At 38.1% G+C, this 72,089-nt stretch overlaps 3 pseudogenes; all 3 read right to left on the bottom strand.

Moving 5' to 3' along the window:
- Positions 1–3,953: 3,953 nt before the first annotated feature.
- Positions 3,954–4,931, bottom strand: LOC143655039 (olfactory receptor 4F4-like; annotated as a pseudogene).
- A 4,808-nt stretch (positions 4,932–9,739) lies between these two features.
- On the bottom strand, positions 9,740–10,844 carry LOC143655406 (olfactory receptor 4F6-like; annotated as a pseudogene).
- Positions 10,845–19,342: 8,498 nt separating this feature from the next.
- On the bottom strand, positions 19,343–61,744 carry LOC143655405 (olfactory receptor 4F4-like; annotated as a pseudogene).
- Positions 61,745–72,089: the final 10,345 nt, after the last annotated feature.

Genomic DNA, 72,089 nt, shown 5'->3' with positions numbered 1-72,089 from the left:
GCTCAATATGTCCGGCATTTAACTGCTCTAGAACAAGTTGCTTTAGTATGTCCAGCTTGTGGGACGGCAGGGGCCACTGCTCCACCCAGATAGGCTCCTCTGTGTCCCATTGAAGAGGAGTGGGTGTTGGAGGTGTAATGCGAACAGTGGCGTAATCTATTGGGGGGGCGGCGTGGTGACACCTGCTCCTTCAATGATGGGAATAGCACGCTCCCAGAGAGCTTGATCCGTGAGGGTTTCTTGGGGGGGCTGTGTGGTAATATATGCCCCTGAAGCTGTTAGAATGTCTCGCCCCCATAAGATTTGGTCAATGGAACTTAGGAATAAGGGTCTGAAGGTGCCTTGGAGGCCTTCTTCATCCTCCCAAGGAAGGGGAATGGCGGCCCTTTCTGAGGGGGCAGAGCCTGTAGCACCGATTACGGAGGGCCCACGGGTGGTCGGGCACATGCTTTTGAACTTAATTGGAAGGCAAGAGATTTCGGCCCCAGAATCTACTGTACCAAGAAGCCAGTTGGCTCCAATTTTTAGTTTACGGGTGGGCTTATTGGGGGTTATAGGAATGGTCCACATTATGGTCTGGGGGCGCCCTGTTTGGTACCCGGTGTCTCTTGGGTGCGGGGCTGAGACTTGCCCCCTCTGAAGTTTAAAGGCTTAGAATTTCGACAGAAGCGTGCCCAATGATAACCTTGCCCACACTTCGGACACGGGGCGTTGGGGCGGCGGTGCGAGAAATTAGATTGAGGCAGGTTATTGGACTTTGGCTGGAAAAATTCTCGGGGCTTTTGAGGGCACTTCGACTCTTGAGGCTTTTGAGGGCACTCTCGAGCGTAGTGGCCAGTTTCGCCGCACCGATAACACTCATTAGTGAGCGCGAGTGCGGAAACTAAGGAGGAGGCTAGAGCACTAGCTAAGCCGTCTGTGTTGGGGTTGATGTTAGAGCAAGCTAAAACCCAGTCAGAGATGTTTTTCTCTCTGAGTCCCATGATGGCTTGTTTGAATGGTTGCCTAGCTCCTTCAAAGATGAATTCCTTAGCTAGGAGGTTTTGGCCCTGGACGTCTGCAACCCGCTTTTGGCAAGCTTCCTGAACTCTTGACACAAAAGAGGCAAAATCCTCATCAGGTTTTTGTGTGAGAGAAGCCAGTTGTTGCGGCCTGGCTGCAGAGCAGGAGCGGAAGGCTTTAAGCCCCACTTCTTTTAATTTAAGAAAGAAGGCATACGGAGCTTGCCAGTATACAGACGGGTCGGCATAATAGCCAGTGCCTAAAAAGCATTCGAGGGGGAATTGGATACCTGGGAGGCTTTGTTGGTTGGCAGAGTCCTGCACAGCTTTTTCGGCCTCCAGATTAAAATGGGCTTTCCAGTCTACCAGCTGCCCAGCGGTAAGGACGGCCCGTGCTAGGGAGGTCCAATCTTGGGGGGTATTGAGCTCATTAGCTAATCCCTCTAAAAGATGAGTGGCATATGGCCCTGTAAGGCCGTCTTCCTTAACCGCCTTTCGGAGACGCTTTACATCGTCCTCGTTGTGCGGGATCCACGGAAGGGGTCGCTGCGGAGTTGGCGCGAGATTGATGGGAAAGGCCGTAACAGGCCCCGGCGGCAGTAGCCGAGGGTGCGGGCCGTGCGTGGCCGGGGTGGGACAAGATGGTGGTGCAGTACAAAATGGCTGCGGCGGTACAGGACAAAATGGCCACCGTGGCTCAGGACCAGGACAAAAGGGGGGCGGGGGCGCGTAAGACGGCGGGTGCACTTCCTGAAAGAAGGGGTTGGTGTTGCTAAGGGAAGGATGATAGGCAGCCGGGGGAGGGCCGGAGGGTAAGGAGGAGGGGACAGGACGTCCCGCCTCCACTTCCTCCGGGAGGGCGGGATAAAGGCCTTTTTCCGGTTTGGATGATGGGGAAGAAGGCGGAAGGGTGGAGTTAGTTTTTCCGCCCTGAGGCTCTCCACCATAGTCCTGTAGGGGCGGGTGCCTTTCGAGGCGTTCCTCAAGCTGTTCGAGGAGGGACTTAGCGTCGGAGTCGGGCTCCGACTTAGAGCCGGACTGCGTCTCTGCGGCGGCTGCTGTAGTGACGCTTTTAGTTGGTTTCGGCCGGCCATCAGTGGGGGGCAAGGAGCCTTGAAGGCAAGAGCGGATGGTGATTAGCGTGGGGAGAAGCCCCGGAGGAAAACGCTTGCCTTCATGCTCCATTTCGTCTGTGACCCTGGCAATTAATTGATCATAGGTAGCTGGGGCCCAAAGTGGACTGGTTAGTAGCCAGGGGTTAAACGGCAGCAGGAGATCCCAATAAACTTGCAGCTGCCGGGCTGAAACCTTACACCTATGGGTATCTAACAGAGCGGCTAGCGCTCTCACTTGGGGGACCTGACTTTTAGAAAGAGATGAACCCATTTTGAATTTAGGAGGACTACTCTGCGTGAATAAGAATGAATCCTAGGACGGCGTTTATTTCGCGAGAGAGTCTAGATGCTTACCTTGGTTCCGTGGTCCTAGGATCTCCAGTGTCCAAGCGGGAACGGAGGGGTCCCTGTTCGGGCGCCAATTGCCGCTGATAGCTTCAGCCGGGTCGCGCGACTGGAGCACTGGGTGAATTAGGGGGCGAGCTCACGGGAAACAAACCTGGGTAAGTGAAACCTAGCCGTCTCAGCTAGGGGACTGAAGGACTTGAGCCAAAGGCCAATTAATCAGCACAAAGCTTTTTTATTGTTACATCGTAAGAGCTTAGGTACCGAAGCGGCTCAAGTGCTCTAAAGACCCCGAGGCTACAGGGAGCTTAGGTTATATACAGTTGCACAAGGGGAGGAGTAGGGGAGAGGGTAGGGGGTTCGAAGAGCCAATTACACAAACTAAAAGGTAGTTTCTAGGCAAGGGCGGCAGAAGATAGCTAGAGGCAAGGACAGAATAACAAGAAGGCTTGTAGTTTTGAGATAAGCTACTGAGACGGGAGGTTTCTGATGAGAGGGGGAAGGGAGAACAGTGAGTTAGGCTACAGACATGAGAGACAGGGAGAGAAGGTAGAAATGATTGAAAATTTTTAAGAATGACTAGGCTCCAATCCCTGAGAAATATGCCACAATTACTAAGGAAGAAGTTCAACTGATCCCCCAAATGTTTCTGAATTCAAAGATTGTTCACTTAAAATCTAATCATGGAGGGTGGGCCATAGTGGCTCAGCAGGCAGAGTTCTCACCTGTTATGCTGGAGATCCATGTTCAATTCCAGGTGCCTGGCCATGCAAAAAAAAAAAAAAACTAACCACAGAAAATACATGGATGGATCTGAATGTCTGAATGACTCACTTTGGACCAACATTTTAAGAGACTGGTTCTCTCTAAATAGCTTTTACTATTTATGAGCCTTTGCTGCATATCATAAGAGGTCAAGTGCCTGCAAGGCAAATTTCATGTTGGCAGACTCCAAATTCCTGTCGTTCCTATAATGCACTTAGGGATTATGTAATAGAAAGTGAACTATAGTAAAATATTATATTGGAAGAAAGTTTTTTTTTAAAAAAAGCTTATTATTATTAAGCAAAATTTTTGAGCTAGGCAGGAATGAGTTACTTCCTTGAAATTTTTAGGTCAAATGAGCAACACACATTTTTAAATGGTGTTATAAGCCAGGCACATTTCTCTGCATCCCTCTAATAGTCTCAGGACCATCCAGGAAGACAGGGTGCACAAACCCTAATGTGTTTAAGCCTTTCATAGTGCCTCAGAATTAGATGAGATGATATTTTGAAAGCACAGTATTAGCTTTGCATTTTTACCAAAAATATGAACGACAAATTTCTTTGAGGATAAATTGAAGCAGTGTATGTAAATTCCTAAGTGACATGAAGATTCCTAAGTGACATAGAATTAAAGGGTACAATTTTTATGACGTTTAGTAAGTAATTTATCAACTTTACTAAATATTATGTCTTTATCTCAAATTAGTCTTATAGTTACAGAGGGCCTAAAGCTTTACACTAGACTTCATATTCCATTTTCTCAGTCACCTCATTGCAGCCTTCATGTCTTTGTTCCGCAGTGTGTATATAATTGGATTCAAGAGAGGAGTGACCACAGAATAAAATACAACAAGGAATTTATCTAATGACTTGATAGGGAATGGCCAGGCATAACTGAAGTCACATGGTCCAAAGAACAAAAGAACTGCTATGATATGAGCAGTCAAAGGGGGCAGAGCCCTGGATGATGTGTGTGAAGGATGATGCTGGATGGTCACTAGGATGATAGTGTAGGAGGTGATTAGGAGCTCAAAAGAACACACAGTAAGCATGCCACTGTTAGCAATGACCATGATATCCAATCTCTAAGTGTCTGTACAGGCAAGTTTGATGACCTAGCTAGGTAGGTCACAATAGAAGCTGTAGACCTCATTTGGGCCACAGAAGGGTGGGTTCACTGTAAAGGCCAACTGGCTCACTGAGTGGAAGAAACCAATTCCCCAAGAAGCATCCACAATACCAACACACACATTGCTGCACATAATTGTGGCATAGTGCAGGGGCTTGCAGATTGCTATATATCTGTCAAAGGCCATGGCTATGAGGATCACCAACTCACCTCCACCAAAAAGGTGAAGGAGAAATATCTGAGCAAAGCAGCCTTTAAAAGAAATGACTTTGTGTTTACTGAAAAAGTCAGCAATCATTTATGGGGCTGTAACTGAAGATAGACACAGATCACTGAGTGAGAGGTTTGCAAGCAGGAAATACATTGGGGAATGAAGATGGGAGTCAGAAGTCACAGTTACAACAATAAGAAGGTTTCCAAACACAATTCCTATGTAGAATACAAAAAAGAGCACAAATAGGAAAATCTGGAGTTCCTGAGAATTGGAAAGTCCTAGAAAAATGAATTCAGTGACCATGGAGTAATTTGCTTCACTTATTGACTTATTCCAGGAAGTAGCCTCTGCAGATACCTTGGAGAGGAGAATGAAAAGGAAGTCAGAATTTTTATATTTAAATTCAAAGTCTCATTTTGTATCATTCTGTTCATACTTGCAATGATTTTTCTGTGGTTTATTATGTAAGGGCTCTCAAAATGTACACGATCTAAAGTCTATTTTATCCAGCACTACTACCCTGCTTCTGCTCATAGTCTTATCCACATCTCTTCAGGGTCTCTATGTGTGCTAGGCTTATTCCTAAAAAGTCTTTCTTATGCTACCCTCCATGGCAGTTTCAGTCTTTATCACCAATGTTATATACTTCCTTTCTCTCTGAACTTCAAAACAGTTTATTACAGAAGTAATACTTAATTTAGCTCTTAAATATACAAAACTGTACTATCTTCTGTAAGTCTTGTCTTATCTTAAATCTTTATCTTAAATCACTAGAGTTTATTTAAGCATCAGATTTCACAATTAAAAATGTTTTTAAGATGTGCATTTTTGAAAAATTATTCTTAGGAGTATGGTAGTCTAATGCAATGATTTTGTGTATAGCTGTGGAAACTTCCTCTCCATCAAAATAAAATAAATATTAATTCACAGTTTCACTGTGAGACAACATAGTGTATAGGTTTTGTTTGTTGTCTGCGAACATTGTATACCTTATTTTTCTTCTTTAAGACATTTTTCCATTTTGTTAAATACTATATCAATTTCTTATGGTTATTATTAATTTCAAATGAGGTATGGAATGTAAAATGTTTTACATAGAATTCTATATTCAGCAAGCATTCAAGAGATTTAGCTAATCATTAGAAGTAAGATTTAGCACCTTCTGATTCATATAGAAACTTGGTTTTCCAATAATCATTTTCACATTTCACTTATATGCTAGCGATAATACCAAGATGAGGTAAATGAACTTGTCTCCTGTTTTCTTCTATTTTTCTGTCTTTAAAATGTGAACAATGGATTAAGAGTTCTCATAATCTCCATTACTTTAACATTTTAGTGGAGGGGGTGTGTAAGGATACAACCCCAAAGTAATTTTCCATCAGAAGTTTTGAGAGAAACATAAAATTCTAAGACACAGATCTAGAGGTTGAGCCTTAGGAAGCATTTAAGTTTCAGAGGATTCTAAAAGAGAAGCTAAGAATCATATGATTTATATAGAGTATGGAATTTTTCACCATTATTTAGTAATAATAATATTGAGGGAAAAAAGTATTACAAAAATAAAATGAAAGAGGGAATATAGAAATAAAATTTACAAAATTGAGATTAATAAAATGAGACAGAGGAAAAGGGCATAGGGAAATCAAGATGGAGCAAGAAAAAAATGAGAAAATGCCATAAAGTTTGCCTAGGAGAAGGTGTGAAGGGTTTAGTATCAGATAAAATTAGAAAGCATTCTGGAATGCATACTAAGAGATTCATACTTATTATGAAATCAATGAGGAACAATTGAAGAATTAGGAAAAATTTTAATAAAAACTCTGACCTCACTGTAAATTAGAATATAGAGAGATTGGAAATAAAGCTAATGTATTGCTTTAAGTGTAAGAAGAGCTAATAAGCTGCTAGTTGTGCTTGTGTGAGTTAGGAAAGAGGTAGGGAAGATTTGTGAAGACCCATCAAACATGGTTCACAGGTGCACTTGTGTGCTAGGTGGCCTACCTTCAAAAGTCCTGGGTTTATCTACTATGGAGCTGGATGACCTTGGGAAAGTTACTTAACTACTCTAAATTATTGCCACATCTAGAAAAAAAGAGTGATTGTACACCACCTCATAGGAGTTTTGTGAAGATTGAATGTGACCATGGATATAAAATTTCTTGCACGTGGAAAATGATCAATATATAACTGTCAAGAAAATTGTCAACAGGATTCAGGAGATGAAAAAAGGTAATTTCAGTGTTTTATTCTGAGTAATTGAGAGCATTGTGATGGCTTTACCTCTGATAACAATTATAATGAACACTAATATAGCAATATGTAATACACATAATACTTTTAGGAAAAGGGATGTATTCGGAAAAAGGGAGAGGATGCTAACTGTTTTCTAGACATGTAGAGCATGTTTGGGTGTCCTTATAAGTTGCTTCTTCTAGGTGAGATCCTGAAAAGTATGTTGGACATGAGTTGTAAAAGCCATTTCAGCTATGTGTAAAGAAGAGATAATAAGACTACTTTTTCAAAAAGTTTTGCAGTGTGGTGAGCTGGAAATAGAATGGTATCCTGAAAGGGAAGCACAACCACTGGGATATTCAGACAAGGTGTAGGAGTGTATGGGCAAATATGATGCAAAAGTGAGAAGTGGAATTGATGGGATAGAAGTTTACTTTGCCAGATATTTTGGAAGAATAATAGTATTCTTTTATTTTTTTCTTTATCCTTTCTTTACTTTCCTCAATTTATTCCAAGCCTTTGGAAATTTCACTTTTCTCCTCATTATCCTGAATCTTGTTCTTTCCCCCTAACTATTCAAGCTCCACATTACTGTTTCCAAAATTCTTAAAAATTTGGTGGTTCCTAATTAATAAATTAATGACAAGAAATAAGATAGTACAAGTCACAGCACTCATTTTACTTCCTTACTGCTACACACAGTAATAAATGTAATCATATTAGTCATTAACAATAAAGAGGATGGTATTCCTATTGTGAGATAATTTCTACCATGACTAATTTGTTGGGATGTTTGTTAGAATGCTAAATCTGATTTTAGAGATTTAATTTTGTGACATCATTCAATTCACTAAGTAAGGACAAACTTGATTGTCACATTTGCACAGGAAATTTACCAAGGATAATTGTTTTACCAAGGTTTCTGGCATGCAGCTGGAAAGATTTTCGACCATGGTACAAAGTAAGAATTCTGTAATGTTATTCCACAGCAAAAGAAATTTCTCTCTCATTTAGTTCAAACATCTAATCCTATGAATGTATGATGCTGAGGGGATAGTGATGGCATGGGATCCTGGGCTACAGAAGACACTTTACTACTATAATCATATCAAATCATCTCTGATCCTCAAAAATGATTCAAGAAAGTGAATTGTATCAATTTCAAGTTAAACATTACATTTAGGCTCATTGAAAGGAGTTCTTCAGAATCTTACACACTGTTGGTAGCAACTATGAAGATCCAGACACATTTAAACAAGAAAATCCTTGCCCATGCACTAGATTAGTCTTGAAGTTTGACTATTAAGATGGTATTTTTTCCCTAAACATCTTTATCCCTAATTAAAGAAAAACAATGTCATTTGTTTCACTTAGATTGAAGTCTGGAGACTTGCCATCTAACAGAAATTCACTGTGTGAGTTTGGGTATGTTGTTCAAAATCTTTGGGGCTCATTTTCTTTATTTTACAAATCTGTTCATTGGATCTAAACCTTTCAAAATACCCACAACTCCATGAATTCCATCTTTATATGAAAGAAATGTCCCGACCAGGTTTTACTGAAGCTTCAGAAATGAGGGAAGGAGTTGAGCAAAAGAACACTAGATTTAGGGGAAGATGGTGAAAAGACCCACAAATGGAAAGGAAAGAATAAATTAACACAGAAGATTCAGGAGAAGGATTTCGCAAATGTTTCCTGTGTAATACTTATAACAAGGATTAGCCTTCCTAACATTATTCATACTAACTCTTCAAGTAAGCCATCTTCACAGGGTCCTTCCATTTTTCCTGAAGGTAAAAATGGGATTGAATTCTGCACAATCAACTCCTATAGAAACATCTCATTGCCAATAAAATGCTGCAACTTGGTTCCTTCTGGTAATATAATTCAGTTTCCTCATTTTACCTACCTCCTTCATAACTGGAAGAGATTACAGCGATTTTCAGAGCAAAGGAGAAGCAGCTATCCCTGTTTGAACTCTCTTGTAGCATAAAATTTTGAAGTGAATACAATCTATAAAAAATGTCCTCACTAGCAAGGACTCTTAGAAATTACAAGCCCTTTATGAAAGTGATTGGAGGCAGGAAAAGAGATCTGGGAATAGTCAGCCCGAGCTTGACTCTTATAGTCTCACAAGTTTTCCCTCGGGCATTGGATGAAACACAAACTCTTCTTGAAGGACTATTGCTACAATTTCTTAGTTCACTTAGACAATTTTACTCCCTCACTGAGTCTAAAGGTGATTTTTTAAAGAGTCTAAATTGGGTGCCTTTCTCTAGGAAATTAGTCCCTTCAAATACTTTTAGAATTGCACATGATATTTTAGGGTGAACTAGCCATTCCCTTAATGCCTTGTTGAGGAAAGATTAATGAAATGTTTTAAGGAAGACTGTAAGGGCAGCAGAATTGCCCTTTTGAAAAAAATGTAACATAGTCAAATTTTGCAAAATGCAAAATACTAGAATCTATTCCTAAATATTGTACAAAATGCAGTGATAGGTCAAAGAGTGAAAACATAGTTCAGACTTGTAACATAGTGTTGATCTTTCTGTTTATCTAACAGTTAGGATGAGAATTGTATTTTCCTTAGTTTTAATGTCTGGTGATTTATATAAACCCTTATTTTATCCATGGGATTCAAATACTTTCATAAAAATATTTAGCAATTTCAAGAGATGCTAATGTAGTCATTTCTGGTGAAGTACAATTTATGTTTGTAGGTTAGATAGAAATATATAATACTTTATTTTTGTGATTAACAAGAATTGTTGCAACACCATCTGAAATGAAATTGTTAGATTCAATGCCTCCTTTTCTGCAGTTTTCTCAGTCTTTTCAGGCAATAATGAAAAAGCATTCCACAGTGTTCATGGTCATCTTGGTGGTCTTGATGGTCCATTGAATTCATCTTGTGCTCTTATCAATGAAATTCATTATGTCATGTCTCTAGAACTTACAACCTGTTGACTCATTCTTTTCATTGCCACCTTCATATCTTTGTTCCTTAAAGTATAGATGACAGGATTTAAGAATGGGGTGACAGCAAAGTCCACAATGGCAAAAAATGTATCCAGTGATTTAGTTGGGAAAGGCCATACATAGAGAAAAACGCAAGGGGCAAAAAACAACACCACTACAGTGATGTGCACTGACAAAATAAAGAATGCTTTGGATAGATCATTTGAAGAATTTGTGGAAAAGTAACTAAGATAAAGATATATTATACCACTAAGGAAAAGAAGGTGCCTATAGAAATAAACCCACTGTTGGCAGTGATCACAAATTCTAGCTTATAAGTGTCCATGTATGCAAGTTTCATAACCCGAGGAAAATCACAATAAAAGATTCCCACATTGTTAGGGCCACAGAAGGGTAAGTTTATAACAAAAACAAACTGAAATACAGCATGAATCATCCCAATGATCCAAGCAACCATTACAAAAAGCCAGCACATTCTGGGATTTATAAAAGTTAGATAATGGAGAGGCTTGCATATCGCTGTGTACCTGTCATATGTCATTGCTACAAGCAGCACCATCTCAACTCCTCCCATGACATGGATAAAGAATATCTGTATCATGCAATATGGAAAGAAGTAACTTTACAATCACTGAGAAGATCAAAGATCATCCTAAGAACTGTGGTAGATGAAAGGCCCAGGTCAATGAAAGATAGATTGGCCAGGAGAATATACATGGGAGGGTGTAAGTGAGGATCAAAAATCATGGGCGGGCCGCGGTGGCTCAGCGGGCAAGAGTGCTTGCCTGCCATGCCGGAGGACCCTGGTTCGATTCCCGGCCCCAGCCCATGTAAAAAAAACAAACAAACAAACAAACAAAAAATAATAAAATAAAAAAAATGCTTTGTTAAAAAAAAAAATTAAAAAAAAATCACTATGACCATAATTAAGAGGTTTCCCAGGATAATTCACATGTAGAATAAAGAGAAGAAGAATAAAAGTAAAAACTGTATTCCCAAGGATTGTGCAAGTCCCATTAATATAAACTCAGTCACTACAGAGCCATTTACTTGGTCCATTGAGTCATAAAGAAGGGAAGACTCTGAAGTGACTTAAAGCAAAATAGAAGGAATCAAATCAAGAACACTGACAATAAGTTTGCTGATAATGATAAATTATTAACAAACTTCTACATAATTGATAATAGACTATTTACAAAACAATGGCATCAGGAATAAAAGATTAATGCACCACGGTCAAAGCTATACACATGCTTTATATGCTCTCACGTTTTTCAAATATATGAACAAATAAGGAAACTTAAGAAGTTAGCAAAATATGCATACAATAAAGTAATTCAGGTGAAAGAAAAGAATAAAGATTAAAAAGGAAATAAATGAATATGGTACCTTAGAAAATTGGAAGATTTTATAAAGACATAAAATGGGTGTTTATAAAAGTGAAAACATAAGCAAATTTTAAAAATTATAATCAAGAAAAAATTAGAAGCTAGAACAGTAAAGCACAATAATAATTAAGACATCTAAAGTTTGATTTTTATATGTGTTTAAAAATTATCAACCCAAAGCAATATATGAATTATACTTGAATTTGAAATGCTATAGAAAGATAAAAGGTATATAATCATACTATAATCAAAACAACAAATAACAAAATCCAAGATTTAAGAGATGGACAAATGATATGAAGAGACTATTTAGAAATGTAAACAAAATGCGTGGTAATTTCCTTAGAAATCAAGGAAATAAAAAAATGTGATGCTATTATATTAAATTAGAAGACTGCTTAAAATTTATCAAAGCTGGCAAAAGTTCAGTGAAATAGTTTAATAAATTGAAATAGGATATAACTGATAAAAACATTAAAGAAAACATGAAATTATACTTACAAAATCTTTATACCTTTTTGCAGAATAATACTCTCGAAATTCTATTTGTACAGAAATTTAAAATTCAAAATGTTCATCACACTTATAGTGGAAAAACTTGATTTTATTTTAATATATATGATAGAATTTAATACAATCATTAAAATAAGTTGGTATGGAGATTTTTCATTTCAATTAAGTTCTGTAAAAGGTAACAAGCTTTACATTTGTAAAATTTTAAATGACAGTGATTGCTTTCAATCTCCCCTAGATTTTGAAATATCTTTCATTTCACATATAATTTTTACATTTAGATAAACTTTTGATAACATATCAAATTACATGGAGAGAAGGAATGAATGGTTTATGAAGAATGTTTGAAAACCGAGAATGACTAATAATTATTACAAGACAAACCAATTGAGGAAATGAGTACTCTAATACTTCCCTCATGCTGTTAGCCTTTTCTTGTTGTTGTCGCATGCTGTATGGCAGGGGTTGCATTTCATTCTTTTTCTATGTAAGTATCCCATTATTGCAGCACTATTTGTTGAATTTTTGTTTGATTTGTTTTTTCTTTTTATTTTGCTTGTTTGTTTGCTTTTGGGAAGTGCATGCACTCGGAATTGAACCCAGTCTCCCACACAGCAGGTGAGAATTCTACCATTGATCTACCCTGCACTCCCTAATCAGCCATTTTTTACAAACTGTCTGAAACTGATTTATAGATGAGATTGTCATGGGAGTAACAGAGTTAAATAAGTAAACAGTCAGTCAAAATACTTTGTATAAATTAAAACTTTGAAACATCTTTGGGCATTTCATCCAGGTACCTGACAAAATGTCTGCCTTCCTCCACTTTGACTAAGTTTGGCCATTCCGAATGAATTCTGATAAACATGAACTAATTATAAGAAGATGGATGTTCTGGTGGTCTCATCTAATTTAGAATGAGAAAGGATGATCATCTTGCAGTGGGAATTATTAAGAGCATTGCAATAAGTGGTCAGAGATAATAGAGTGAATAAGATACAATAGGATAAGAAGAGATAATACTTTAAGATGAACATAGTGGATGGAAACAAATGCACTAGATTCCTTTCAGATTTCCAGTTTGCTTTCAATTTCTTTATTGTTTCCTACTCACATCTTCTGAGTATTCTTTCTATTATTTTTCTCAGTGAATTAGACACTTTCATTTTCATTAATTTCAATTCACTCATACTCCCAGCAGTTGATTTCTCACCTGTATTTAAATCATTCTGGTCACTGGAGCATAGGGGCAAAGGATTTTGGAAAGGGAATTGACTCTGAGAAGGAAACAGTAAAGAGTTAAGAGGATCATCCCTGACCTAGGGAAAGTTCCAAGGCTGTATCCTCTACTTTGCTGAGCCAAAGTTACTTTAGTGGCTTCTAAGCTCACCATCCAATTCAACATCTTTAAATAAATAAACTTGAAGCTGAAGAATCAGCTGACTGCTTAAGATAAAATGTTTTTGCCCAGTTAAACAAAGATAAGGCATATAAATCAATCACTCCAGGACTTTCACTATGAAAGTGGGTGTTTTATCTTTTAAATCCATTTAAAGAATCTGAATTACTTTTGTCAGCTTTGGAAAATACTATTACTATTATCTTAATATTACTGAAATGATGCTTGCCTTGATGCGTGAAGTGATTAAGTTTTTTAAAAAAGAAAAGTGCATGCAACATGAACCTATTAATCTAAAGATTTAAGGTACCATTTATAAAGGAGGAGGAGAGTAGGAAAATAAAAGAAGAGACAGGGGAAGGAATAAAAGAGATTCCTAAATAACAAGAGAGACAAGGGGGATAAAATAATGAACAAAAGAGTCATGGATGGAACATTTTACATCTTTGTTCATCCAACACAGAAGATGCATTATGAAAATCTGATATTGTGAAGTTTGTTTGGGTTTTCATACACTGTTTTTGGAATATTCTGACAGGAAGGATGGGAAAATAATAGTGCAGCTGGAGCAAAAAAAGTTGCTGATATGATGAAAAGTTAAAGGTTCAAGCACTTAAGTGAAAGGATGTGCCAATAAAGCAGGGAGTGGGGGGGTGCAATGGAGTGTGTAGTTGGAGACCATTGGTGTGGTTCAACTAATTAACAGGTGAGGAATCTCTTAAAATAATATGTAAAATAATTCATAAACAATATTCATAAAAAATAATTCACAAAAACAGAACTTTAGCCTCTAGGCAATATTTTCACTTACCTTAGTTCCAACTTTTATAGCTTTTCATAAATGTAAAATTAAAGTCCATGAGTTCATGGATCCTTTTTGCCTTGTTCAATGTTATATTGCCTGCAAAAATGGTGCCTAGCACATAGGAGTTTGAGAACTATTTGGTGAATGGACTTTCTAGAGATAAGTGCAAGCTGTCATAGTAGAAATAAATAAGGTCCATAAATATAAAGAGAAATTGTATTTAATAATACCTTCTCTGGGCTTCCTTCCTGATGACAATGCAGGTATATATAAAAAGTGAGTATATAGCTAAGTGAAGGAAGTCCCACCCGTTCTGTTACAAACATTTGGATTTAGGGTGTATCTTGTTGCAGAAATACTGAGGACCTTAGAAAGTGTATTCAGAGTAAAAGATCATATATTCGGTCCTCTGCCTTAAAAAACACTGATGATTTCATGAAGTTCCCAGGGACCTTTCAGAAGCCAGGTACCCAGTAGAATTTGTCATCTTTTCCTATAAGAGATTTAAAGTTTCTAAGTCAATAAGGGCCTGGGGGAGATAGATCTGCAAACATGAAATGTTGACACATATTTTATATAAAACAAAGGATGAAGAAAAGAATTATAGGTTTGTATAGAAGTGAGAAAAAATTTTGAGATTACCTCATCCAATCACTTCATTATAGAGGCAAACAATCCAGTGAGTTTAAATTCTAGCTAGTGAATTCATAGCAATAATTCACAAAGACAGAATCAGAAGTCATACCTCTTATCTTCCAACCCAGTGGTTTTTCTCAATAATGTTATATACCTGCTTATTAGAAACAGCTAAAATTATTTATACTTTCATAGAATCATTCTAACCTACTTGGAAGATTCCCAGAGTTCTCATTTCTTTTAAAATGAAATCTGCCTTCTCTCCTTAAAGAGATCTTTTGCTTTCTTTCACCAGACATTACTCTTCCCAGTTCCCTTATTTCTTTCTTTGTACAAAGGAAAATGAAGTTTAAAACAAGACAGAGAGCAGAAAAATCAGAAACACACGAACCTTGAAAAATCATCACACAAGAAAAATTAATTGAAAATATTAAAGAGCTGTGTGGGATTAATTGTACAAGACATAATACAATTCAGTGATTGAAATTTGGGTATAGGAGAGAGATGGTGTGGACAAAAATGGCGAAATATTTCAATAAGGAGAAAAAGAAAATATTTGACATAAATATTTCACAGAAGGGTTGTAATTGTAAAGGAGTCGAGAGGGATAGAGACAGGGAGCAGCAGTACCTGCCTGTTCAGTCACAAGATGTGCATTTTTAGAAGGGGGGAGCCAGATAACTTAGTCTTCTTTTCTGTAAATAATCATCATCCCCAAGACAAAGCTATGTATAAGGTTTTTTCTATGGTAAAGAAACTAATTGGCTGCATAGGAGAGTGGCCCACTGGTGCTGCTGAGAAGAACAATACCCAGCCCATTATTTGTTTCTCTTGGGTGTTGATTCTTTGAGTCACACTGGTTTCCCTAAGAGAGAATATCAGAAAAATTGTTTGGTGAATGTAGAGGAAGAGGAAACGTTTGAAGTAATATACTGATTAGAATAAAATAATCACATTATAGTGGCTGCTCTTTGGGTATGGATTACTTTGAATGACTGAGAGCAGACAAAAATACATTTAGGGGGAATAGACATACCTTCATATCTAGTGTCAGAATGAAATCTGAAGAAACAAATCCACCTACCCTGTTATCTATGAGCAATGGCTATAAGTGTCAGATGAATCAGAAAATACCGATTTTTCTATTTTCAAATACAGCAAGTGTTTACCCATGAATATCCACTTGTGTTTCCAAACTTTACAGGGCTAGCATGAAATTCTCTTTGAAAGATTTTGACTAAAAGGATAAAATCCTTCCTGATTGGAGTGGGCACTAAATAAAACCTGTATTTTATTACATCAATTTGTTCAGAATTCTTGGAAGGTTTATTTGAGAAAAAGTTTGCAGATACAAATATAAAAGGAAACATGTAGGGAGTTACCTAGAGTTATTTAAAATAGAAGCATGTTTACATGAAAGGGAGATAATCATTCGAAAGAACCTGTGACAAGCCTTTAAGAGAAGCCTAGTGCATCTCTTTGTAGGAACTTGGCTTTATCACTGATATATAGATTTAAAAAGTCTGATCTCCAGTTTATCATGGAGACCTGAAAATGTCAAGGGTCTATTTTGTTTAGAGGTGTATTTGTATTGAGCTGTGTTTCATTTTTACTTGCCCAGAAACAAGGGGAATAACTTACTCAATAATGGCAGCAACATGAGGAATGTTGGCTGATCCCAAACTAACTGTTGAAAAGTAGTGTCATTGCTAAAATTCATAGAGAAGAACACAAGCTGCAGAAATATCATAAAAAAAGAAATTAGAGCAGTTAGATGAATCATAGTATCCATAAAATAAGATAAGTTGCTTAGGAGAAGCACAACTACTCTGAGGGAAATTTCTCCTGTTTGCCCTCATAGAGGGCCTTTTTGCAGTACTGTAAAAAATTCACTGCCTCATAAGTCATTATACATACCAATATGCTCCTGTTCTTTACTCTCAGTGGGAGACTGTAGTTCCAGCAGAATGTCACATTAACATGAAGGAGGGAGAATCTAGGCCAGAATAAACTTCTAGAGAGTGGCCAGTCAGGTTTAGAGTATGCTGTAATTTGAGGATTATCTCCTGGGGTATGGATCATGGGTTTTCTTAGCAGCAGAGAAGATTCCTGGACTAAGGGTAGGAGAAGTTATTAATGTAGAGTTCACCAGATCTGAAAGTACCAGAAAGAGCTGAGACTAATGTTTTACAGCTGTTCAGATGAGACTTACTCAAGTTATGTATTTGCCTAAGCCTACAAATGGAGCTTATCAGTGGATTTAGCTGCAGGGATTTAAGGTGGATAGTGCCAGAGAAAATTAATAGATAACAGAAAAGAAAAAAAGAAAAAAAGAGGTTCTTTAAACACATACTCTTTGATCAAGTGTAAAAAGGAAGTCCAGACAATATTCATTAGATAATTCAGGTTGTAAATTTTTACTGTGTTGGGTTTATTTTTTTTAATGACACATGTTTATTGAACACTTTCTATACTATAGCAGTTGTTACTGGTGTTATAGCTGTGAACATAATAGACATAGTCCCTGCACTCATGGAATTTGTATTGACTAAGGAATTTTGAGTGTGATCAATGTTATAAAATTGATAATAGGGTAATATACAATGAAAGCAGTTCTTCTGGATTCAGGTTCAGGGAAGACATCTCTGAGCACGATGTTGATTGAAAATGATGTTGAAATGGAGATCTGAAGAATGAATAAATGTTTATTGACAAAAGCATGGAGGACAAATGTCTCAAACAGAGTGATCAGCCAGCTCAAAGAACCAAAGGTGGAAGAGTTTGAAGTTCTCAGGAATGAATAAAAACTCCAAATTGACTACAGCATAGCCTGGGGAAATCATGTTGTTCTCTAAAGCTAGAAAGGGGGTTTGGAAGCCAGGTCTTAGAAGGTCTGATAAATCCTGATAAGAAGATAGCATTTTAACTTAAGGGCAGTGACAAGCCTGTTAAGGGTCTTAAGCAAGAGAATCACATAGTCAAATTTACATTTTTAAAAATCACTCTTACTGAATCATAAGATTTCATGTGAAGACTTAGGATAGGGAATTTAGAGAAGATAATATAAAGAACAGATTCAGAAGTGTTCAATTAGAATTAATGGGATTTGTTCATTTACTGAGTTTTGGAAATGAAAGAGAGTGGGGAGACATCAAGATTCCCAGGGTAAATGGTGGTTCCATTTATGATTTTAAATCCTGAAAGGCTGACAGATTTGAGGTGGAGATGATGACTTCAGTTTCAAATTTTAAGTGGTAGGTGCCTGTGAAGAATTAAGTAGGGAGGCAACTGGATATGTGTATACAGAGCTCAAGAAATTAGTTCTAGTTTTGAGATTCTCTTGTGTTTAGATGGTAATAAAATTCATGGGAATAGATTATATTAGTTCAGGACAGAATATAAATTATGAAGAGGCTAAAGATGGAACTCTGAGCAAAACCAGGACTGAGATTTGGGCAAATGAAGGAAACTCAACAAAGGACACTAGGAAGGGAACACTCAAGAGAAGGGAGGAAAACCATGAGACAGTGGTGTTTCAGAAGTCAAGTAGAATATTTGAAGAAGGCGATAGTTTGTATGGATTAAGAGAAATAATTTCTGTCTTGATGAATGACAAGGCCACAGAAAGAACAGGATAGATTTATTTACACAGAAGAGGCCAGAGATGTTATTGGAAATGTTCCTGGAGAACTAAAGCACAAAATAAACAAGCACCCTTTTCTTTCATTTGAATAGGTTTTATTTACAGAGAAGTAGAAACCAATACATTAAAAAGTTACATGCTGGTGCATGGGTGGTTCAGTGGTAGAATGCTTGCCTTCCATTCAGGAAGACATGGGTTCGATTCCCATACCATGCACCTAAAAAATAGTTGCATGTAACTTCAGAAAAGATTTTATTTCCAAACACAGAAATCCTCAATTAAATTGAATCTGTTTCATCATATTTGACTTTACGATTATCTGAGACTATCAAACACAGTTGTATGAGTTCTGGGTGAGCTTTTGCCTGACCAGAAAACCATAGTCAAAGAAATAAAGCCCTCTAAAGCACACTTGTTTGGGAGATTATTTCCCTGTGGAAGAGCTGTTCTCCCTATGCCTTTTTTTTTTTTGAGAAAAGACCTGGGTTAATTGAATGTTAGAAGTTCTCAGTTTTAGAATAATAGGGAAGCACAGAAAATGCAAAAAGCTCCAGTCTGTAACTGTCTAAACTATTGCTATTATTAGAGAAATTTACTTTCTTCCTGAAGCTACTCAAATGTAAACACAAAACTAAAATTGCATCATAAACTGATAAAGCTTCTGGTAAAGTCTGAGTGAAAGGATTAGCATAGGTAACACAATTGATTTTCCTCTCATTCTAATTTAAGCTGAAATTAAAATAGAAATTAAAATATATACTTTATTGTTTCATAGTTTATCTAAGCTTGCATTTTATCTATTGGATCCCTCAGCTCACTATGAGAAATATTTATCTATCTAATGAAGGACTTATTACCAACTGAAGGTAATTATAAGCAGAAAGTTCCAGAAAATGCTACCTGGAAAATGGTATTTGTATATCAAGTTTACTGCTAGGAATCAGCTCAGTTTTCTATTCTCATCTCTCCCTTCTCAGTGGAAGAAGATGAAATCAATCTATTTTCTGTGGTTGGCAACTTGTCACCTCTAACTTAAGTTCATTCTCTACAGGTGTACTATGTTGTGCTATCTTCCTTACTAGTTGCTCTTACCAGGATAATGATGACAGATATGTGGGTCTCTGTGCTCTTGGTGGGGCTGCATCATCTTGTATTTTTGACCTGTACCCTTTGTCATGAGGTTCTGCCATGACCCACGATCTTTTTTCCCGATCTCCTCATGGCTTCTTTCATGTCTTCATTTCATAATGTATAGATGGCAGAATTCAAAACAGGAGTGATAACAAAATCGACAATGAATAAATACTTACCCAGTAATGTTGCCAAGAAAGGCCACACATAGAGAAACATGCATGGCATAAAAAACAGCATCACCACCGTGATGTGAGCTGACAATGTTACAAAGCTTTGGATAAATATCCTGGAGAACGTTTGACAGTGAGCAAAATGAAGATATAGGATATAATTAAAGAAAAGAAAGTGGCCATGGATAGAAACTCACTATTAGCAACAATTACAACCTTTGGATTCTAAGTGTCCACACATACTAATTTCATGACCCATGGAAAATCACAGTAAAAACTATCTCATGATTGTCTGGTAGTGGAGAGGCTTACAGATTGCTGTGTACCTGTCATATGCCATGGCTATGTGTAGCACCATCTTAACTCCTCCCATGACAAACATAAAAAATATTTGTACATGCATTTTGGAAAAGGAATGATGTTGCACTCAGTGAAAAGGTCAGAGATCATTTTGGGAATGATGGTAGAGGAAAGACCCAGATTAAGAAGAGAAATGTTGGCCAGTAGATAGTACATGGGAAAATGCAAATGACAGTCAATAACTGTGAGCACAATGAAGGTGTTCCCCAGGATAATCCCCACACTGAACACAGCAAGGAACCAAAACAGAAAATGATGAATCTCCCACAAACTTGTTAGTCCAATCAATGCAAATTCAGACATGACAGAGTCATTTTCTCTATCCACTGCCTCAATCAGTAGAGAAGAATCAGAATGCAAAAATTAAGGAAGAATTTTAAAATGGGGGCACTACACATTGATGTGCTGTTTGTCCATCAACTATATTCTGGAAAGTATGTTGCAAGTAACAAAATATGAGCTTAGTAAAACCACTGGGAAAATGAAGATAAATGAATGGGAGAAATGAGATCATTAGAAGTTAGATAAGAGGGGCAAGGAAAGAAATCACGTGGGAATAACCAGGTAGAGAGGAGGAATTTTGAGGCAAAGAGGTTCATACTGGGTAATATTCCCCTAGCAGTGTGCTTCTCTGCATGGTTATTATACAGTTTCTCTCATTTCCTTAATCCTATATATGTCCAACAAACTGTTTTCCATGTCATGCAAAGTTATCTGTATTTGGAATGTTCTATCTCTTTATCACATTAGTCAGCACACACTCTTAGAGTTCATGCTCTCCAATTATTCTTTTACTTCATACCTAAGCAATCTCAGGTGTTAATCACACATAGAATAGTGACCAGCCAATGAGGGAAAGAGTGTTGAATCTCAAGGGGTAGCAAAGGCTTAAATAAAATGCACGGGCTTGTTCCTCTGATATTTTGCAACATCATTTTGCTTCCAACCAGTCACATTGGGAAATTCGATCACTTTAAACATAGTGTTAGACAGGGAGAGTCATTAATTCATTCACCATTCCTCATTCAACATACATTTACAGATCAAACATTGATCTGTAAGAAGTACCACTCTTCTTGGTGCTATGAACAAAATCTCTGCCTTTCTGGAGCTTTAATTTAGGTGGGGAACACATAAAATGCAATGGCAGTGATAAATAAATAAATCATGCAATCTTTTTGAAGGTGATAAGTGCTATAAAAAAGAGAAATCAAGCATATATCAATTAAAATGCAATATCACATTTCTCCATCATATTTCACAGACCATGTCTGTAACTGACTTTTTACTGGTTTTAACCTTGCATTGTATTTTTATTGTTACTGAAATGGTTTAAGATTCTCTGATATTGTTATGGAATGAATGTATTTTGTATATGGAAAAACATGCCTTTTTTAGGGTGGGGGGGTGGAATGTGCTGGTTTGAAAAAATTTATGCACCATAGAAAAGCCATGTACTAAGCCTAATCCAATTTCCTGGGAGCAACCATCTCCCAGGATGGTGTTAAAGTAGATGGGTCTTGATCAGTTTTACTGGAATCCTTTAAAAGAAGAAGCACCCTGTAAAAAGCTAGAGAACGACGAGAGAGAAAGCCATGAGAATCTGAGAGATCAGAGAAAGCCATAGAACCATGAAACAGAAAATCTACCAACCAGCGCAACCTTTGGAGCTGAAGAAGGAAAACGCCTCCTGGGGAACTTGAAAGGAAGCTAGTAAATGATGCCGTGTTCACCATGTACCTTCCAGCTGAGAGAGGAACCCTGACCATGTTTGCCATCTGCCCTTCCACTTGAGGGAGAAACCCTGAACTTCATCGGCCTTCTTGAATCATGGTATCTTTCCCTGGATGCCTCAGATTGGACATTTCTATAAACTTTCTTTAATTGGGACATTTCCATGGCCTAAAAACTGTTCATTTGCAATTTATTAAATTCCCCTTTTTAAAAGCCTTCTCTTTCTGGTATATCACATTCCAGCAGCTAGCAAACTAGAAGGAAACATACCCTTAATACACAATTAAATTATGGCAATTAAAATAAAAATCACATATGAATAAAGACCAAAATAAAACCTACTTATGAAAAAGTAACACCAAAAATAACATTAAAATTTTGGTGTATATTCTATTTCAATTAGCATATATTTTATAAAGGTGGTAATGAGGCATTTTTTTATTACTTGATATTTTTATTCAATGACTTATTATGGACATCTTGCCTAATAAAAGACAAATGATTGCAAGTTAAACCACTGCAAACTGTATGAAGCAATGGACTGTGGCTGTCTTTTTCATCATTATATCCCCAACATCTACCACTGTTGCCCATTAAGTAATTGTTGAATAAAATCAGAAATAAATAAAGACCAAAAACTGGCACATTGAGTTTGCATTGTTTTAATGACCAATTTCAGAGATATAGCGTGGGTATTGGACATCTGTATTATTTATCTTTTTGAAATGTCAGATTGATCTGTTGTTTATAGATTTGAACATTTATAATATTCTGCATGTTTAGTGAGTATCAATGTCTTGTCATTCATGGTGTACAAATAATTCTTCCTAAGTTGTAATTTTCCTCTACCTAAGTTTCTAGGATGCTATGACAATTACCATAAAATAAGTTGACTTAAATTTGGAAATTTATGGGCTCATGGAGGGAACTAAGAGAAGTCCATCAGTAAGGCAATGCTTCCTCAAAGACAGTAGCATTTGAGTGCCGCTACCAGTGATGCTTGATTCCCTTGGGTTTCCTGTCACATGGTGCTGCACATAGTGACGTCTTCTCCTCTCCCTTCCAGTTTCTGCTGACCTGTGACTACTGGTAACTCCTCATGATTTTCTCTCCTTTGAAGGCCTCCAGTACTAGGATTTGGACCTATCACGGTTCAGTTGGCCACCCCTTAACTAAAAATAACACCCTCAGAGTCTTATTTACAATCATTTTACACCCATAGGAAACGCATTAAGATTAAAACTTTTTTTCTGGAGTACATAACTCAATCCGCATAGCTTTACTCTATGAAAATTTAAAGTTAATCTATCAGTCTTCCTTTTTTATGTTTTTTCTTTTCTTACCTTGCATAAAAAGTCATACTTCACCCCAAGACTGCAAATATTTCACCTTATATATTTTACAGTGATTTTGTGTTGCAATTCTAAAATGTTTTGCTCCAATTAACTTGTTTAAAATACAAGTGACTTGTACATGGGTGTTTGCAGAATCCAACCTTTTACTGGCTTGTTCAAATTTTTACTCATTTGAAGACAATGTACGGATGTTTTCCTCTCTGTTTTGAGAAACCATACAGAATGAAATTTACCTCTTTTTCTGGACTCTCTTTGCTATTCTAATCCTTGTATTTTTAGTCTTCATTCAGAGGCACAGGCTTTTTACTTCAGCTCCTTCCTGATTGCTAATTAATTAGTTTTGTAACCTGACATTTGACTTTTTTGTCATTTCCGTAGCACACAGATATCTTTTCTATTTTATGTGTTTGGGGAAAGCAAAAAAAAAAAAAAAACAACCAACCTCTAATACCTGCTGCTTAATCTAAAAGAGATATATTGATTTTAGTCAAACAGATTGTTTACAACAGGATTATATAGCCTGTTTGTCAAATCCAAAGTTACAATGTCTTGGAAGACTGATCAGCTCTCATCAAGAATTTTATCTTCTGCCACTACTGCTTACTCAGTTCATAAGGCTGGAAAAGCATGGACTTAATTCCCCAGTGCTTTCCTTTACCATTAACTTAATGCTTAGGTTCCAGGCATCTCAAATGGGATAGCTGAGAGTCAAAGACTCTATGCAGCCTCTTGTGGGGCATAGCAGCCTTCCTCCACAGGTGTCCACAATGGTAAGAAGCTAATTATTCTCTTTTGGAAAATTTCCCTTCCCTCTCTCACTTTCATATTTTTTAATTCATTTCTTTTAGGATTCCCTTACATATTGGAATATCTGCACTCAAATTTTTTCTCTCAGTCTTTTGGTAAGTAATACAAAAAATGACAATAAACTTACAGTTATTTTGAAAAATAATCAAAATATTAAGATTAAAATATCCTTTGGCAGACATTGATTCTTTCTATATGAATATTTTACTTAGTATGATAGATTTACCTCTCCCCGATGATAATGGTGATGGCCTCATGCTCTACTGATGAAGCAGGAACAGCTTTAAGATGGTAGATGATGAATTTATTCTAGGTAAGTTAGATTTGCGATTCCGGTGTAGATGTGCAGCTTGTAGTTCAAAATCTCTCAAAAGAAATGTTGTCACAGAAATCTAGCAAAAGATTTCTTTTTGCTCACTCTTTTTACCACTGTCTTTATTTCTTTGTTCCTTAAAATATAGACGACAGGATTCAAGAGAGGTTGATAGCAAAACCCATGATGAACAGATTTTTATTAATTGACAGTGTGGGAGATGGCCACACATAAGGAAATGTGCATAGAAGGAAAAACAAAATAAACACGGTGATAGGAGTTGACAAATGTGACAAATGCCTTGGACAAGTCCTCCAAAGAATGTTTCCAGATGGTGACTGAAATGAAGATATAGAAAATGATCAGTAGGAAGACCGTGCCCTTGAGCATAAATCCACTGTTGTCATAAATGATAAATTCATATGTGTATCCATCTAGGCATACAAGTTTTATGATCTTGGGGAAGCCACAGTAAAAGCTGTAAAAGGGTGACAAAAGTGCAAGTTTATAACAGAAGCCCAGTTACCCAGGCAGTGACTACAAATGAAACATGTTTTAGGGCTCATGATTTTCAAGTAGTGAAGAGGCTTGCAGGTTGCTGTGTACCTGTCAATCACCATGACTATGAGAACCACCATCTCCACTCCTTATATGATGTGAATGAAGTGTGTCTCTACCATACAGCCTTGGAGAAAATCACTTTATATTCATTTGTAAGATCTATAATTATCTTGGGGATGGTGGTAGAAGAAAGGTCTACACCAATGAGGGGCAGTTTAGCCAGTAGAAAGTTCATGGAGGAATATGTGGGAATCAAAAATCACCAAAAACAAAATCAAAAGGTTTCCCAGGAAGATCCCTAAATAGAGCAAAGAGCATGTCAAGATGAGAGCAGATTTTGTCAGTGAAGAGCAAGAAAGGGCCTCCAATACAAACTCAGTGACCACACAGTCATTTTGTAACCCATCAACTGGGACAAAAGAGCTGGTATTCAAGTGACCTGAGGAAGAAATGGAAAATAATAAATTTCAAATTTTAATTTTAATAGCTAGGAAACTTTACAAAATCAGATGTAATTGGATGTGGAAATCTTGGAATTATTTTCTCTAAAAAATACTGAAATATATCAGTTACTACAATATTAAGAAAAATGATTAATCAGAATAGTCTAGAAAATTTGAACAAAAACACAGTTAAGATTTATAGAAACATATCTACAGAAATTGAGTATATGATAAAGTAGGCATTTTAAATATGTAAAAGATTATGCAATAGTTGTATTTAATAGTTATTATTCAATAGTTGTATTTAATAGTTGTTCGGTAAGTAGCTCAACACTAAAGCAAATCTTTGTTGGCCGCCAACTGTATTACATATTATAAAAAGTGAAATCTAGTAAATTGAATGTTAAATATGAAAAGAAGATAAGTATGAACTATTCTATAAAAATTTGAGATGAAGAAGACCTTTCTGTGTTTCATTGTATGTCTGGAAATTTGATTTCCTTTCATATCTTTTTCCCTTACCAGATAAGAAAAATAAAACCCAGTGTTGTGAAATCAGATCATTTTATTCTTGGCTGATAGAAACATCAGGTGGTACATATTCCAAAGGATAATTTGCCAATGATATTGCCTAAAATTAACTATAAGCACATATTTGAACAATAATATATTTCAAAAAATTATTCAAGTCATTGTTGGAAACAAATTAATTGTCTAAGGCACTGAGTAAGTAATAAAGATGGTAACTTTATACAATATTGGTTTTAAAAATGATTATAAGATTTAAACTACTTAAATGCATACATATATGAAGTCATTAAATTAAAAATATATCATAAAACAGTAGAAATATATTATTTAGACTTTATATCACCATGTTTCCAAGTTGTGGGATATTAGGCAACTTATCCTTTTTCTTAATGCTAACCTTTATTTTCTATTTATCAAAAATAGATTTACATATTTAAGAATTTTTAAGGAGTTTAGAATGTACTGGAGGAAATAGGAAAAATTAATAAGAAACATTTTCAAAGCAGTAATATAATATTTTGGTTAAGAAGTATAGTGCTTGGGTTAAAAAACCTGGATTTCCATTCCCATCTTGATTTCTGAACCATGTGTCCTTGAGTGAGTTGCTTCATTTTTGTCCTCAATTTCCTCATCTGTAGCATAAGGGTAATAATAGTACTTACCTCATGGCACTGTTGCAAAGATTAAATGAGTTAATATTTTTAAAACATCAGGTATACTCTAGCTGTGTCAATACTCAATGAGGTTTTTATAATACATATTGTGATAGACGTCTGAGAAAATGTTGGAATTGGGTGGATTGCATTCAATCCTGCTCCATGGGACAAGATAGGGGATGGGGAAAGAATTTCAGGACTGTGGTCCCAGATTGGTGAGGGATTCTTGGGGAGGAGAGAGGCAGGAGGACCAGGGTGGGGAGAAAAGGGTGGTTTGAATCAGAGGCGATGGTGGCACATGGGGAGGTGCAGATTGGAGGGAATTCAGCTCCCTCCACTCCAGCCTGTCCTAGCTATTGTCTGGTAAATCTCCCCAGGTGGTTATGAAGCTGGTGGTACTCATGTGGAGCCAGGAAGTGGGCCTGACTATCTACTGTAAAACTCCGGGCATCTGGGCACTGGGTGGTGCCACCAACGGCTGACCTGTTGGACATGGTGTGTGGTGGATTCACCGGTGCCAGGTGCTGTGGGTTGGCTACTCCCCTTTGGGTGCTGCTGTGCCTCTCCCACCTCATTCCAGGACCAGATGTCCTACTGACATGGACTGGGAGCAGTCACCTGCCATGTATGCCAGCTTCCCAACTGGCCATTGCAATCCAAGTGGGGAAGGCCTGAGGAGGGGAGGAACCTCAGGAATGTTACCTGTTAGTGAGAAGCAGCTACCTAGGTGTTTCTCTTTCCTTTTTTTTTTTTTGCTTTTAGCAAATAAATATTTTTCTATTTACATTCTTTTATTAGTATTATTTTTATTTCAATTTATATATGGTTTTTATGTATTTATATTTTCTATTTCATTTTATGTTATTATTAGTATTTTAAATTCTTTTCTTTTCTTTGTATGGGCACCAGTCTTAGTTCATCCCCAATATATCTTGGGGTATCTCCTTCTGTCTTTGGGGCCTAGTACTGTTGAAGCATGTGTTTTCCTTCATATTTTCATTTTATTTTACTTTATATTTTGATTTTAGTTTAATTATATAACTATAGACAGAGATAGATAGATAGATAGATAGATAGATAGATAGATAGATAGATAGATAGATTGATTGATTGATTGATTTTGGGTGCATGGGCCAGTAATTGAGCCTGGGTTCCTCTGTTTGGTGAGTGGATGTTCTGGCACAGAAATATCAATGCACCACTGTCTAAGTCCCAGTAGAACTTTCCTTCCTATAAGAAATCCAGTCCTTGGTTTTACAGGAATTACTGACAAACCAAGTGAAAAAGGAAACCTTCAATGCAAAACCAAGTAATTACAAAACTTTAGGTTATTGCAAAATAACGTGAATAAGATAATCAAATGCCCCAAACATGACAGAAAATTACCAAGCATATGAAGATCCAAACAGAAATGGTCCAGCCAAAGAACCAAATGAAAACTCCAGAGGGAGCACAGAATATGGAACTACTCATGAATGTTTATTTGTGTCCTCTTTCTTTTTTCTTGTAGTCTGACAAAGGTTCCATCAATTTTATTGATTTTCTCAAAGAACTAACTTTTGGTTTTGTTGATTCTTTCTATTCTTTTATTGTTTTTTTGGTTTGTTTATTTCTGCTTTAATCTGTTATTTCTGTTCTTTTATTTGCTTTGGGGATAGTTTGCCATTCTTTCTCCAAATTCTCCAGGTGAGCAGTGAAGTGTTTGATTTTTGCTCATTCTTATTTTTCATGTAGGCATGCAGGGCAATAAATTTCCCTCTCAGCACTGCCTTTGTTGCATCCTATAAGTTCTGATATGTCATGTTCTCACCATTTTTCTCCAGATATTTATTGATTTCCCTAACAATATCTTCACTGACTGACTTATTATTTAAGAGTGCATTGTTTAATCTTCATATATTTGTGAAAGCACTGGTGCCTTGGTGATTATTAATTTCCAGTTTTACTCCATTGTGCTCAGAGAAAGTGTTTTGGATAATTTCAATCTTATTAAATTTATAAAGACTCATTTTTGGTTCCAGCATATGGTCCATCCTGGAGAAGGTTCTAAGTGCACTACAGAAGAATGTATGTCCAGTTGTTTTGGGTGTAATGGTCTATATACATCTATTAGGTCTAATTCACTCATCACGTTATTTAGGTTCTCTATTTCTTTGTTGATCCTCTGTCTGGTTATTCTATCTATAGCAGAGAAGTCTCCCACTATTATTGTTGAAACATCTACAGCTCCCTTCAATTTGCCAGTGTTTGCCTCATGTACTTTGGAGCTCTTTGACTGGAAGCATAAACATTAGTGATTGCTACTTCCTCTTGGTGAATCGTCCCTTTTATTACTATGTAGTGACTTTTTTTGTCTCTTATGATGTCTTTAGAGTTAAAGTCTACTTTGTCTGATATTAATATATCTACTCCTGCTTTCCTTTGGCTACAGCCTGCATAGAGCATCTTTTTCCATCCTTTCACTTTCAATCTATCTGTGTCGTTGGGTTTAAGATCCTTCTCTTATATGCAGCATATCGCTGGATTATATTTCTTAATCCATTCTGCCAATCTGTATCTTTTAATTGGTGAGTTTAGTTCATCTTCATAGTTATTACCGTATAAGCGCTTCTTGAATCTACCATCTTATCCTTTAGCTTTTATTTGTCAGATCTATACATCCTTTTCCCTCTCTTTTTATCCTTTAAATTACCATTGCTATACTCTTCAATTCTGTGCTCTTCTCCAGGCCTCACTGTCCTGTGTTCTTTTTTTTTCCAGCTAACAGGAGTTCCTTTAGTATTTCTTATAGGACAGTCTGCTGTGACGAGTTCTTTCAGTCTGTGTTTGTTCTTGAAGATTTTAATCTCTCCCTCAACTTTGAAGGAAACTTGGGTGGTTAAAGAATTCTTGGCTGGAAGTTTTTCTCATTCAGGATATTAAATTTATCATAGCACTGCCTTTTTGCTTCCATGGTGCCTGCTGAGTAGTCCAAACTCAGTTTTACATGTTTTCCCTTATAGGTAGCAGATCACTTTTCTTGTGCTACTTTCAGAACTTTCTGTTTCTCTTCAATATTTAACAGTGTAATTAGAATGTGATTAGTGGGATACTAATCACACTGTAGGCCTATTTGGATTTATTCTTGGAGTTCACTGGGCCTCTTTGATTTGCATATTTATTTCTGTTATGAGAGTTGGGAAGTTTTCCCCAATTAAATGTTCAACTAACTTTCCCAGCCCTTTACTATTCTCTTCTCCTAGAAAACCAATAATTCTTATATTTGTACACCTCTTTATGTCCATCATTTCTTAAGATCCAGTTCCAAGTTTTTTCATCTTTCTTGCCATTTGTTCTTTTGTGTGCTTTAGTTCAACTGTTCTGTCTTCTAGCTCACTTATTCTTCCTTCTACTTCTTTGAATCTGCTATCATGTGTCTCTAGTATATTTCTAATTTGGTCTGCTGTATCTTTCATCTCTGTGGGATCTGACATTCTTTTACCTAGTCTTTTGAATTCTTCTTTATGATCTTCTAGTGGTTGCTTCCTATGGGACTGGAGCATGAAGGATATTAAGGAATGACGAGAAAGAGATGGAATCAGGGGGTCTGAAGATCAGTGATAATGGACAACAAACAACTTTATTATTAACCAGATCCTGCTTATATGCTGCAGGATGACAAAAGGCACGCATGCATTTCCTAAGGGAACAGAGTAGTTATCTTTCAGTGCTCTTCCTTCATACTTAAGATAACCATTTGGGGTAAACAAGCATTCTCTTCCTCCCAGACTGTTTTACATAAATCAGATAACATAAAGCAGATTACAATCTCCACAGTTTACTGTGGACACCACCCTAATGTCATCTACTCCCAACAAATTCTGCAGGTCTTATTTTAATCCTATCTCCTATACTAGTGTCTTCCAGATGTTCTTTATTTCTTTATATTCTTTATAGCAATGACACAGCCTGAAGTTGTAAAATTATTTCTAGATTTTGAGACACTGAGCTATATTTGTATCAGCTGGTATTTCCCTGGAACTTTGAAAAACTCTGTGACACCTAAGACCCAAAAATGGAGTGCTACTGTTCCTAAAGTTTGCACAGCTATATTATAATAACAATTAAAGTAGACAAAAAAAGATCAGGCCTCAATTAAATTTAAAAATGAGACCAACCTGGCTGGGTCTAAAGTAAATCAGAATACAGAGTAAAAGATGTGAATGCATGTATTAAAGAACTTCACCTACTATATGACACCAAAGGCAAAGAAGTTTATTATGCCTAGAACCTAAATTTTCAGTACCTTATAAACTAAATCAGCCTGTTTGGGTAGCTCATTTAAACAACACAAACTCCTAGAGTCCAGAAGGGGAACAAGATATTGTAATTCTGTATGGCTTAATGTAATACCAGGATACATCTCAGACTATGGTGCAATGATCATTTAAAAATATTGAGAGTTCCTTGAGGGTCCAAAGGGGAGGAATAAATATGGCCTATTAACTATTAATCATCCTCATATGGAAAACCTGGTTACTCTCTCAAACATTAGGGATACAGAAGAAAATAAGTTGAGCCCCGGATTTTAAGGCTTGCCTTTATGAAACTTATTTATGTAGATGATAAAGTAAAACTACCTATAATAAGGCCTGAGAATTACTTCCAGAAAACCTCTATTGTTGTTCAGATGTGGCCTCTCTCTCTCTCTCTCTAAGCCCAATTCAGCAAGAAAAATCATTACTGTCCCCACTACAGGGCATTCAGGAAAATCTTCCTGACAACATGAGGCATGACTTCTGGAGTTTAATCTGACCTTGGCAATGTGGGATGGACAACACCTTCCAGACCAAAAGCAGGAAAAGAAGTGTAATAAAATAAGGCATCAGTGACCTAGAGAGATCAAATAGACTCAAGATACTATTCTAGGGCCTACTTTTATGCAAACTTCAGCTAGAAAGTTCTAATTACCATGGTTTGCAAAAGCCCAACCAACATCACTCCTGTTGACTCTTATGAATACCTCAAGCTCAAACTGAGACTCTATAAAGGTTTCATGCCATAAATTTGCTTTCCTAGAATCTATAATATCTGGAAGTTTCCTAGGTAAGATGCATCCTGAAATGAATAAGGACTAGCTTCTCCAAGATTATTGATTGATAATTATATTACCCTGTCCTTTACTGTTGATATCCCTTCTCAACATAAGTCTAGAGTCATTGTTACTTCTTGCTCACTAGTTCCAATCAGCATGAGATCATGAATAAAATTGACCAGTGTGATGTCTTGTTAGAGGGAGAAACAATCAAGATTCCTGTGGACAAGATTGCAACATAGTGCTGGAGAGTTGATACACCCATGAAGCAAGACAGTGAAGGTATACTGCTGCTCTTGACAGCTGAATGCAAACTGTTTCTGGTACATACTGACAACTATTGAGAAAACAGAATTTGCCACATGAATAGCTGCATGCCAGCTACCAGGTGATATGTTGATTTTCTCATGTAATGAGGCATGAAATCTGGAAAGGCAGCTGCAATTTAACTCACCACCTGGTTAAGTTTATGATAACCCATGGTCATCCTCCAAGTCCCATATGTTTCTGCATAGGGCAAATAGGAGAGATTTGAATGGAGATGTGATGGGAATCACTACCCCCGCATTCTTCAAGTACTTAAGAGTGGTACTAATCTCTGCAATCCTTTCAGGAATACCATATTGCTTCTGCTTCACTATTTTACTATGTAGGTAGGGAACAGTTCTAATGGCTGCAACTTGACATTTCCTACCATAATAGGCTTCAATACATGAGTCATAGAACCAATGTGGGGATTCTGCCAGTTGCTGGCTATGTTTATTCCAATTATGTATTCTAGGAACTGGGGAAATGATCAAATGGCTCTGAGGACCCACTGGACACACTGTGAGACAGACCTGAGCTAAAACTCTATCAATCACTTGACCTTCATAATCTCCTACTCTAATGTATAGATCAGAGTGATGTTTTGGTTTTCCTGTAATTAGTGTCACTTCTGAGCAAGTGCCCAGTTATCCCTGAAATATCTAATAATTTCTTTCTCCCCAGTGCACAGTCACCCTGGTAAAAGGCTGCACATCTCCTTGGGGAAGGCTGGGTAGAAGATTAACAGTATAAATATTGGGAAGTGTTAAAGTTTCCTTCCCCAAGGGTACACAGCCTTCCCCTCATTCAAAGGGCTCTGGATCTGTAAACTGTCTCAAGTTTGGGAATTGGTTAAGAGGTCCTGACTCTGTTTTTGTAATTCAAGTTAGACTTCTATTCACTTGACCTAGAATTCTACTTCTTATAAAACTCAAACAAGAATTTCATAGACTGCCCATCTATTCTACTTCTCTGTACCTCATGATCTACTAGCCTATGCAATAGGTCTTTGTGAACAGATTATTTTGACTGATGCTTTATGTCTGCTGTTCATTATGGTAGCCACACTCACCTTGTCTATTGTGATTATGTAGCCACATGGCCTCTGCCAATTCAGGATCTGATCATCCCCAGGATTCTATCCCCAGGTTTCCAGCTCAATGACAGCTGTTACCACAGTAATATTTGACCTACAGAGAAGGGCAACTGCAGAGCACTGCAGGCATGATGGAGCTAGTCTGAAGAATTCATTTCTCAAGGTTCTGGTGAAATATGTATCCTCTGGACATTCCTGGGGTCTTTGAGCAGATTTTTCTAGGTAAATCCACTCTAACATTCCAATCTCTCTAAGTCTCTGGATTCCCTCAACTACATTATACCAGGGGAGTTCTGAAACTTCAACCTCAGGGATATGCCTGGCCATCTCTTGACCCATGTTTCAGCCAAACATCCAAACAAACTGTTAGCAACCTTTCTAACTCCTCAAGCTACAACATTGAATGCAGAACCTCATATAATGGACTCATATCAGTAAATTCAGCTTGATCCAACTTCATATTCCTTCCACCATTATCCCCCACCTTTAAAATCCGTTCCCACTCAAGTTCCCTGATTTCTATCTACACAGACTGGAAAACTCATGCAGTTCTTTTGGAGTATAGCATATCTTCTCATGGGTCATACTTTGCACCTCACCTTATGGGCCTGTTGGGGCTTTAGTCTAGTTATTGGTCTTGAAGCAAAAGGGGTGGTGGATGTGGGTGATGAAAAGAAATAGAAGTGTCTTTCAAGCCAATCACCTAGGGTTTTCTATTGCAGTTTCATCAGGTGAAACAGGATTAATTGCTCCAGACAGAGGTGTGAGGATTGTTTCTGCAAGGGAGGTGGTTACAGGGTAGCAGGCACTGAAGGGTTAAACTTGTTAAACTGAGGTTGGATGGCAGAACACTCTGAGAAGACCTGAGGCTGAGAAACTATTTCCTTAAGGCAGGCTGGAAGTCAGGAAGCTCTATTCTCTGAACAGTTCATTATGGTTCTATCTACCAAAGGCTCAGGAGATTCCAGGGATCCTGTCTCTCCATTGTTATCATTATCAAGCCATCTATCACCATCCCATGTTTCAGGATTCCATTGTTTTCAAATCAAAGCCTTTAATTTAACAAAAGACATGCCACAAAGTTGAGATTTTAGTTTATGTGAACCTGATACTGTTCTAGTTTGCTAGCTCCTGGAATGCAATATACCAGAACTGGAATGGCTTTTAACAAGGGGAATTTAATGAGTTGCTAGTTTAAAGTTCTAAGGCCAAGAAAATGTCCCAATTAAAACAAGTCTATGGAAATCTCCAATCAAAGACATCCAGGGAAAGATACCTTGGTTCAAGGAGGCTGATGAAGTTCAGGGTTTCTCTCTCAAGTGAGAAGGCACATGGCAAACACAGTCAGGGCTTCTCTCTCGGCTGGAAGGGCACATGGTGAATATGGTGTCATCTATTAGCTTTCTCTCCTGGCTTCCTATTTCATGAAGCTCCCTAGGAGACGTTTTCCTTCTTCATCTCCAAGGGTCACTGACTGGTGGACTCTGCTTTGTGGTGCTGCAGCATTCTCTGCTCTCTCTGAATCTCTCATCCTCCAAAATATTCCCTCTTTTATAGGACTCCAGCAAACCAATCAAAACCCACTCAAATGGGTGGAGACATGTCGTCCCTTAATCCAGTTTAACAACCACTCTTGACTAAATCCCATCAACCAGGGAGATGATCTCATTACAGTTTCAAATATACAGTATTGAATAGAGATTATTCTACCTTTATGAAATGAGATTTATATCAAAACATGGCTTTTCTTAGGGGGCATACTTCCTTTCAAACCAGCACAGCTACTCACACAATGAAGCTTTGTGTCCAGTCTTCAGAGATCTCAAGCTTGCCACCACAGGAAATAAGATTTTCTCTCAGGGCACATGCTGAAATTTTATATCATTCATATGGCACTTAACATGCAAATTTGAAGCCATCAGCTCATCCCTTTCCCTCATCACTGCATCCAGCATATGTAACAACAACCAGCCAACCTCACTATACCTCATAATTCCACAAAACTCTCTAAAAGTGTCAGGTCTCAGAATAAGAATTTTACATATAAAAGGGACTTTTTGACCCAGGCCCCCTCAGCTTCTTTTGGCAGAACCAGATATGGCAGTAAGATGAATGATCACCAGACATGCTGGCACCACACCCAGCAGAAGGTGAATGAAGCAAGACCAGATACATCTTTGAGATAAACAATCATAGGCATATAGTCAAGGCCTGTTCCTGCTTGATGACCCTTGATGGTACATGCAGCTGCACATCTAAGGAAAGCAGTGTGTCAGAACTCCATCAACTAATCAGATCATAAGTTAGCAAACTCCTATCCAATAAGGAGACAGAACACCACCTAGCAGGAACCCTCCCCTCCTGGCATGGTTTTCTTTTAAAAATGCAGCTCTCAGAAAGAGATCCAGAGCCATTTTCTTTCCTTTTGATGGCTCCCACCTGTTTTCTCCCTGCTTTCTGTTATGCTTTGACTTGCTGTCCTGTCTGGATTCCTTACTGACACCAACCCAACATAAAAGTGCCCAAAACCTCACCCTTGTCTCATATAAGCATACAATTAATAGAATTTAGTGACACATTTTGAGTATCTCTCTTGCCAATTCAACTCATGGACTGTCAGTGCCATCTTGATTTTCGGAAACAGAGTCAGTAATGTCTCTGAGTCTAGTAAGAGTAGAAAACAAATTATAAAAATCCTGTTTTAAGACTCTGTTTCTCAAGAACCACCCCCAGTACTAAGATGTGCTAGTCAATGTTATCTAGAGAAACAAAACCAACAGAAGAGATCTATAAATATGAGATTTATAAAGTTGTCTCATGCAACAATTGGAACGGAAGAGTCCAAAATTCATAGGGCAGGTTGTGAAGCTGGCAACTCTGAGAACATTCTGGATGAACTCCCTAGGAGAGACTCACTGGGTGAAGAAGCAGTGAAAGAGCATCTTCTCCCTTAAAAGCCTCTGACTGGATTATCTCCTTGGTGGGAAATTCGCCTTAGTTGATCACAGATGTAATCAGCCACAGATATAATCAAACCAGTCTTTCAGTTTAACAACCAGCCATGAAACATCCTTGTAGCAACAGTCAGGCCAGTGCTTGCCTGACCAGACAACTGGGCATAATCATTTGGCCAAGTTGACATCAGAACCTAACCATCACAGTCTCCAAAGCTGAGATCTCTTGAACTGCCAATAAAATACAGTCTTTAAAATTTTCCCTTGTAGGCCAGAGCAAGTGTAGCATATTTTAGTTCTCTCTTCTGCCACCTTTCTCTGAGGTGGGCTGCAACAATATCTTCTGTCAGAGCTGGGATCCAGCCATCTGATGCTAGCAATCAAAACTGTAATCACCTGTCATCCATGCACACCTTTGTTTTTGTGGAATGTTTGTTTTATGTCCCCTTTTTTTCACCAGTGAGCTAGCAGTTGGCCATAACTCACAGCACCTATTGTGAAGGTGAGGGGAGGTCACTAGGAACTGTAATGTGGAAAGAGAATTATACTGGTATTTACTTTAATTGACCAGCCTCTTCTTCCTACTCTTTCCTAGATGCTGTACAGTGTTCTTTTGGCCTCTAGATTTTCAAAATAGTTGTTGAAGACTGTTCCTGCCTGTTTAATATTTGTTGTGTTGGAAGAACTGAATCCTAGAGCTTCCCATGCTGCCATCTTCCCACAATCAACTCAAATAAATCCTTATAATTCCTTCCTTATGTGTTGTGCCAGTTTGAAAGTATTATGTGCCCTAGTAAAGACATTGTTTCAATTCTGATATGATCTTGTATGAATAACCCTTTCTTTTAAACCCTATCAGCACTATATGTTGGAAACTTGATCAGATTATCCCACTGAAATTTGACTTGCCCAGTGGTGGATATTAACTTCTGAAAAGAGGAGATGTGACTCCACCCATTCCAGGTAGATCTTGATTAGTTTAATGGAATCCTTTAATAGAGGAAGAATTTTGGAAAAAGCTAGAGAATGATGACAGAACCGCAAGAACTACAAGAGCCCACATAGCCAGAGACCTTTGGAAGTGAAGAAGGAAAATGCCCCCAAGGGAGATTCATGAACCGAAAAGCCCGGAGAAAAAGCTAGCAGATGCATGTTTGCCATGTGCCTTTACAGTTGAGAGAGAAACCCTGAATGTCATTAGCTTTTTTAAACGAAGGTATTTTTCCATGTATACCTTAGCTTGGACATTTCTATAACCTTGCTTTAATTTGGACATTTTCACAGCTTTAGAACTGTAAACTTGCAACTTATTAAATTCCACTTTTAGAATTTTTTTCCATTTCTGTGGTATCTCATTCCAGTATCTAGCAAACTGGAACAGATTTTGGTACCAGAGAAATGGGGTGCTGCTGTGGTTTGAAAATACCAAATGTATTGGAATGGCTTTTTAAAGGGATAAGGGGAAGAGTATGGAAGAGTTGTGCTAAGCTTGATAGAGAAGGCTGAAAATGTTTTGAAGAGACTGTTGGTAGTAATGTGGACTCTAAGGATGCCTCTTGCTAGGCATCAAACAGAAATGAGGCGTGTGTTACTACAAACTGGAAGGAAGGCAATCCTTGCTCTAAAATGACAGATAATCTGGCAAAATCAACTTGTGGCTTTGGCTGGGAGGAAGATTTTAAAAGCCATTAACTTGGATTTTTAGTAAAAGACATTTCCAAATTAAATGTGGAAAGTGAATCCTGGTTTCCTCTCACAGTTTATGGTAAAATATGACAGGAAAGAGATAAACTGAGAATGGAACTCTTGGGTACAAAGAAACAACAATCTCAATTTTAGATAGTTTAATTGTCCCTGAGAGGAAGATAGCCAATGAATATAGCCTCACCAAATAGGAAATCCAGGTGTCCCCTGATCTCTTGTTCCTCCCCCCAATATGTACCACTGGTATTGCTGTGGTGCTATTGATATTTTCCTTTTAAACATAGCCCACAGCATGCAATAACATTTTCCCCTATACATTAAAATTGTATACACTTGTACAAAATTCATACCTTTGCATAATTCATTCAAGAACTTATTTATATTTGTAATGTTGATCACTGGGACACATGAGTCTATAGTGCCTGTTTCAATCATATCCACCTTCAATATGGTAAGATTACTTGTAGACACACTAGTGAACCACTTTTATTTCTATCTATTCCCTTCAATTAAGTTCGACCTTATTAGCTAATTCTTCATCCATCTCAAGCCCTGTGTATCTCTAGGTCCCTTATATTCTGTATCATAATGTTCTGATTTTATACTTGCCATGGTCATAAAAGTGAAATCATGCAATATTTATCTTTTTGTGTCTGGCTTATTTCACACAGCATTATGTTCTTAAGGCTCATCCATCTTGTCATGTATTTCAGGATGTCATGTTGTCTTACTGCTGCATAATATTCCATCATATGTATATACCAAATTTTATTAATCACTTGCCTGTTGATGGGCACATGGATTGTTTCCTCTTTTGGTGATTGTGAATAATGCTGTTATGGACATTGGTGTGCAAATGTCTATTTGCATCACTGCTTTCAACTCTTCTGGGTATATACTGAGTATTGGTATTGCCAAGTCATACGGCAACTTGATATTTCATTCTCTGAGGAACACTAGTCTATCTTCCATAGTGGCTGTACTATTATACATTCCAACCAGCGGTGCATAAGTGTCCCAATTTCTCCACATCCTTCCCAGCACTTGTAGTTTCCTAATTGCTTAATAGCAGCCATTCTTATAGGTGTGAGGTAGTATCTCATTGCAGTCTTGATCTGCATTTTCTCTTCAAATATGCTGTTGTGCCTCTAGTATATATTTTTATTTCATCTATAGCATCTTTAATCTCTGTAATTTCTACTATTTTTCTGTTTATTCTTTCAAATTTCTCATTATGCTCTTCTAGTGTGTCTTTATCTCCTTTATGTCATTAGCCATCTGTCATGGTCAGCTTCATGTGTCAACTTGGCCAAGTGATGGTACCTGTTTGTCTGGTAGAGCAAGTGCTCTCCTGTCTGTTGCAATGAGGACATTTCATAGAATTAAATTATGATCACATCAGCTGCATCCACAGCTGAGTCCATTTGTAATGAGCAAAGAGGAGTATCTTCTGCAGTGAAAGATGCTTAATCTAATCACAGGAAGCCTTTTAAGGAGGATTCAGAAGAGACAAGTTCTTCTTCCTGCTTCAGCTGGTGAGCCTCCTCTGTGGAGTTCATCCAGATCCTCCATTGGAACTGTCAGCTTCACAGCTTGCCCTGCAGATTTTGAATTCTGCATTCCCATGGTTATATGAAGCACTTTCATAAATTTTATATTTGGAGTGTTTCCTGTTGATTCTGTTTTTCTAGAGAACTCTGACTAATGCAACTTGGTACTGGGAGTGGTTCTTAAGAAACAGAACCTTAAAAATGGGTTTTATGAATGGTATTTTACTCTGACTGGACTCAAAAGCACTAAGGACTCTGATTCTCATAATCAGAATGGCACTCCCAATCCATGGAGTGAATTGGCAAAAGAAATAGTCAAAATATCACCATTCGATTCTCCTAATGCTTCGCTTGTACAAAGCCAGGCTCTGGGGGATAATGTTTTTGACACTTTACAGAGTTTTATGGAAATAAGAGGTATAGAGATGTTCACTGGTTGTTGCCAGATACACTGGATACATTAAGGAGTGAAATGGATGCACTTAAGGCTTCAAACGAGAAGCTTAAGTGCTATCTGATAGATGTACACGTTTCTATGAATATCCTGAAGGAAAATCTTATTTCCTGTAGCCGTAGACATGAGATCTCTGAAAATCAGACTCAGAATCTTATTGTTAGAATAGCACCTTTACAACATAACTTTAAATCTCAATGTTGCATGGTGTCTGCTGTTAAAGTGAGGGCATTGATTGGAAAGGAGTCAGACCCTGAAAAATGGGATGGTGACATATGGATTGATAATGATGTCGAGGATGAGATTGAAATCCTAGGTCATGCTGAGTCTTCTCTAGACAACCCTGTAATAGTCTTCCCTGAGGACATAGCTGTCCCACCTCCAGCCTGCGTTGAGGAATTGGCAACCAAACATCCTCCTGAAAGGATTAGTCCTAGAGTGATTAATCCCATTTCACCAGATGATGAAACTGCAAATGAAGGCCCTGAAGCAAATGGCATGGAAGATAGTTCTAATTATTTCATGACCCACCCCCACCACCCTTCATTACTTTCAGACCTATAACTAGGCAAAAATCCTAATAGACCCCTAAAGGTGAGGGACAAAGTGTTACACATGAGGAGGTATGTTATATTCCAAAAGAACTGGGTGAGTTTTCCAATTTACATAGAAATCAGAATATGTGTGGCAATGGCTCTTAAGTGTGTCAGATAATGGTGGGAGGAATATGAGGTTGGATCAGGCTGAATTTATTGATATGGGCTCACTAAGCAGAGATTCTGCATTCAATGTTATATCTCAAGGGGTTAGAAAAGGTATTAACAGTTTGTTTGGATGGTTGGTTGAAACATGGATCAAAAGGTGGGCGACATTACCCAAGGTTGAAATGCCAGAACTGCCCTGGTATAATGTAGATGAGGGGATCCAGAGGTTTAGAGAGATTGGAATGTTAGAGTGGATTTATTATGCAAAGCTTGCTCCTACACCCCAGGAATGTCTGGAGGATGCACCATTTACCAGAGCAGTGAGAAATGAATTTGTGAGACTAGCGCCATCATCCCTGAAGAGCTCTGTAGGTGCATTTCTCTGTACTCAGATATTGCTGTGGGAACTGTTGTCACTGAACTGGAATCCTTAAACACAATGGGGATAACTGGATCCCCAGTTGGCAGAAACCAGGTGGCAGAACTTAATCTCCAAAGACAGGGTAGACATGGCTATTATAATAGTAAACTTAAAGCAGGGGTCAAAATTATATGATTTGCAGAGATTCATGGCATTGGCTAGTAAATCATGGGGTACCTAGAAATGCAGTAGAAGGGCAGTCTACTAAATTCTCATTCAAGCTGTATAAACTGAAGAGTTCTAGGTCAAATGAACAGAAGTTTAACCTGAATTACAAAAACACAGAGCCACAGCTCCTTAATCAATTTCCAGATTTGAGACAGTTTACAGACCCAGAGCCCCTTGAATGAAGGGAAGGTCAGGTCCCTTTGGGGGAGAACCCTGTTACACTGACACACATTTATACTGTTAATCTTCCTCCAAGCCTTCCCCAAGGAGACCGATGGCCTTTTACCAGGGTAAGTGTGCATTGAGGAAAAGGAAATGATCAGATATTTGGGGGATTATTAGACACTGACTCAGAAGTGACATTAATTTCAGGGGACCCAAAAAGTCACTCTGATCCACCAATCAGAGTGGGGGCTTATGGAGGCAAGGTGATCAATGGAGTTTTAGCTCAGGTCCATCTCACAGACCCATTCTGCAGGTATTACCCCAGTTCTAGAATGTGTAATTGGAATAGACATATTGAGCAACTGACAGAATACCCACTCTGGCTCTCTAACTCGTGCAGTGAGGGCTATTATGGTGGGAAAGGCCAAGTGAAAGCCACTAGAACTGCCCTTACCAAGCAAAATAGTAAATCAAAAGCAATACCGTATTCCTGGAGAGATTGCAGAGATTACTGCCACTCTTAAGGACTTGAAAGATGCAGTTGAATGCACATCCCCATTCAACTCTCCTATTTGGCCTGTGCAGAAAGCAGATGGGTCTTGGAGGATGACAGTGGATTATCATAAGCTCAATCAGGTAGTAACTCAAATTGCAATTGCTATTCCAGATGTGGTATCATTACTTGAGCAAATCAATACATCCCCTGGTACCTGCTATGAAGCTATTGATCTGGCAAATGCTTTTTTCTCAATAACTGTTAGTAAGGACCACCAGAAACAGTTTGCTTTCAGCTGGCAAAATCAATATCCTTTCACTGTCCTACCTCAGGGGTATATCAACTCTCCAGCCTTATGTCATAATCTTGTCCTCAGGGACCTTGATCATTTCTCTCTCCCACAAAACATCACACTGGTCCATTATATTGATGATATCATGTTGACTGGACTAGTGAACAAGAAGTAGCAACTACTCTAGACTTACTGGTAAAGCATTTGCGTGTCAGAGGATGGGAAACAAATCTGACAAAAATACAGGGGCCTTCCACCTCAGTGAAATGTCTAGGTGTCCAGTAATGTGGGGCATGAGGAAATATCCCTTCTAAGGTGAGGGATAAGTTGCTGCATCTGGCCCCTTCTATGATCAAAAACGAGGCACAATGCCTAGTTGGTCTCTTTGGATTTTGGCACCAACATATTCCTCATTTGCGAATGCTACTCTGGCCCATTTATCAAGTGACCAGAAAAGTTGCTGATTTTGAGTGGAGATCTGAACAAGAGGAGGCTCTGTGACAGGTCCAGCCTGCTGTACAAGCTGCTCTGCCATTTGGGCTATATGATCTAGTAGATCCAATGGTGCTGGAAGTGTCAGTGGCAAATAGAGATGCTGTTTGGAGCCTTTGGCAGACCCTTACAGGGGAATCACAAGACAGACTCTTAGGATTTTGGAGCAAAACCTTACCATCTTCTGCAGAAAACCTACTCTCCTTTTGAGAAATAGCTTTTGGCTTGCTACTGGGCCTTAGTAGAGACTGAATGCTTACCTGTGGGCCACAAAGTTACCATGAGGACTGAGTTGTCTCTCACGAGCTGGGTGTTATCTGACCCACCAAGCCATAAAGTTGGGCATGTACAATAGCACTGTATTGTAAAAAAGAAATGATATATACGAGATAGGGCCAGAGCTGATCCTGAAGGCAATAGTAAGTTACATGAGGAAGTGGCACAAATAACCATGGTCTCCACTCCTTCTACATTACCATCTCTTTCCCAGATCAGAGCTATGGTCTCTTGGGGACATAGCTGGGGGGGTTCCTTACAGTGAATTAACTGAGAAAGAGAAAACTCAGGCCTGGTTTACAGGTGGTTCAGCACAATAAGCAGGTACCACACAAAGAATGGACAGCTGCAACACTACAACCCCTTTCTCGGGTGTCCTTGGAGGACAGTGGTGAGGGGAAATCCTCCCAGTGGGCAGAACTTCGAGCAGTGCACCAGGTGGTTCATTTTGCTTGGAAGAACTGGCCAGAGGTGGGTTTGTATACTGACTCATGGGCTGTTGTTAATGGTTTGGCTGGATGGTCAGGAACTTGGAAAGACCACAATTTGAAAATTGGTGACAAAGAGGTCTGGGGAAGAATATGTGGATAGACCTCTCTGAGTGGGCTAAAAACATGAACATATTTGTGTCCCATGCGAATGCATACCAGAGGGTGACTTCAGCAGAGGAAGGTTTTAATAATCACGTGGATAAGATGACCTGTTCTGTGGATACCAATCAGCCTCTTTCACCAGCACTCCTGTCATTGCCCAAGGCGATGGTGGTGGTCATGGTGGTAGGGCTGGAGGTTATGCATGGGCTCAGCAACATGGGCTTCCATTCACCAAGGCTGACTTGGCTACAGCCACTGCTGAGTTTCCAATCTGCCAATAGTTGAGACCTACCCTCAGCCGCCAATATGGCATCATTCCCTGAGGTGACCAGCCTACATAATGGCAGGTTGATCACATTGTGCCACTCCCTTCATGGAAGGGGCAGTGATTTGTTCTAATTGGAATAGATACATACTCTGGATATGGGTTTGCTTTCCCTGCATACAATGCTTCTGCCAAAACTACCATCTGTGGGCTTACAGAATGTCTTATCCATTGTCATGTTATTCCATACAGCATTGCTTCTGATCGAGGAACACATTTCACAGCAAATGAAGTGCAGGAATAGGCACATGCTCATGGAATTCTCTGGTCTTTCCACGTTCTCCATCATTCAGAAGCAGCTGGATCAATAGAACAGTGGAATGGTCTTTTGAAAACTTAATTATGGTGCTAACTAGGTGACAATACCATGAAGGGCTGGGGTAATGTTATCCAGGAAGCTGTATATGCTCTGAATCAGTGTCTGCTGTATGGTGCTGTTTCTCCCATAGCCAGAATCCATGGGTCCAGGAACCAAGGGGTGGAAATGGGAGTGATACCACTTACTACTACCCCTAGTGATCCACCAGGACAATTTTTGCTCTTGTCCCTATGATCCTGAGCTCTGCTGGAACTAACAGGTTTTAGTTCCACAAGGGGAAGTGCTTCCACCAAGAGAAACAATAATGATTCCATTGAACTTGATCTAAGATTGCCACCTGGTCACTTTAGGCTACTCATGCCCCTGGATCAACAAGCCAAGAAGGGGATTGGATTATTGTTTGGGGTGATTGACTCTATCAGGGGGAAATAGAACTTCAGCTACGTAATGGAGATAAAGAAGAGTTTTCTTGGAATAAGGAGATCCCCTAGGGCTCCTTTTAGTACTACCATGCCCTGTGATTAAAATCAATGGACAAATGCAAAAACCCAAGCCAGGCAGGACTACCAATGTCTCTGAAACTTCAGAAATGAAATTTTGGATCACCCCACCAGGCAAAGAACCACAGCCAGCTGAAGTGCTTGCTGAGGGTAAGGGAAACATGGAATGGGTAGTGGAAGAAGGTAATGATAAATATGAAGGACAGCCATGTGATCAGGTACAGAGATGAGGACTGTAATGCTGTTTTGTCCATGTTATACTATGTAACTTGAAAGATATCAAGTTTAGGAATTAATATTACCCAAGGACTTGCACCCTATTCTGGAGAGATTTAACGTGTTTCCAGTTATATTCAGGACAGTTGAGTATTGTTAGGTGAAAGAAAAAATGTGCGTTTTATTTGAAAATTAGGTATGGTTTAAGGTGATATGTATAGCTGCCAAGTTGACAAGGGGTGGACTGTCATGGTCAGGTTCATGTGTCAACTTGATCAAGTGATGGTACCTGTTTGTCTGGTTGGGCAAGTTCTGGTCTGTCTGTTGCAATGAGGACATTTCATAGAATTAAATCATGACTACGTCAGCTGCACCCATAGCTGATTCAATTTGTAATCAGCCAAGGGGAGTGTCTTCTGCAATGAGTGATGCTTAATCTAATCACTGGAAGCCTTTTAAGGGGGATTCAGAAGAGACAGGTTCTTCTTGTTTCTGCTTCGGCCTGCAAGCTTCTCCTATGGAGTTCATCTGGACCCTCCATTGGAATAATCGGCTTCACAGCCTGCCCTGCAGATTTTGGACTCTGAATTCCCACTGCTATATGAGGCACTTTTATAAAGTTTATATTTGTGAGTGTTTCCTGTTGATTTTGTTTTTCTAGAGAACCTAACTAATACACCATCATGCTGATTTTATTTAGTCCTGTTATATGAACATCTTTTATTTGTTCCAAAATCTGTGTCTCCTCCAGTATTTTATTTTGGTCATTAGACTGCACTATATTTGTCTGCATCTTCATATGTTTAGTGATAATATGATGTCCTTGCAGCACATAAGTATCTTGTAGAATTTATTTGGAAATTGATTTCCTTCAATAGTTCAAAGCTTTGTATTTGTGGGGTGGGTGTGGAGCAAGATTCAGGGTGTGGGGAGGGGCACAACTGTGTGGTGATGGATTGCAGTGCAGCTATATGCATGGGTTTAGGATGCAACACTGTATGCCTGTGAAGATGGGATGCAGGTTTCAGTGTTGTAGAGGTGTAGTGTGGGGGCTGTTGGAGCTATGTGCAGCAGGAGTACAGGAGTAGGTTGTGCTGTAGGGGATACAGAAGAGCAATGTGAGGGTTGAGTGGATATGCTGGGGCTGGTACTTGGACAAGATGATGTAGGCACATAGAGCATATGATTCCTGGGTGTCACAGTGTCGGGTACAGGGCATAGAAGTTAGGGCACTGGGAGGGCAGGGTGCAGATATGTCCTTGTACTAAGGGAGGAGTCCAGTGTTGGATGTTGATATGTGTGCATGTGCAGATCAGGGGGTGCTAGACTGGGTGGAGCGACTGTATGGTCTGATTGTGGGTGTGGCCTGAGTATAAATGTGAGCATCTGCACAGGTGACTGCCTTCAGGGTTAGCAAGGGGAAGGTGGGGGGTTGAGGGTGTAGGAGACACTACACTGGTCTCGGGAGAGGCAGGCCAGACTGTGTGCTTGCACAGAAGTGTTTTGCATTGGGACATGCTTACACACATGATCAGGGCTGGAGTGTAGTGTGGGGATGCTTGGGAAGCAGTGTTGGGACAGAGGTACTTATAGCAAGATGGGGGCATGTGTGGCATTGCTGAGGTGCTAGGGGAGTGGAGTGGTCACGGGTTGTGGGTAAGGAGTGGTGGCGGCATGCATGAAGGTAGCATATTCAAGGAATACAGCTTGACTTCCATGTCCCCTTTTCTCAGCCCATACATTCCTGAAGGCTCATGACTTTCTTTTGCAAAGGGGTATGTTAGGCTATTTGAAGTATCTGATCATTCTCTGCACCTCAATTCCTCTAATTCTCTACCAGGACCTCCCTATGTGATATAGAAGGCCCTCCCAAGTCACTTCCACCTGGAATCACTCTCCCGGTCATTTTTCTGTCCCTTTTCTAACTGTTCCTTGGAGGAGGGGTGAACTCAACCTATCTTATTCCACCATGTAACTAGAACCCCCCAAGGGGGGTCTATATAATTTTATCAGAGTCCTTTATGAGATGATAAAGGATATAAAATGCCAAGAATGCATAGAGAGAAAACAGCTCTGGAGATGCTGAGAGGGCTGACAGAAGTTCAGAGAAAATGCCACTGGAACCAGAAGCTGAAAGTAATGAAATCCAAGAGAGAAGAACCAGCAGATATTGACCATGTGCTTTGCTATCTGGCAGGATCCCTAGATGCCAACCACCTTTCTTCAGAAAAGAAATCTTCCTCTTAACAACTTCATTTTGACAAATTCATCCCCTAAAAAATGTAAATTGTAAATTGGTAAATCCTCATTGTTAAAGCCAACCCATTTCTTGTATATCACATTCCAACAGCTTTAGCAAACCATAACAACAATAGCCATTGACAACAACAAGCTTCGCTGTGTTACGTGTTCCCATCTATAACAGTCAACTTTACTTCTAGTGACATACGTGACTCTAAACTTCCTCTTTCCACCACATTCACACACAATTCAGTACTGTTAATCCCATGATAATGTGCTACATTCACCTCTATCCATTTCCCAATCTTTTAAGTTCAACCTAATTAAGCATAATTGTACATATTAAACAATAAGTCCCACTTCTTTAGCTTCATCTATATTCTCGTATCCTATATTCTATATTTTTATGACTATGAGCTTACATTTTGCAGTTAATTCATGTCAGTGAGATCATACAATACTTGTCCCAGTTAGATCATACAATACTTGTCCACTTGTGTCTGACTTATTTCACTTAACGTAATCTCCTCAAGGCTCATGCATGTTGCCACATGATTCAGGACTTCATTGGTTCTTATTACTAAATATTCCATCATATGTATAGAAAACTGTTCTAGTTTGCTAGCTGCCAAAATGCAATATACCAGAAACAGAGTGGCTTTTAAAAGGGGGAATTTAATAAATTGTTAGTTTGCAGTTCTAAGGCTGAGAAAATGCCCCAACTAAAAACAAGTCTACAGAAACGTCCAATCAAAGGCATCCATCCATTGAAAGATACCTTGGTTCAGGAAGGCTGATGAAGTTCAGGGTTTCTTTCTTAAGTGAGAAGGCACATGGTGAACACAGTCAGGCTTCTCTCTCAGCTGGAAGGGCACATGGGGAACATGGTGTCATCTACTAGCTTTCTCTCCTGGCTTCTGGTTTCATAAAGCTCCCCATGAGGCATTTTTCTTCTTCATCTCCAAAAGTCACTGGCTGGTGGACCCTGCTTCTTGTGGCTATGTCTTTCTGCTTTGCTCTCTCTTTGGCTTTTAATAAAAGGACATATATTTCATTAGTTCTTCAGAGGAGAGGCATCTAACTTTCAATTGAGGTTCTTTCTTATGTGGGAAGGTACAGGGTGATCTCTGCTGGCCTTCTCTCCAGGCCTCTGGGCTCCAACAACTTTCCTCAGGGTGATTTCTTTCTGCATCTCCAAAGGCCTGGGCTGAGCTGTGAGTGCTGAGATGAGGTATGCTGAGCTTCTTGGGTTGTTGCTGTGTTGAGCTCTCTCATTTAAGCACCAGCCAATTAAATCAAACACCATTTATTACAGGAGGCATGCCTCTTAGCTGACTGCAGAAGTAATGAGCAACAGATGAGGTTCATATACCATTGGCTCATGTCCACAGCAACAGAACTAGTCATGCTCACTTAGCCAAGTTGAGACCTGAACCTAACTACCACAAACACATTTTCTTCACTGATTCATCTTTTGATTGGACATTTGGGTTGTTTATATCTTGTGGAAACTGTGAATAATGCTGCGATGAACATCGGCATGCAAATGTCTCTTTTTGTCCCTTTCAGATCATCTAGGTATACCACATAGTGGGATTGCTGGGTCATAAGACAACTCTCTACTTAGTTTCTGATAAACCATTTAACATCCCCCACCATGGCTGTACCATTTTACATTTCCACTAGAAGTGAAAAAGTGTTACAATTTCTTCACATCCTCTCAAACACTTGTAGTTTCCTGCTTGTTTAATAGCAGCTGTTTTAGTAGATGTGGGGTGATATTTCATTGTGGTTTCGATTTGCATTTTCCTAATAGCCAGTGAAGTTGATCATCCTTTCATGAGCGTTTTAGCATCAATATTTCTTCCTAAAAACAGTATTTCAGTATTTCAAAAGACATGTATATTCATGTCTTTCATCCATTTTTTTAAATTGGATTGCTGTCTTTTTATTTGTTTAGTTGCAGGACTTCTTTATATATTCTAGATCTCAAACTTTATCAGATATGTGGTTTCCTAATATTTTCTCCCATTGAGTCAGTTGACTTTTCACCCCTTTGTCAAAATCCTTGGAAGTACCGAAGAATTCAGTTTCAAGGAGTTCCCATTTACCTATTTTATCTTTCATTTCTTGTATTTGGGTATAAGTCTAAGAAATGACCATCTAGCACTAGATCTTGAAGATGTTTACCTACATTTTCTTTTAGGTATTTTTTGGTAGTGCTTATTATATATTGGCCTTTTATACATATGAAGTTATGTTTTGTATAGTGTATCACACAGAAGTCGTCTTTCACTCTTTGGTTATGAATATCCAGTTCTGTTAACACCATTTATTGACAAAACTTCTGTCTCAGTTGAGTGGACTAGGACACTTTGCAAAAATAAACTTTGACCTTAGATTTAAAGGTCTATTTCTGTCCTGTCAGTTCTACTTTCATTGGTCAATGCCTATCTTTATACTAGGATCATGCTGTTCTGAATTCTGTGTCTTGATAATATTCTTTAAAGTCAGGACACATTATCCCAACTTTGTTTTATTTTTTCTTTCAAGATAATTTTAGGTATTTTAGGCTCCTTACCCCCACAAACAAGATTGATAATTAACTTTTCTATTTCTGTCAGTAGCCTACTGGAAGTTTGATTGATATTGCATTGAATCTGCAGATCAATTTTGGAAAGTTGACATTTTAACAACATTTAGCTTTCCAATTCATTAACATGGAATGTGTTTCCACTTATTTAGGTCTTCTTTGATATACTTTAACAAGGTTCTGTAGTTTTCTGGGTACAAGTCCTCGATATCCTTGGTTAAGTTTATTCTTAGATCTTTGATTCTTTTCAGTGCAATTGTAAATGGAATTTTTCTCTTGATTAAATTCTCAGATAACTCATTACTACTGTATGGAAAGATCATTGATATCTGCATGTAGATTTTGCATCCCGCAAATTTGCTGAACTTGATTACTACCTCAAGTAATTTTGTCATCATTTTTTTCAGGAAATTTTAAATATAAGATCATGTCAATGCAAATAGTGACAGTTTCATTTATTCCTTTCAATTTGGATGGTTTTAATCTCTTTTCCTTGCCTAATTGTTCTAGCTTGAACTTCTAACACATGGATGGATAGCAGTGGTGACTGTGGTCTTCCTTATCTTAGAAGTCATACTCAAGGTCTCTCACCATTGAGTATGATGTTAGCTGTGGGTTTTTAATATATGCCCTGTATCATGTTGATGAAATTTCCTCAGATTTCTACCATTTTATAGTGTCTTCATCATGAAAAGATGCTGAATTGTGTCAAATGCCTTTTCTGTATCAATTGAGATGATCATGTAATTTTTCCCCTTTGATTTAATGTAGTATATTGCATTACCTGAGTTTCTTTCATTGAACCTTCCGCACACACTTGGAGTCAAACCACTTGTTCATGGTATATCATTCTCTCAATATGCTGTTGGATTAGATTTGCAAGTATTTTGTTGAAGATTTTTGCATCTATATTCATTTAAGCAATTGGTCTGAAGTTTTCTTCTCTTGTAGTATCTTTATGTGGCTTTGATTTTATGATGATGCAGTTTCAAATAATGCATTAGGTAGTATTCTGCTTTCAATTTTTTTAAAAGAGTTTGAGCATGAATGATATTAACTCTTCTTGCAATGCTTGGTAAAATTCATATGTGCATCTATCCAGATCTGAACTTTCCTTTGTTGGTGCATTGTTTATGACTGATTCAAGCTCCTTACTTATGATTCTTTTGTTGACATCTTCTATTTCTTCTCAAGTTGGTGTAGGTTTTTCATTTGTTGCTAGGAAGTTCTCCATTTCATATATGTTGTCTATTTTATTGAGATATTGGGATCTGTGGTAATGTCACCTCTTCTTTCTGATTTTATTTATTTGCATTTTTTCTCTTTTTGTCCTTGTCAGTCTAGCCAGGGTTTGCTGATTTTATTGATCTTCTCAAAGAACAAACTTTTGGTTTTATTGGTTCATTCTCCAATTAATTTCTGCTTTAATCACTATTATTTCTTTCTTTCTGCTGTGTTGGAATTAGTTTGCTGTCTTCTTCCAATTTCTCCAGTGCCTCAGTTACCTCTTCGATTTTATCTCTTTTTTTCCTTTTTAATGTAGGCATTTAGGGATATGAATGTATCTCTCAGCACTGTATTCACTGCATCCCATAATTTTTGTTATGTCGTGTTCTCATTTTCATTCATTTCGAGATATCTACTAGTTTCTCTTGCAATTTCTTCTGTGACCCATTGATTATTAAAGAGTGTGTTATTTAACCTCCACATATATGTGTATTTTTCAGTTCTCCATTTGTTACTGTTTTCTAGCTTCTTTCTATTATGATCAGAGAAAGTGCTTTTTATAGTCTCAATCTTTTAAAATTTCTTAAGATCTGTTTTGGGCCCCAGAAAATGGTCTATATATAGAATGTTTCATAAGCACTTAAGAAGAAAGTTATATCCTGCTCTTTGGGTTTGTAAAACACTATATTTCATTTGTCATATGATTTAGATTCTCTGTTTCTATATTAAGCCTCTGTTTAGATGTTCTATCTATTGGAGAAAGTGGTGTGTTGATGTCTCCCACTATTACTATTGAGTCATCTATTACTCCCCTCCAATGGAGAGTCTGGATGAACTCAACAGGAGATGCTCACTGACCAAAGCAGGAAGAGAGACTGTCTCTTCTGAATCACCCACTGATTAGATTAAATGTCTCTCATTGCAGATGACACCCCCCTTGGCTGATTACAAATGGAATCAGCTGTGGATACAGCCAATGTGATCATGATATAATTCTATGAAATGTCCTCATAGCAACAGACAGACCAGCACTTGCCTGACCAGACAAACGGGTACCACCATCTGGCCAGGTTGACAGATGAACCTGACCATGACAGTACCACAGCTTTTATATTTACTACTTGCATGGAATATCTTTTTCCATCCTTTCACTTTCAACTTATTTGCATCTTTGGGTCTAAAGTGAATCTCTTGTAAACAGTGTATAAATGGATCATTTTTTAAAACCATTCTGCACACCAGTGTCTTTTATTGGGGAGTTTAATTCATTAACATTCAAAATTATTACTGTAAAGGCAGTTTTTACTTCAACCATTTTATCTTTTTGTTTTTATTTATGAGATTTATTTTTTCCTCTTTTTTATTTTTAATTACCCTTAGTAATACTTTTCAATTCTGTATCCTCCTTCAGAGCTCTCTTGTTTTTACTTTTCAGCCAGGAGCACTCCCTCAGTAGTCCTCATAAATCATAAACTCCCTTAATAGCTTTCTTATTTCTTATTAATGATCTGTCTAAGTTTCTGCTTGTCTTTGAATATTTTAAACTCGCCCTTATTTTTGAAGGACAGCTTTGCTGGATAGAGAATTCTTCTCTGAAAAATTTTTCTCTTTCAGTATTTTAAATTTATTGTACAACTGCTTTTTCATGGTGTTTAAAAAATCAGCATTAAGCTTATTTAGATTCCTTTGAGTGTGGTGAATCACTTTTCTCTCACTGTTTTCAGAATTTTCTCAATTTATTTGGCATTTGACAGTCTGACTACTATACATCTTGTAGTTTTTTTAATTCTATTTTGAGTTCATCTGGCCTCTTGAATTTGTATATTTATGACTTTTATAAGGGTTAGGAAATTTTCATCTATTATTTCCTTGAATCTTTTTTCTTAGCCCTTTCCTCTTTTTCTTCTGGGATACCCATGATGCATATGTTTGTGTGCTTTGAATTTTCAATTATGTTCCTGACACCTTGCTCAAGTTTACCCATGTTTTCCTCTTTTTCTTCTTTTCTTATGTTTGAATTTGGTTGATCTGTCTTCTAGATTGCTGTTATTTTTTCTACCTATTCGAGATCTTCTGTTGGTATCTTCAGTATTTCTTTAATTTCATTTGCTGTGTATTTAAATTCCGTAATGTCTAGTTTTCTATGTCTAATTTAATATTCTTCTTTATGTGCTTCTAATGTCTTCTTAATATTTTTTATCTCTTTATACACATTTTCTTTCTTTTCTTTGATTGATTTAGGATATTTGGTTGAATGTCATTGATTAGTTATTCCACATTCTGTGTCCCATATGACTTTTTTATTTGTTCCTTTGGGCATTTCTTCTTTTGTTTTATTGTGCCTTGTGATTTTACGCAGATATCTGTCATCTGATTATCTTAATGGCTCTATTCTGAAAGTAGGTTTCTCTCTCTTGTCAAGGGTTTAATTGTTGACTTTATTTGTATCAGGGCACTACTTTGATAGTTGGGCTGTCATTATTTCTCAGTCAAATCAGGGCTGGGGGGACCAATCCTGGTGTTTAGAATAGCTCTGATGGGCCTGATAAAGTGTCTGCAGAGGCTCTGAAAAGCCTGCAGTTTTCCACTGCACTTTAACGCCTGCCCAGCAGATGGTGATCTTAAATTACTTAACTTTTATAAAAAAAAATATCTTCTGGAACTGACAGTATTTGCCTGGATGGTGCTAAAACTGTGAGGTTCCTGTGCCCTCACTTTGTTGGCCAATATCTGGCTCAGTGTGGGTCTGGGTCCACTCCTGTACTTGCAGCAGTGGACTCCCATTTCTGATGGAGTCTGTAGCCATCAACCAGGCAAAGATTGGACCACCAGCCCTGGTTTCTCTCATGGGTGGGACATAGGCACCAGGGCCCAGGGCTAGAATTGCATTCACAGTACATGTTTTCTTAGACCCTTCACCCTCAATGACTTGAGTCATGAAATATCCTCTCTGTCCTCTAGGTACCCAAAGAGTTGATGCAGTTTCTGCCTGGCTACTTGTTGCTTTCAGTGAGGATTTTTTAACTACCTTCCTAATCCTGTTTGGAAACTCTTCCATGCTGCCCCTTTGTATTCTGCCCTCCCCAGTAGCTTAAGTCCATGTGGGGCTAGATCTCTGTGTCTGGATATAGGTTGGTAACTGTCTCACTGTTCAGAGAGATTTTATAGTCTGTTTCCCCAGTGGGATGTGTTAGGGAGAATCCTGGCTGCTGCCTCTTCATTCCTTCCAAATTGCATGGAATGTAGGGAGGAGGAGTTGATAGGACTGTCTGGTCTGGGACAGAAGTTTTCTACCTGAAATTTTTCTCTTTCATCAATTCAACATTCTCCAGACTTCACCCTTCCCTGGAATTCTGAACAAGTGAGAATTGTCCTTTACTTTGTTGAAGCCCTGGACAAAGGTTTCAACTTTCTTGCCTCTCCATTTGGATTCGAAATTATTCCCCTTAAGTATTTTCGAAATCACTTATTAAATCTGGTTTGGGATGTCTATATTCTGGTATTCTTCACTGGTATTTTCTGGATTTTTATCCCCTTGGTTTGGATGGGTCATCAGTTCTGATTTCTTTGTCTTGTACTCTGTTGCACATTGTACATTTTAATATTTTCAAATGGTATGTCTGGTATTTATTCCCCAAGCTGTCTTTTTCTTGGTTTTATAACCAGCTGGTGATAAGACAGATATATTCTTGCACTTTGGCCCCAATAAAATCTGCCAAAGGCAAATTCAGAGTTCAGTGCCCTCCTCTCTTTTCTTGGCATGTGTCTTGTCCTGGGTTTGTGCTTATTAGTTGTTCTTGGCATTTGAATTACAAAAATAACTTGGAGTGAGTTTACAGGAGTGTGAAAGCCCCCTTTATTTCCCAAGAGACAGACTTGTTCTTGTGGGAGTTAAAGCAGCAAGAATTTGCCCCAGGCTGTCTGCCTCCATAGTCAGTTGCACTCCTTTTGTAGTCTTGAGATACCTTCACCTAGAGGGAAAATTCTGGGAAGGAGACCACTGCTATAAAGGAGTTTCTTAATTCAGTCATTTCCTGCAGAAACAGGGCCAGGGACCCATGAAGAGGGTGCAGACTGGCTGTAAATTCCCTGGGGAAAGGAACAGAACAGGCTCTAAGACTTATTTCATGGCTCCCCAAAGCTGAGTTTCCTTGACCTGAACATCAAATGCAGCGTTTAAATTTTCCCTTGAAGCCTTGAGGAAGTGTAGCATCTTTAAGTCTCCTCTGCTGCCACCTTTCTCTAGGGTGGGTTGGAACAATGTCTGCCCCCAGATCTGGGCCCTGGTCATCTGAAGTCAACAAATGAAAGTTGTGATCAGCTACATCCATACACACACCTGTTCTTGGGGAAGAGGGTTTTCATGTCCCTTCTGTCACTAGTGAGCCAGTCAGTGACCATCCACCTCAGTGGTGTGCTGTGAAAGTGGGTAAAGAGTCCTGGAAACTGTAGAGTGGACACAGAATTTCACTGGTTCTCTACCATAATTTGCCAGCTCTTCCCCTTCCCTAGATGCTGTGTTGTAATTCATGTTTCAAAATAGTTGCTTTACACAATTCTTGCTTATTTAATATTTGTTCTTTGGAAGGACTAAATCCTGGAGTTTCCTATTCTGCCATCTTCCCACAGTCTACTAAAGTAAATCATTGTAATCACTTCCTTAAATGCTTGCTATAACTCACCAGTTAAACAATTTGGAAATAGAAATTTCTGCTTTGGAATGTTACTAATTGTTGATTGAATTTTTAAAAATTTAGTTTTTGTATTGTGAGAGTTGGTAGATCGTATCTTTCACGAATTTCAAGAAGTTACCAAATTTGTGAGTATAGAGTGATTCCCAATGTTCTTTTTGTTTCTTTTTAATTATCATGAAATTATGATGGCCCCTCTATTATTTTTTTTTATATTAATCCCTGCTGTCTTCTCTTTTTTTTTCTGCATGGCCTAGCTAGAGGTTTCTCAATGTTATTCTTTCACTTTATTTTTTCGAAATACCAGCTTTAGTTTCATTGATTTTCTCTACTGTTTTCTTGTTTTCAATTGCATTTACTTAAGTCCTAATTTTGCTTTTTTTACTCTTCCCTAATTTTGATTTATACTGCTCTTATTTTCTAGTGTACTAATGTGGGAGTTCATATTATTTTTAGATTTTTCTTCTTTACTTATATGTGTATTCAGTGATATAAATTTCCCTCTAAGCACTGTTTGCATTTGCTGTATCTCACATATATTAATGTTGCATTTTAATTTGCATTTAAATATATTTTAAAATGTCTATTGAGAATTTTCTTGATCCATATATTCTTTAGAAATGTGTCATTCAATCTCTGAATATTTTGAATTTGTAGATGTCTATGACTGATCTGTAGTTGTCTATGATCTTGATACTGTGGAGCCTGGTTCTCTATTTCCTGGCATGGCAGGCAGATTCAGAGTCTCTCCCCAGTGGGAAACAAAAACATCTCTCTACTGCAAGCAAGGGAAGAAGAGATTAGCCAAGCTCCATGTGGATTTGAGCAACATATTTGGACTGCTGAATACCAGCTCCTAGTACAGGTAAATCTACAGAAAAGAAAGAAACTTGGAGATTTTTATCAGCCCTGCCCCCAGTAGGGAGGAGGCTGGGCAGAAAAAACAAACAAACAAATCAAAACAGATTCTTCTGGAGTTGGCTGAGCTCAGACTACTGAAAAAGGGCTGTGTCCTATGAAAAGGGGCGCATAAAGCCAGCTCATGGTTGGCAAACCCAGAGGTTTGAAACTGTCACTGAGAATAGATGTTTTGTTCCTTTTCTCTCTCTATCTCTCTCTCCCCATCTTTTTCCTTCTTCCATTAAAGAAAGCAACAGATATTCTCAGTTTTCAGGTAAAGGTGGAGTTAAGGAATGACTGAGAGACAAAGTAACTAACCAAATGGGTGAGAAAGTTCCCTCAGCTGTGAATTTTCTCCAAGAAAAGGGTTAGTAGAGTTCAGCACAAGTGGTAGCTCTCATTCAGAGAATTTGGATCCCAGGGGCTGAGATTTTGACAGCTGTTTCAACTGACAAAAAAACAGTGCAACAAAGCTCAAACATGCTCCCAGAAAGAGTGTCAGGTGCTGCTTGAGAGTCTTGTTAACATTTCCAGCCTGTAGGAACAGGGAACTGAAGAGTGGCTCATACCTCACATGCTGCTCCCCCAAAAAAACTGTACAGTGGGGGAAAGGCCAAGCCAAGCTGCTGGTGATTACTTAGAGAATTCAGATCCCAAGAGTTGAAAAACAGAAACAGTTTAAGTCCAAATTCAACAGCAGCTTCTGTCTCACCACAGCCCTGGCAGGGACAAAGTCTGCCAAGAATTCAAGGCACTTTACCACCTTACACCTATGGTGAGCAGCAAGTTAATAAATGCCCTCTTCTGGGCAAGACAGGAAAAGCACCGAATTAAGATCTACTCAAGACATTTACTAATCAGATTATAAATTGCTTGTGACAAGGAGAGAAATCTGAAGGCAACAAAGTTAGAACAATCCATCATATACAAGGGAAACTTGATAAGACTAAGTGAGGATTTCTAGCAAAAACCATGGAGGTGAGAAGGCACTTATTTAATATGTTTAAGATACTGAAAGAGTAAAACTGCCAACCAAGAATCCTATATCCAGCTAAATTGTCCTTTAAAAATGAGCAGGAGTTTAAAATATTTATTTATATACAGACACTGAGAGTTAGCAAACAAGAGACCAGCTCTATAAGATATACTAAAGGAAGCACCATAGGCCAATAGGAAAAGACAGGAGAGAAAGGTTTGGTGAAGAGTATAGAAATGAAGATTATCCAGAAGGGGAACTAAAATGATGAAAGGAGAGAGAGAAAAAAGATCTGACATATAAATTCCAAAGGACAAAATGGTTGAAGAAAGTACTGCCTTTACAGTTATAAAACTGAATGTCAATGGATTAAAATCCACAATCAAAAGTCATAGACCAGCAGGATGGATTAAAAAATAAAAAAAAACAAGATGCATCTGTATTTTGTCTATAACACTCATGTTAGACCCAAGGACAGATGTAAGTTGAAAGTGAATGTTGGAAAAAGATATTTCACACAAACAACAACCAAAAAAAGAACAGGGTTAGCTATAATATTATCAGGCAAATTAGACTTCAATTGTAAAATAATTAAGAGACAAAGAAGGGCACTATATATTAATAAAAGGGACAGTTCATCAGGAAGAAATAACATTCATAAATATCTATGCATGGAGAAAGAGTGCCTCAAAATCAATGAGGCAAGCATTCACATCACTGAAGGCAGTAATAGACTACTCTACAGTAATAGTTGGAGAATCCAATATGCCACTCTGATCAATGGATAGAACATCTAGACAGAAGATCATTAAAGAAACAAAGATACTAAAATTATATGATAAATTCATTAGACTTAGATCTTTACAGAACATTGCACCCAACAACAGCAGAATATATATTTTTCTCAAGTGCTCATGGATCATTCTCCAAGATAGAATACATGCTGAGGCACAAAGCAGTCTCAATGAATTGAAAAACTCAAATGATAAAAAAACACTTCCTCAGATAATAATGGAATGAAGTTGGAAAACAGTAACAGGTGGATACCTTGAAAATTCACAAATATATGGTTGCTAAACAACACAATAAACTTTCAAACAGCCAGTGAGTCAAAGAAGAAATTACAAGAAAATTCAGTAAATATCTCAAGGTAAATGAAAATGAGAAAAAGAACATATCAGAACCTGTGGGAAGCAGTAAAGGCAATTCTTAGAGGCAAGTTTATTGCCCTAAATTCCCATATTGAAAAAAGAAGAAAGAGCAAAAATTGAAGACTTAACTGCTCACCTGGAGGAATTAAGAAACAGCAAACTAACCTCAAACAAACAGAAGGAAAGAAATAACAAAAATTAGAGCAGAAATAAGTGAAATTGAGAACAGGAAAACAATAGAGAATCAACAAAACCAGAAGTTGGTTCTTTGAGAAAATCCATAAAATTGATGGACCCTTAGCTACGCTGACAAAGAAAAAATGAGAGAGGATGCAAGTAAATTAATTCAGAAATGGAAGGAGGGACATAACTATTGACCCCATAGAAATAAAGGAGATAATGAGAGCATACTATGAGTAATGATATGCTAACAAACTAGACAACTTAGCAAAAATGAACTTTTTAGAAATGCATGACAACCAACAATGTCTCAAGAAGATATAGAAGACTTTAACAAACTAACTGTAAATAAAGATTGAATCATTCATCAAAAAACTTCCCAGTATAAGTGTCAAGGGCCAGACATTTTCACATGTGAATTCTAGTAAACATTCAAGTAAGAGTTGGTATCATTCCTGCTCAAACTCTTCAAAAAATTTGAAGATGATGGAAAGCTACCTAACTCATTCTATGAAGCCAACATCACCCAAGTACCAAAGACAGACAGAATACTACAGTAAAATAAATTCACAGTCTTAAATTAATATAAATGCAAAAATCTTCAACAAAATACTTGCAAATTGAATCTGGTGGCACAGTAAAAAGATCATACACCATGACCAAGTGGATTTTATTACAGGTATGCAAGGATGGTACAACAAAAGAAATATAATAACATAATATAATGCTCCACATCAATAAATTAAAGAAGTGAAACCATGTGATCATCTTTATTGGTGCAGAATAGGCATTTGACAAAATTCAGCATCATTTCTTCCTGAGAACACTTCAAATACAAATAAGCTTCCTCAACATGATAAAAGTAAAAAATAAAAGACCACAGCTAACGTCATATACAATGGGTAAATGAAATTTTCCTCTAAGATCAGGAAAACACAGGATGCCCACGGTCACTATTGTTATCCAACATTTTTCTGGAAGTTCTAACTATAGAAAGTAGGCAAGAGAAAGAAATAAAAGAAATTCAAATTGGAGAGGAAGAAGTAAAACTTTCACTATTTGCAGATGTAGAAAATCCTGAAAAATCTACAGCAATGCTACTATAGCTAATAAACAAGTACAGCAAATGGTAGGATCCAAGACCAACATGCCAAATTCAGTAGAGTTTCTATACACTAGTAATGAGAAATCTGAAAGGGATATCAAGAGAAAAGTCCATTTTCAATAACAACTAAGTGACTCAAATATTTCGGAAAAAATTTATCCAAGGGCGCAAAAGACCTATACACAGAGAACTGCAAAACATTCCTAAAAGAAATCAAGGAAGACCTAAATAAATGGAAGAACATAATGTGTTCATGGATTAAAAGAGTAAGTAGAGTTAAAATGTCAATTCATTCAAATTTATTTATAGAGTCAATGCAACATCCATCAAAATCCCAACCACTTACTTAGCAGAAATTGAAAAGCAAATAATCAAATTTGTTGGGATGGCAGTTTGTCAAAACAGCTAAAAATATCTTGAGAAAGAGGAATGAAATGGGAGCTTTCACACCATGACTTTAAAGCATATTACAAAGCTACATAGGTCACACCAGCATGGTACTGCTATAACTAGAGATATACGGATCAATAGAATTTAACTGAGAGTTCAGAAATAGACCCTTTTGTCTATGGACAGTTGATTTTTGATAAAGGAGCCAAGTCATCTCCATTGGGACAGAGCAGACTCTTCCACAATTGTGCTCAGACAAATGGATATCCATATCCAACATAATGAAAAAGGACCCACATCTCACACCTTCTACAAAAATTAATTCAAAATGGATTAAAGGCCCAAATATTTGAAGAAAGACCATGAACATTTTAGAGAAAATGTAGGGAAATATCTTAAAGATTTTTTGTCAGGAGGTGATTTCGTTGACTTTACACCCAATGCACAAGCAATGAAAGAGGAAATAGACAAATGGGATGTCTTCAAAATTGAGTATTTTTGCAAGTCAAAGGACTTTTTCAGGAAAGTGAAATGGCAGCCTACTCAATGGATGGTTGTTTTGGTTTATAAAACTGCTGGAATGCAACGACTAGACATGCATTGATTTTAGAAAAGGTATTTATTAAGTCACAAATTTACTCATCTAAGGTCATTAAAATGTCTGAATTGAGGCATCAACAAAATGATACATGGACTCTGAAGGAAGGCTGCTGGCATGTGTCATACTTCTAACAGCTGGGAAGGCACATGGCTGGCATTTGCTGGTCCTTGCTCTTGGTTCATTACTTTGAGCTTTTGATTCCAGGGGCTCTCTCTGTGTCCTGTGGGTCATCTCTTAATATCTCTGGGTCATTTCTCTCACTAAGCATCAGTGGTTCTTCTCTTAGTGTCTCTGACTCATTTCTTTCTCTAAGCATCCAAGGGTCTTAGGTTCTCTGGGGGCAAACTCTGGATTTCATCCCTTAGCTTAGCATCTCTTGGGGCAGTTTCTTTCTTCAAGTATCTGTGTTTTCCCCCAAATGTCTCTCTCTTAAAGGAATCCAGTAAGCAGATTGAGACACACCTTGAATAGGCAGGATCACATCTCCAAGTAAACACCCTAATCAACAGGTCTCACCCCAAAATAAGTCTGTCCCCCCAAAGATTAAATTAGAAGACATAGATTTTCTAGGTTACATAACAAATTCAAACCAGCACAATGACAATATTTGGAAACCACATATCAGACAAGGGTTTGATATCTAGAATATATAAAGAGATCCTACAATTCAACAACAAAAAGACAGATAACCTAATTTTAAAAATGTGCAAATGACATGGATAGATACTTTTCCAAAGAGGAAATAAAAATGGCTCAAAAGCATATGAAAAGATGCTAATCTTCACTAGGCATTAGGGAAATGAAAATCAAAACCACATTGAGCTATCATCTCACACCTACTGGTATGGCAATGTATCAATAAAACAGAAAACTACTTCCTCTCCTTTTTCTTTTAAAAGAGCACACTTGTGTGACAAGTGGCAGGCGTGAACCTTTGCTGGGAGGGGTAGGGATGAGATTCCCCTTGCACTTGAGGCTCAGAATTTCAGGAGAAGGGTGTGTGCTGAGCCGACCGTTATGCAAATCTCATGTGCCCCAGAAGAGCCAGAGGAGGCCTGATAGATTGGCCCTCTTCTGCGACTACTTTGTGTCACACCCAGCGGTGCCCATCTGGTAGCCGTACGGCGGCCCCAGATGCACGTACTCTGGTAACGTGCAGCCCCCGTGGGGGAATGGAGAGGACACAGAAGTGGCGGAAACACACGGTAAGCATGGCCAGAGCTACAACAGCATGATGCAGGCTCCACAAGAGGACCAGTCCCGGGAGCAGCACCAAGACCCCAGGGTGGTCAGTCCTGGGGGTGAGCCACACTGGCCAGCCAAACCTGCGCCTGCCGATGGTTGTCCGCATCAGCGAAGGGATGTTGGAGTTTTAGAGCAGTCAAGGCGAGAAGTTGAGTTTGTTGATGTTGTTTAGAGAGACGCTGACATAGACGTTTGAGTATGATGAAAAGGAGGATGATAGCTAGAAGCACTATACTGTAGAAAATGAGATTGGAAGGTTTGAAGAAAGAAGTAAACTTGGATAGAAGGTCGTTTAAAAGAGAGGCAGAGAGTTTAGGGACCACCGTGCTTTGGAGATTTAGAATGTGAGCTTGAAGCTGGTGTGTATGATTTCAATAGGAGTCATTAAAGGCAGTGAAAAGCCACTCACGCATGTTAAGGCGGGGTTGGGAGTGATTGACAGGAACAGGAGTTACGTCTATTTGCTGCTGCAGATTGAAGACAGCTGCATGCAGAAGATGAATGATGTTTTCTTGGGCGCCGGCTACTTTGGCTGTCGTTTGGGATACGTTGAGAAGGACTTTAGCTGTGGTGGAGGTTTGAGTGAGAGCGATGGCTGCTACTGTACTGGCGGCGACTGCAGTGACGATGGCGGCGGCAATAGCAGCAGAAATGCCGAAGTCGCATCTGGATCGGTGGTGGGTTTCTGTCCCTAGCGTATAAGGGGTGTAAGGAAGTTGGGGGGCCACCCAGGTGGTGGCATTGACTGGAATCCACAGTAACCTAGGCTGAAGCACAATAAATGCATAGGGAAGAAATATGGGGGTTTGAGAAAAAGGTAGGTAGTTATATTGATGCATTGCTCAATTTTGGGCTCTGGTCGATGGCTGAAAGAGTACTTGGAAGTTTCATTACAGAGGCTGCAGTCTTGAAGACAGACTAGAGGGCGGAGATTTAGACATGCATGTTTGCTGCAAGCGAGGTAGGAGGAGAATAGAGGGGTTCCAAAATAAATGTCAGCTGTGGGGCGAGGAGAAGAATGAGAGGCGTCAGACGGGGAATAAAGCGCATAATAAGGTGTAACTCGGAGCGGCTTAGGACGATGGCATTTATGCCAGTGAAGTTTTAGAGGAAGCAACTTGGGTTTTCTGACTTTAGCTGGGTGAGGGGAACTACAAGGGGATCCGGGGGGAGAGGAAGGTGTGACATTAGGGGAGGTAGCGTTAGGAGGGACGGGCCACCAGGCAGATCTTAGAAAGATGCCCGGGAGATTAGTATTGCTTGAGGTACCGTAATTGGAGGAATCTTTCATGTAAAGGTCAGAGCCATTATTAAAGGGAGGAGGACAGGCAGCGGGAGGAGGGGCGGAAGGAATGGGGGAGGGCTCAGGGCGCCCTACATCCGCCCTCTTAGGGAGGGTGGGGTATAGGTTTTCATCCCCTTCCGGTTTTGGGTCCGAAGAAGAAGGCGGAAGAACATCGCCCGCCCCTACGCCATTAGGTACCACCATGATGGTTTGAAGGCGGGTGCCTCTCGAGTTGCTTTTTTATTTGCTCGAGCAAGGACTCGGTATCATGGTCAGAAGCAGTGTCGGAGCGAGGAGCGTCGGCAGCAGCCGCGGCCACGGGCTTAGAGGGCCGGCCGTCTGTGGGGGGCAATGAGCCTTGAAGGTATGAACGGATGGTGACGAGGGTGGGGAGAAGCCCCGGGGGGGGGGGAAACGTTTGCCCTCGTGCTCCATCTTGTCTGTGACTCGAGCGATTAGTTGGTCACAGGCGCTCGGTGTCCAGAGCGGGCTGGTTAGAAGCCAGGGATAAAAGGGTAGCAGAAGGTCCCAATAGACTTGTCGCACACTTGTGGGACCTGGTCGGAGAGAGATTGACCCATAACAGAATTTAGAGGGGACTACTCACTGCTTGTAGAACCTAGGACTGCGTTTATTTAGCAGGAGAGTCTAGTAGGCTTACCTTGGTTCAGGAGAGAGGTCCTAGGATCTCCAGTGTCCAGTCAGCGACGGAAGTGTAGAGGGTCCCTGTTCGGGCGCCACTTGCCACTGATAGCTTCAGCCGGGCTGCGCGACCGGTACACTGGGTGGGTTTGGGGCGAGCTCGCAGGAATTAACCTGGGTAAGCTGGAGCCGGCGCTTTCCCCAGCCGGCGGTCGCGAGAAGTTGTCACTCAGGCCAGATGTGGGTTTTAAGCTTTTATTGTTACGCTCCGGGATGGGCCACCCGGGAACCCGAGGAGTGAGACGTCTGGGGTCCAAAGACCCCGGGGCTCGGATGACCCAGAGCGGGGTAAGCGTGGGGCTTAAGTACTCTCAGGGAGGGGTGGAGTTTTGGGCTCACACGTCAGGAAGGGACAGCCAATCACACAAGCTAGGAGGCAGTTGCTAAGCTTCAGGCAGGTGTAGAGCTAGAATTAGGGGTAGAGAAGGGAGGAGAAAAACAGGAAGGGTTGTGGGTTTGTGGTGAGCTATGGAAATGGGCAGTCTACAACAAGAGGGGGAAGGGGGGAACAGAGAGGGGGGTTACAGGTACGGAGGGCAGAGAGTGAATGTAGAGAGGGAGAGAAGGATTAAAAAATTTTAAGCATGGTTAGGCTCCAGTCCCTGAGAAATATGCCACAACTACTAGTACTCAAGAGAATGTTGAGAAATAGTACACTTATTCACTGTTGGTGGGAAGGTAAAATGAATGGTGCAGCTGCTCTGAAAGGCAGTTTTTAAGTTCCTTAGAAGCTAAGTATAAATTTGCCTTATTATCTAGCAAGCCCATTTCTAGGTATATATTCAGAAGAACTGAAAGCAAGGATGCAAAAAGACATTTTCACACTGATATTTATAGCAGCACTATTCCCATTTGTCAAGAGGTGGAAACAGTCAAAATTTCCATCAATTGATGAGTGGATAAACAAACTGTGGTATGTACAAACAATGAAATATCATTCAACTCTAAGATGGAATAAAGTCATGATGTGTGCAACAACATAGATGAACATTGACAACATTATGTTGAGTAAAACAGACCAGAGACAAAAAGACGAATACTGAATGGTCTCACTAATATGAACTAACTATAAAAAGCAAAGTCTGAGAGTTAATGTTGAGAATACCAGTTTCAGGAGAAAGAAAGAAGGTATAGATTGGATATTTGATGCTGAAAGAGGGCAGAATGTTTAATAAGATTCTATACATTCACAAATGGATGGCACAATACTTTGTTCTTGTAGCACAATAGTGGAAGGATAATGGACATAGATAAGTGTGAGTATAGTTTAAAGAGGAAGGCTAGGGCCATGTATGACACCAGAAGTAAAGATAGATGATAGAAACTGGGGCAGTATAATTTAGCAAAACCTAGACTGGACAATGATGATAATTAAGTGTACAAATATAAGAAAGGCTTTTTTTTTTAAATGCAGGAGAACAAAAAATCAGTATCACCATTAGAAAGTGTTAGCAATGGGATATTATATTGAAGAAATACAATTACTGCAATCTAAGTTCTGTAGTTAACAGTAACAATGTAATATTCTTTCATTAAATGTAATAAAGGCAATCTACAAAGGTAAATGTCAGAAAGAGGGCTATGCAGTGGAGGGGTGTGGGATTTTATTGTTGTTGTGTTTCTATGTTTTCCTCCTTTTTCCTTCTTCTTTCTCTGCAGAAAAAAAGGAAATGTCCTGGTATAGATTGTAGTGGTTAATGCATAACTATTTGATTATACTGGGAGCCATTGATTGCTTACTTAGGATGGATTGTATGGTTTGTGAATAAAACTGTTTAAAAAAATGAACAGAAAAATTCAAGTGCTGGAGAAAATGAACCTATTCACTGTTGATAGGGAAGTAGAATAGTGCACCCTTCTGCAGACCAGTGTGTTTGTTCCATAGGAGGCTAAGTATAGGGTTCCCATATGTTCCTCCAACACACTTATTAGGTATATACTTGGATAAACTGAAAGCAAGGACATGAGTAGACATTTTCACATTAGTGTTTATGGTGGCATTATTCAAAATTATCAATGGGTAGAGATGCCTTAAGGGTTCACCAACTTATGAGCTGAAGGATGAACTGTGGGGCATACATATGATGGAATATTGTGTGGCTGCAGAAAGGAATGAATTCGTGGGGAAGAGAATTGGGGCAATGAAATTTGAGGACATTATGTTAAGTGAAATAAGCCAGAAAAAAAAAAGACAAACATTGTAAGTCCTCACTAATAGGGACTAATTATAATGTGCAAACTATGAGAATTGTATTCAAGAGCATAGGTTATCAGGACATCGAAGGTGGGAAGGGATTGTCCAATTGATGATTAAGAAGTCCCCTTAAGGGACTGGATTAAAAAGATAGGTCTATTAAGCTTCCCCACCTGGTGAATTCCTGATATTCTTTCAACTATTAGGGGCTCCCAATTTAATAAGCCAAGCCCTTCATCTTGAGGCTTACACTTATGAAACTTATCGCTGCAATGGCAAAGCTAAGCCTACTTATAATTATGCCTAAGAGTCACCCACAGAGAACCTCTTTTATTGCTCAGATGTGGCCTTTTTCTAGGCCAAATTCTTCAAATAAATCCACTACCCTATGTGGAACATGACTTCCAGGGGGTAATTCTCCCTGGCAACATGAACATGACGTTCAAGAGGATAATTTTATCTGGCAATGTTAATAGTATTAATAGTTAATGGCACTAATATTAGCTAAATAGTTAATAGTACTAATTTAATAATATGTCATCAATTGTAATAAATGTAACTACTGTTAAAAATTGTAGAATTGAAAAAAAGTCATCAATTGTAATAAATTTTCAACACCTGTGCAAGTGTTGATGGTGGGATGGTGTATGGGAATCCTGTATTTTATACATGATTGTTATGTAAACCTACAACTTCTCTAATAAAAAAATGCTGTTAACTCAGTCTGTAGTTTGTTCAGGTTTTCTATTTCTTTGAGGGCCATTGTAGGTTTTTTTGTATTTGTGAGAAGTTGTCTATTTCATTTAATTTGTCTACTTTGTTGCAATATAATTTTTCTTACTATCCTCTTATCTTTTTATTTCTTTGGGCTCCATGGTAATGCTCCACTTCTCATTCCTGATTTTATGTATTTGCAACAACTCTCTTTTTGACTTTGTTAGTCTAGTTAAGTGTTTGTTGAATTTATTCATCTTCTCAAACAATCACCTTTTGGTTTTATGGTACTCTTTATTGTTTTTTATTCTCCATTTCATTAATTTGTGCTCTAATCTTTATTTCTTTCTGCTTCCTTTAGGATTAATTTGTTATTCTTTTTCTAGTTTCTCTGTAATTCAGTTAGGTTGTTGATTTTAGCTCTTTTTTCCCTTTTAAATGAAGGTGTATGTCTATAAATTTCCCTCTAAGCACTGCCTTCATTACAACTATTAGTTTTGATATGTTGTGTTCTCATTTATATTCACTACAAAATGTTTACTTATTTATCTTGCAATCTCTTCTTTGACCCACTAATTTTTAAAAATTGTGTTATTTAACTCCATATATTTGCATATTTTCCAGTTCTCTACTTGTTATTGATTTCCAACTTCATTTCACTATGATCAGAGAAAGTTCTTTGCATAATTTCTTATTTTTATATCTATTAAGATCTATTTTATCCCCCAGTGTATAGTCTATTCTGGGCAATGTTTCATTAGCACTTTAGAAGAATGTATATCCCTGCTGTCTGAGGGTGCAATATTCTACATATGTCTGTTAGGCCGAATTCATTTATCATATTATTTCAATTCTGAAAATCTGTTCTCTTAAAATCTAACCAGGAAATACGACATGGACAGATCTGAATAATTCACTTTGGGCCTATAAAATTTCTAGTACATGGAAAATGATCAATATATAATTGTCATTATTAAATTAGTATCAGGAAAATTGTCAACAGGATGTAGGAGATAAAAAAAAATAATTCCAGTGCTTTTATTCTGAGTAATTGGAACATTGTGATGGTTTTACCTCTGATAACAGTTATAATGAAAACTAGTATAGCAATATGTAATACACAGAGCACTGTGAGGAGCAGGAATGTATTTGGAAGAGCAAGCATTTTCTAGACATGTAGAAGATTGTTGGGGCATTCTTGTAAGTTGCTTCTTCTAGATGAGAGCTTGAAAAGTGTGTTGGACATGAAAATGTTAAGATACCTAGATCACTCTAATTACGTTTTACTGCTTATGAGCCATTGCTGTGTATCATAAGAGATAAAGTGCATACAAGGCAAATTTCATGTTAGCAGACTACAAATTCCTGTCACTCCTATAATGCACTCCTATGTAATGATAGGAGGTAAACTGTAGTAAAATGATACAAGGAAGGGAGGTTTATTTAAACTTCTTATCATTAAGCAAAAAATTTATAAACTTCTTATCATTAGGCAAAAAGTTTAAACTAGGTAGGAGTGAGTTTCTTCCATGATGTTTTTAGTTCATATGAGCTGCAAAAGTTTTAAAAAAAAATTATGAGCCAGGGTGGATTCTCTCTTTCTCTCTGATACTCTTAGGATCATACAAGAAGACAGGGTATACAAACATGAATGTGTTTAAGCCTTTCATTGTGCTGAAAATTAGATGAGATGATATTTTCAAAGCACAATATAAGCTTTGCAATTGTTTCAAAAAATAAGGGCAAGTTTCTGTGAGGATAAATTGAAGCTGTGTATGCAAAAATTCATTGAAGATTCCTAAATGACATGGAAGTGAAAGGTACATTTTTAATGACCTTGAGTAAGTAATTTGTCAACTTTACTAAATATTATGTCTTTATCTCAGATTACTCTTACAATTATAGAAGACCTAAAACTTGACACTAGGATTCATATTCCATTTTCTCAATCATCTCATTGTTCAAGTTATATACAAACTTGTTCTGCAGTTTGTATATAACCAATTCAAGAGAGAAGTGACCACAGAATAAAATGCAGCAAAGAATTTATCTAATGACTGATAGGGAATGGCCAGGCATAAATGAAGACTCATGGTCCAAAGAACAAAATAACTACTGTGATTTGAGCAGTCAAAGTGGATAGAGCCCTGGATTTTGTGTCTGAAGAATGACACTGGATGTAGGTGGTGATTAGAAGCACAAAAGAGCACAGTGAGCAGACCACTGTTAGTGATGACCAAGGTTTCCAAACACAATTCCTATGTAGATTACAAAAAAGAACACAAATAGGAAAATCTGGGCTCCTGAGAATTGGAAAGTCCCAGAAAAATGAATTCAATGACCATGGAGTGATTTATCTCATTTGTTGACTTATTTCAGGAAGTAGCCTCTGCAGATACCTTGGAGAGGAGAATGAAAAAGAAGTCAGAATTTTTATATTTAAATTCAAAGTCTCATTTTGTATCATTCTGCACATGCTTACAATGTTTTTTCTATGGTTTATCACATAAAGGCTCTCAAAATGCACATGATCTAAAGTCTCTATTTTATCCAATAGAGAATACTGCCTAAAATATTTAGGTAGTGCTTTATCACTACTACCCTGTTTCTGCTCATAGTCCATTATCCACATCTTTTCAGTGTCTCTACTTGTGCTAGGCTTATTCTTAAAAGAATCTTTGCTTATACTACCAACCCTGGAAGTTGAAGTCTTTATCATCAATCTACATTTATCTCCTTTCTCTCTGAACTCTGAGACAGTTTATATTCTATAAGACTTAATTTAGCTTTTAAATATACAAAACTGTACTATCTTCTTTAAGTCTTGTCCTACCAAATAGTTTAAGTATCTGGTGTCATATTTACAAAGCTTTTTATGACAAGTGTTTTAGAAAAGCTATTCTTAGTAATATAGTGCATTCCAATGATTTTGTGCATAACCATTAGAAACTTCCTCTCCATCAAATTAAACAGATATTCATTTGCACTTTTACTCTGTGAGGCAATATAGTTTGTGAATTTTCTTTGTAATCTGTGGAATTTGCACACTTTAACCTCTTTAAGGCTTATTTTTTTATTTTGTAAAATATTATTTAAGCTTCTTAAGGTTATTCAAATGAGGTATTAAATGTAAAAGTTTTATACATTATTTTGAATTTAGTAAGTGTTCAAGTGATTTACCTAATTATTTAAGTCAGATTTAGTACCTTCTGATTCATAGAGAAAAGCTGGTTTTCCAATAATCATTTTAAAGTTTTTATTGATATGCTACAGATAGCAACCAAAATGAGGTGATTGAATTTTAGTCTCCCATTTTTCAAATTTGTGCACTGAACAAGAATTCTCATAATCCCTGTTAATTTAACATTCAGGGTGGGGGGTGTTTACAGGGAAATAATTTTCTGTCAGAAGCTTTGATGAAAACATAAAATCTAAGACACTGATCTGGAGATTGGGCCTAAGAGAGGGTTTAAGCTTATGAGGACTCTCAAAGAGAAACTAGGAATCTCAATGTCCTTATAGAGGATATAATTTATCATTATCATTTAGTAATATTAAAGCATGCAGGGAAAAAAGTAATGTCAAAATAAAATAAGGGAGGAAAAATAGAAATAAAGAAATAATAGATGCTTCAGATTTAAAAAGTGAGAAAGAGGGCAAAGGAGTAGGGAAATCAATGGTGGAGTGAGAAAATAAATTGAAGTTTGTATGGGAGAGGGTCTGAAGTTTTAATAGCAGATAAAATAGGAAAAAATTCTGGAATACATACTAAAAATTTCATATTTATTTTAAGGTCAATAAGGAACTTCTGAAGAGTTATAAAAATTTTTAATAAATAACTCTGGCCTCATTGAAAATTGGGATGTAGAGAGGCTGGAAGTAAATCAAGCTATTGTTTCAAGCCGAACAGGAGGTAATAAACTGCTGGTGTGAGGTAGGAAAGGGAAGATTTGTGAAGGCCCATCAAGCATTGTTAACAAGTGTGCTGTGTGCTGGGTAGCCTAGCTTCAAGTCCTGGGATTATCTACTATGCAGCCAGATGACCTTGGGCAAGTTACTTACCTTCTCTAAGTGTTATTGTTTCCAGCTTGAAAAAAGGAGTGATAATAGAACAACCTCAAAAGAGTTTTATGAAGATTGAATGTGATGATGCATATAAAATTTCTAGTACATGGAAAATAAACAATATATAATTGTCATTATTAAATTAGCATCAGGAAAATTGTCAACAGGATGTAAGAGATAAAAAAGGTAATTCCCATGCTTTTATTCTGAGTATTTTGGAGCATTGTGATGGTTTTACCTCTGATAACAGTTATAATGAACACTAGTATAGCAATATGTAATACACAGAGCAATGTTAGGAGGAGGAACGTATTTGGAAGGGCATGTATTTTCTAGACATGTAGAAGATTGTTGGGGCATTCTTGTAAGTTGCTTCTTCTAGATGAGAGCTTGAAAAGTGTGTTGGACAAGAATTGTAAAAGCCATTTCAGCTGTATGTAGAGGAGAGACAATACAACTACTTTTTCAAGAACTTAGGCAGTGAGGTGAGGTAGAAATGGAATGGTGTCATGAAAGGGAAGCACAGCCACAAGCATACTCAGTCGAGGTGTAGGAGTTAATGGGCAAATAAAATGTAAGAGTGAGAAGTGGGAATTCATGGGATAAAATTCTTGGGGAGGTGGGTACAGGGGTAGTTCAGTGGTAGAATTCTCAGCTGCCATGCAGGAGACCCAGGTTTGATCCTTGGCCCATGCACTTCCCAACAAACAAGGAAACAAAGAAACAAAAAAGCCATGAAGATGACATATGTTTTTATCTTACACATTTTTAAACCCTATTGAAAGAAAAACACCATTGAGTCTTTATACTTTTCACTGAGGTGGAAGTCTAGAGATTTAACTTTTAGTGTAAATTCACTATGTGATATTTGGCATATCATTCAAAATGCTTAGGCCTCAGTTTCCCTATTTAAAATCAGTTCATTGGAATAGAAACTCTCAATATACCCATAACTCTATGAATTTCATCTTTGTATGAAATAAATGTCCCAAACCAGATTTCACTGGAGTTTCAGAAATAAGGGAAGTAGTTGGGGAAAAGAACATTGGATTTGGGGGAAGATGGGAAAATACCCAACAATGGAGAGGGAAAAAATAGATTTGCCCAAAAGCTTCAGGAGAAGGATTTGACAATTATTCCCAGTTAAACTCTTATATTATATCAAGGGTTATCCTTGATATCATTACTCCCACTAGCTCTTCTAAATAAGCCACCTTCACAAGGCCCTTCCATTTTTCTTGAAGATAAACATGTGATTGAATTTTGAGAAATGGACTCTGAATAGAAGCATCACATTATCAATAAACTATTACAATTTGGTTCATTCTGGTAATATATTTTAGTTTCAGCTTTCCATTTACATCCTTCATATCTGGAAGAGAATACAGCAATTTTCAGAGCAAAGAAGCATGCAGATTTACCTTTAATTGCCCTGAAATATAAAATTTCCAAGATTACAAAATCTATATGAACTGTCCTCAGTAGTAAACC

Source organism: Tamandua tetradactyla, chromosome 14 (genome assembly GCF_023851605.1).
Source record: "Tamandua tetradactyla isolate mTamTet1 chromosome 14, mTamTet1.pri, whole genome shotgun sequence".
Lineage (NCBI taxonomy): Eukaryota > Metazoa > Chordata > Mammalia > Pilosa > Myrmecophagidae > Tamandua > Tamandua tetradactyla.
Note: the sequence above shows the minus strand (reverse complement) of the source record. Positions and strands in the feature narration are given on the sequence as shown.